General features: G+C 38.9%; 1 protein-coding gene and 1 long non-coding RNA gene across 2 annotated transcripts; one reads left to right on the top strand and one right to left on the bottom strand.

Moving 5' to 3' along the window:
* The first annotated feature begins 45,094 nt into the window (after positions 1 to 45,094).
* LOC110131006 (uncharacterized) lies at positions 45,095 to 54,112 on the top strand. Its single transcript, XR_002312039.2, has 3 exons — positions 45,095 to 45,313; positions 53,312 to 53,368; positions 53,708 to 54,112. It is a non-coding gene; the product is annotated as an uncharacterized lncRNA (long non-coding RNA).
* Positions 54,113 to 59,062: 4,950 nt separating this feature from the next.
* NTS (neurotensin) lies at positions 59,063 to 70,357 on the bottom strand. Its single transcript, XM_020883319.2, has 4 exons — positions 70,110 to 70,357; positions 68,287 to 68,348; positions 61,885 to 62,109; positions 59,063 to 59,407 (listed from the first exon to the last, which is right to left on the bottom strand). Exons 1-4 carry the CDS (start codon positions 70,180 to 70,182, stop codon positions 59,255 to 59,257), a joined length of 513 nt encoding a protein of 170 aa, XP_020738978.1. The 5' UTR covers positions 70,183 to 70,357; the 3' UTR covers positions 59,063 to 59,254.
* Between the last annotated feature and the right edge of the window lie 1,732 nt (positions 70,358 to 72,089).

Here is a 72,089-nt window from a genome sequence, read left to right as displayed (position 1 = left end):
ATTGGAAGGACTCATGCTGAAGCTGAAACTCCAATACTTTGGCCACCTGATGTGAAGAGCTGACTCATTGGAAAAGACTCTGATGGTGGGAAAGATGAAGATGGTAGGAGAAGGGGACGACAGAGGATGAGATGGTTGGATGGCATCACTGACTCAATTGACATGAGTTTGAGTCAATTCCAGGAGTTGGTGATGAACAGGGAGACCTGGCGTGCTGCAGTCCATGGGGTCATAAAGAGCTGGATATGACTTAGTGACTGGATAACAACAACAATAAATATAGCTGATTTTAGACAATGAAATGTGATAAAGCATAAGTAATAATAGAGACTCACATTTGGAAGAATAAATTAAATATTCTTCTTTATTGTGGATCCTGTATCTCCTTATAATTCTGCTGTGTTTTTTGACTTTAGATTGACAGCTTATCCACTGTGGAAAGAATGTTTTGTCTGTAGTATCCACAATGTGCACATAACATTTTCCAACATTTACACAAGCTAAATTTTATTTTTGTTTGCAACAGTACCAAAGTATTATAAAGTTCATCAAATTACATAATATCTTGATGATTTGGTAGAATTGTTGGTCTCTTTGGGTAACTTTGTTTTACTCAAATTAAAACATTCTCCACGTAAGATTTGGTCTCTTTGTGACCTCATGGACTGTAGACTACCACATTCCTCTGTCCATGGGATTTTCCAGGCAAGAATACTGGAATGGGTTGCCATTCCTTTCTCCAGGAGATCTTCCTGAGCCAGGGATTGAACTCACATCTCCTGCATTGCAGGCAGATTCTTTACCATCTGAATCACCAAGGAAACCTGGATATAAGACTTTGGGCAAGTTTCTCATTCTTAAGATTAAAGGATTCTATTTTGCCTATCTGTAAAAATTGAAATGATAATATTTAAATTATGCAATTGTGAGGAGTCAGTGAATTAGTACACAGGTTAGTTCTTAAAAACTTGGGTTCTCATTGCCCTGCGCCTTTCTTCCATACTCCTCACTATTCTTTTACTTATTCTCATTATAGGTTTTAAAACAAACAGTGTTTCATTGTCTATTTCCTCAGAATATAGTCTTTTAGGGCAGAGGCTCTAGCTTATCTATATTTCTATCTACTGTACATGGCACAGAGCAGATATTAAATATGTTGATGAAAAAGAGGTATATGATCAACGAACATGGCTCCTAATTTGTGCTCAAAATAAAATGTTAATATATGCTCCAATTCACACAAGCAAGACCCCACAGTCCTCCCCCACCCACACCCCACCCCCTCCACGTCCTCTGCCTGCCTTTGGTCTGTGGAAAACTTTAGTCAAAGAATAAGTTTAATCAGAGAAGTAAGAAATGCTGAAACAAAGGAAAACAGTCAAAGGAGACTAAATAATAATGTAATCTCTAAGCATAGTCAAGGACCTTCAGTTCTTTCTCATGGGCTATAGATAATATTCTAAGCCATATCCTGTGAGCTGTCTTATAGCTGCTAACATACTAGGGGGAAGAAGTTAACTATATGACGACCGGACTGTCCCCAGCATATGAGCTGCCATAATTCCGAGCATTGGCCAAAAAGAAATGGGAACACACCAACCCTGGAACTGAAGATTAACTGTACCTGAAACAATCAAGATGATGCTGGTCAGACCACTGATGACCAATCTGAAGATGACTGTCAGAGATGACTGTACTATTTCTGCATGTAGCCATCTACCCCTACTCTGTCTATAAAAGCTCTCACCCCTGCTTGTTGTGGGGGTGGGAGTCCACCTTTGAACAGATGTCCACCACCTTGCCCCCCTTCCCCCGTTTCCAGCATCAGAAATAAAGCAAACTTTCCTTTCCACCAATCTGGCCTGTTTATTGGCTTTTGAGCAGTGGGCAGCTGGACCCCAGACACTTTTGGTAACAACATCACAATATAACATTCTCTGCTTTACAATGTTACTCAGGTAATTCATTTAATACACAGAATATAATCTATTTTATTCTTTGCTTACATTTCTGTTATCTTTTTAGCCTTTATTGACACTTATCTTGAAGGAACAACAATAAATGCTCAAAATATTTTTTTTCATTTATTTTTATTAGTTGGAGGCTAATTACTTTACAATATTGTAGTGGTTTTTCCATACATTGACATGAATCAGCCATGGATTTACATGTGTTCCCCATGCTGAACCCCCCTCCCACCTCCTTCCCCATCCCATCCCTCTGGATCATCCCAGTGCACCAGTCCCAAGCATTTGTCTCATGCATCCAACCTGGACGGGCGATCTGTTTCACACTTGATAATAAAATCTGTTCATATTAAGTTGCTTGGAAAATAGCTTTATTTATGTTGGAACTTGGGGCTTCCCTGGTGGCTCAGGGGTAAAGGATCCTCCTGCAATGCAGAAACCACAGGAGACCCTTCCCTGGGTCAGGAAGATCCCCTAGAAGAGAGAATAGCAACCCCTTCCAGAATTCTTGCCTGGAGAATTCCATGGACAGAGGAGCCTGGGGGGTTACAGTGTCACAACTGAAGCAACTTAGCACACACACATGCATGCTGGAACTTATCTCTATATACCTTGGGAAAGGGAGGCATAATTGGAACCTTTCCAATCACTTCTCCTTCTCCGGTTCACTCAGATGAAACTTTTTATATACAAATACTTATTTTTATAAGCAGTATAAAATGTTTCCACTTAGAGTGTAGAAAACACAGCACCATGTGGCACCCACCTTTTCCTTTTTTTTTTAACATTTCAGTGTTGTATTGTACTGCACTAAAGGAACAGCAGGATGGTTATACAATATTCTCTCATTCAATCTGGAAAATCTAAAGTACTTGCAATTTCTTAAGAACACCTTTACCATCCAATTAGAACCGTAAGGATAACAACCAATTTCTTAGCAAGCAATGCCTTACAGATAAAAGCACATTTAAAATAGCTTCAAATGCACTATTCTCAAATAGTTCAGCATATATATTTATATCATGTTACCTATGCTTAAGACTTAAAGCAACTATATTACTCTGACGGAAATAAGGGAAACGTTTTATTCCTGCAACATACAGGGATAATATTCAAGTCAAAGAGAATCAAAACCTCACTCTTTTTATTTTTGTTACTATATCTGAGACAGGCTGGGACCTGAAACCCTTTAATGCAATGCTTACTCCTAGACAAACATGTTCTTGAGTTACAAAATTCAAAGAAACTGAGGGACTAAAGATAACTGCATGTGTGTGCAGTTGGAGCAAGTAAGGAACAACCTACAAAAAGGCCAAACCCAACTGCCATTTGGGAGGTGTCTGGAGCAAAAGCAGGGTACTGTGCATGCCCCCTGCACAAACACCACAAAAGGCAAGGGCTGGCCACCTACGCTACCCCTCCAGCCCAAAGCACAGATCTACCTCCGCTATTACCCCTTTAAGGGACCATATCACCAGCCCCTCTGAGAGCAAGCAAGGGACCTGTTACTTGTTCTTGCTACCTCATGCTGCAGTATGGGCCCCAGTAAAGCCTTGCCTAGTTCCTCCTCTAGATTTCCATTGCTTAAAGAGTCCACCCCATACATAATTATCTACATGATAGATGAGGAAACTCATAAAGTTTCCCACACATCAGACACATATATTCAGTTCATCAGAAGCACCTGATATCTACAGCTAGTTTATAGTTAGATGGCATTTCAATAAAACCAAAATGAGTCCTATGAATTCCAATCAACAGAAGCTTCCAATGAACTAAGGACCGTCCATAATGGATCTAATAATTCAGAGAATTATGGCTGTTTTTAAGATGTGCAAGTTGAAACCTGCCAACACTAGAAGTGATCATTTTATATTAATTTGCATGTAATTCCATTTAAATACTTTATCCCACTATAATATATGAAACTAGTCTTTCTAGAACCAAAAAATGCAGACACATTAAAAAAATATAGGGTCATTTCATAAAGTACCTGATTGAATTCCATAGGCTACTAATGGGAACAGGATCTTGATGAATAGAATTCATTGGTAGCTTTTTGCATGCACTTAACTGTTTACTGGACCAAAATAATTTTTTTTTTTATTCTGCCAGGCAGGCTGTGGGATCTTAGTTCCGGAACCTAGACTTGAGAGCTTTGAGTCCTAACCACTGGACAACCAGGGAATTCCCTGGACCAATTCTGTATGTTTCTCTAAGAGCTCACAAAAACATAGACTATGCCATATAGGTAAATGAGATGGTTGGATGGCATCACCAACTCAATGAACATAAGTTAGAGCAAACTGTGGAAGACAGTGAAGGACAGGGAAGCCTGGCCTGCTGCAGTCCATGGGGTCGCAAAGAGTAGGACATGACTTAGTGACTTAACAGAAACAACAATATAGGCATTAAAAACATGCTAGAAGATAAAAATCTACCTTGTGCCATCCTTCTAACTTTATGTTAGAATATCTGCATTCTTGATGAAACCCACGTTCATGCGATATGTGCAATCTCCTTAAAACTGAGTTACTCTGCCAAATTTATGATTAACTTCTCTATCCAAAATGTTGTTCCTTTTGTGTCTGAAACCTGTTCTTCTTAAGATTGAGGAGAATCAAAGAAAATGGGGTATTGATAGAGAGCAGGACCCTGTGGGACCCTCCTGGGCATGAAAGCCTTCCTATGCCCCCATTTCTTGTTTGTAAGAAAAGGCTTTCAGCCTCCCGGACCTTCCAAAAGGCAGTTCTAACAGTCACAGTTAGGCAAGTGAGGGAATTAAAAAAGAAATAATAGTGCAGGGATGAGTCCTGTGTGTTCAACCACACACTAGTATTGAAAGAAACCCACTGAAGAAGAGGCATGTGGTCAAATGAGTTTGGTTAATGCTGTGTTCAGTTGCGTCCGACTCTTTGCAAAATCACGGACTATAGTCCACCAGGCTCCTCTGCCCATGGGATTATCCAGGCAAGAATATTTCTCTTTCCCATGGCAAAGTTAAGCAATCTTTTTAAAAATCAAAATTATTGCAAAAATTCACAATGAACTATATATCAACATTTTAAATAAAAGCAGGATGCAGTGCTGCAAAAAATATATATATTTATCATGTGAACTCTAATGCATGCATGCATGTTAAGTCACTTTCACTTGTGTCTGACTCCTTGTGACCCCATGGATTGTAGCCCACCAGCCTCCTCTGTTCATAGGATTCTCCATACAAGAATACTGGAGTGGGTTGCCATTTCCTTCTCCAGGGGATCTTCCCAACCCAAGGATCGAACACACGTCTCATATGTCTCCTGCATTGGCAGGCAGCTTAGGCTATATAGCCAATGTATATGTGGGACTCTGTTTCTGATTTAACTTATCATTTTAATAAAGTTTTTGTCAAAATTCAAAAGTAAAATTGTATTTGATAGAATGCTTTACTTGTCACAGAACTATTTTGCAACTATGGTCAATGTCAGCAAATTATCAGGTCACAGCAATCTAGAGGTAAAACTTGAGTTACTTTTATTTATTTATTTTTTTTTTACAAAATATTCAAATAGTCCCAAATGTAGTATATTCCATTTTCCTTTTGATAAAAAATTTTGACACATAAAGTTTCTCTCATTGAAACACAGAAGTGGAAGTAAATGCAGCCTTCCTTCATGTTTCTGAATTGACATAAGTTCTTTCATTTCCTTTGAAAAAACATAAAGACTCCTATTTCTCTCTTTAGTCCTTTCTAACATTAAGGATATAGACAGTACCCAGTTGAGTGTATCATTCTGCTTAATCTAACATAGATGCAGAGCTAGAATGCATCTAGGAATTATTCATAAGCTTTTAGAATTAGCCTGGAGGACAGAGCAGGCAATACAAGTAGGCTGGGCTGGTGTCAGCCCACTGGAAGGTGGGTAACCCCCATCACTTATTGGCTAGAGGGAGAATTCCAAACTGGCCCTTGCCAGCACCACTGACAACATGATAAACTGAGTTCCCCAAAATGATGTTGCCAGCTCCTCTGTCCCAGCATCTCCATCCCCAGAGGGAGTCCCAGGTGCCTTATGCCTCCCTGGGAGGCTTTCCCAGATCAGCAAGTGAATGGGACCCAGGCTGCTTGTAAACTACCAACTCTACATTAGGATCTGAAGCATGTGAGATTTTCTGCACACCCTTTAAGAGAGGCGCCTCTGTTTTCTATAAGCCTCTGGCTTTCCGGAATGGAAACCCATCTGGTTTTCAAAGCCAGACCTTCCAGAGCTCATCTTCTTGATACAGAACACTTGGGCTGGGGAATCCACTATAGGTTTCTAGGGTAGAATCTTTCACTGGCAGGTCACCCATCCCGGGATGTGGATGCTGACCATATCATGTCTCTGCTCCTTCTACCCATGTATTGTGAAAGTGAAAGTCACTCTGTCATGTCCGACTCTCTGCGACCCCATGGACTATAGAGTCCATGTAATTCTCCAGGCCAGAATACTAGAGTGGGTAGCCCTTCCCTCCTCCAGGGGATCAACCCTTCTTTATGTCTTTAGTTGTGGAATATCCTCTCTGCTAGTCTTCATGTAGTTCTCTTAGGTAGTTGCTCTGTGAATACCTATAATTCAGATGTGCTCATGAAAGGAGGTGAGTACAGGGTCTTCCTGCTCTGCCATCTTAGCTCCTCAACATGTATCTTCTTTTTTGATGTGGCTATATGTCTTCAGTCCATTTTTATATGGTGTTTTTTTTCTTACAAATTAAGTGTTCAGTATGTTTTCAGCATACCAGCATTTTGTCTTTTTTATTAAATAAATATTTATTTACTGTCTCTGAGCTTGCCTTTTGACTCTTATTGGTGAGTTCATGAGAGATAATTCTTGATTGGAAAGCCATGTATGACTATAAAACTTAGATACAAAACAACAAAACTTAGATACACAAAACAACAGCAACAAAAAATGGCAACAACAAAAATCACACTATTACTTCTGCTCTCTTACCAAATAATTCCTCAGGTGGGAGTTTGAAGGCAATATAACATTAGAAGAGACATTCTTTAGATTATCATTTATGAACTCTCGCATTAAGGACTAGGAAAACCTGTGAAAGAGGATGCTTCTTTCCTATTTTCATTGATTGCTGATAAGAACAAGACTTCTTCAGAGCTCTAGTTTCCCCAAAGATGTTGGAGAAGCCAGTTTGTTCCAAAACAGGAGGTGATGAAGCAATGGTAAGCAGGTCATACTATGATTTTTCTTAATGTTTTATTTGGGCTTCCCTGGTGCCTCAGATAGTAAAGACTCTATATTTATTAATTAAACATACTTACTAGGCATCTATTATGTGCCATTCACAATTTTATGTGTCTTTGTAAAGATTAGGTTTAACCACAGGTCAACCATATAAATCTCAATGGGTCCTTTTGTTCTGTCTGCTGTGAAACTCCCACTAATGGAATTGTTGGCTGAAAGGTTGCTTGAAGCTATCTATGCACTTAGCTAGTGTAAGTTTTAAGATTCCTGAATTTTGCAATCTAGGCCTTTCTATTGAGTAATGCTTGTATTAGTTGGTGGTATTCAGTCGCTCAGTCATATCTGACTGTTTGCAACTGCATGGACTGCAGCATGCCAGTCTTCCCTGTCCTTCACCATCTCCCCAAGCTTCCTCAAACTCATGCCAATTGAGTTGGTGATGCTTGTATAGTATCTCTAATTCCCATGCCTTGGTACTGATCTTCAGACTCCTACATGGGATTATCAAAAGCTGGTTAATTCATGGCCACTGAAACTAGCACATGTTGAAAGAATTTTACTAGCCATGATTTATAGACGCTGATAGCACATGAGAGCAACTAATCAAAGGTGATTTTTATTTCTAATTTTCCCATTTTTTTCCCAACCCAGGTATGTACTATGAAAAACCCACCAGGTCAAAAAGATCAATGTGGTCAATCAATGTTCCTCTGTCTTTTCCTAATAGATAAAAAGCATTATATATGACTTAGAGATAATCTGGACTTTTTAAATATTTTTTTAATTATTGCAGGTTAAGTATGGAAATAAAAATGACATCACATCTGATAAATAAATTGAACAAAAGCTCATGAGACAGTTACGATCCTTATAAACTCTGCTTTATAGGACATTTTCAATTCACAAAGAAACTTTATTTACAGGAAAATCTCCACATTGATTTCTTTCTGAAATATTTATGCCTCCAAAGTCACCATGAGCGTACTACATAAAAATAGTGTAGAAACTAGCCATAAGAAAAGTAAATGCTATTATCCTTTATAAGCATCACACTTCATCTTAATATAAAGTGACTTTTAATGGTACAGCTCTTCTGATGGAATTTCTTCTGAATGATAAATCCCTGACTGTAGTGGGCATATATCCCTAAATTACTGAACAAAGAAACCTATTCAAAAATAAAGAAAATTTACTTCTGTTCTTTAAAAACTGAACTCAATTTTGGGTATTTCTACTAAGTTAAAAAATAATACAAAAGAATAAGATTTTTATAAGGGGGACAACTTATTCTGAATTAATTAAAAATTATTCTTTATTTTAGTCTGTATTCACAGTAACAGTATTTTCTGAGTACTTTGTGCATTGTGCTCAGTAGTGTCCGGCTCTTTTGCGACCCCATGGACTGTAGCCGGCCAGGGTCCTCTGTCCTTGGGATTTCCCAGGCAAGGATACTGGAATGGGTTGCCATTTCCTTCTCCAGGGGATCTTCCCAATGCACGGATTGAACCCATGTCTCTTGCATGTCCTGCATTGTCAGACAGATTCTTTACCATTGGGCCACCAAGGAAACCCAGTTTAAAAATAATTATTGCTAGAAATACTGGAACTTCCTTGCTGGCCCACTGGCTAAGACTCTGTTCTTCTAATGCAGGGGGGCCCGGGTTCCATTACTGGTCAGGGAAATAGACCCCATATGCTGCGACTATTAGTTCGAATGCCATAACTAAAGATACCATCATCTGACAATACAGGGTTACCACAAACCTTCAATTTGCTTCAATAGAGCAGAACATAATAAAATGGATGTGTAAAAATGGATACTGTGTGTAGTTTTAAAAACATTTAAATGATCCCCACTTGGTCAATTTAGCTTTTGTGAAAAACGTAAATAAGAAGTTAAATTGGCTACCTGCAACAGATACAGGAAAATTTTAAAAGTTGATACGTACCTAATTATTTCAGAAAATGTTTACACTTTTTATTAAGACCATCACTGACTTTTAGTCTTGTATTCATATTAATATGATTATATGACTCAAATTATCTTGAGATACTTTATATTTTATTGGAGGTAAAATGGGTAATTAATTCAAAGCCTGTGCTCCACATCCCCTAGAAAAAGTAAAAAAAAAAAGAACAGGAAGTGTGCGTTTGTGTAGAGGCAAAGAAATTTCTTTTAGGGCTGAGCCTGAAGGATATTCCTCATTCCCAGGCCCATGGTTGTTTCTTAGCATTTTTGTGGCCCCATAGACTTGTGTGATTTCTGTTCTTTGGTCGCTGCATTAGTCTCCAGCAATAAGTTAAAGTTTCAGGGGGCAGTAATATAAATCTTCAATGAATTATGGAATTGAGTATTATATTAATCCTGAATATTCTAAATGATGCACTGTAACACATATAAGTCAGATATGAAGCAAGCCTACTAAGTTAATTTTGAGGACTATGGCTTTATGATGTCTTAATTACATCACAGCCATCCTTATCGTTGATTGAGGAGGCAAAGTTGAAGGTGATGGATAGAAATTCTACTCACAAACTTAAACATATGCTTTGTTGTGTAAATAAATATACATGCAATATTTATTAGCAGAGACTAGACCATAATGTAATGTTAACAGAAGTCTGGTCTGCTTCTCCTTTGTACTCTCAATAATTTCTTCTATCCAAAGGTTTTTCATAATCCAAAACAGATATTAAAATAGTAATATTCAAAATACCACACAGCAAACAATGAACTGTTTATTTGGCATCTCTAATAAGAAAACACTCAGATGCCTTAGGGTTTATTTTCACCTTGGAACCAGCTGTTTTGTTATTAGGGAGATGCAGTGGGGGATTGTTTTGAGAAACTAAATACTAATATTTGGCACGTGTTGCTATCAAAGTTACAATTGACTAGTAACATTCATTTTTATTTGGAGAATATTTCCTATTATACTTGAACTTCCAGATCTTTACGCCTCTAAAAACATTGCATCTATTTAAATTCCTACCTTGATTATTTTTGCTATATGAAGTTCTACACACGTGGAAGAAATTGCACAAGGCAATTTTACTGTACTATCAATAAATTTTCACATACAACTGACCATCTAAATATGTGAATTCTTGTCATAATCCAGATTTTATATGACCCATTATTTTATGTTTGTTTTTGTGTATACTTCCAGATAACCACCAATGTATCTAGTAAATCCTAGATAATTGCCTCAAAATGACTGCCACAAGAAAATTTGTATTCTGAATGCATCAACAGAAAGCTGGATATTTACAATACAACACTTTAATTTCCATGTAGAGTATGTTTCTTCACAAATTTGATTCCTTCAAATCAAACTTAAATATATTTTTGACAGTTGAATTAAAAACAAATATACTAATGGCGTGGCATTTCTGTGTGTGCTTTTCTTTTAAGTTGATTCTCTTAACTCAAAAAAATAGAAATCCCTGATAATTAAGGCTTTTCCTATGAGACAAGCAAAATCAAATTAAATGTTATGAATTGACATAAGTTGTATTTTCTTTGTCTGAGATGCATAAATTTCAAACCCAAGCATCTGATTTCCACACTATGGAGCAAAAGAAGCTTATTTAGCTTAGTGATCTTTAGCATGTTAATAAAGAATACTGAAATCTCTATTGTTTTTTTCTTTTTTTTGGCATAGTATTTTAAATTTTAATACTAATTAAAAACGCTTTACAATGACACTGTACACATGAAGAGTTGTCATTTATTTTAATGTTATATATGATAGAGATTTTCATTATAAAACAATTTCTGCTTTTATAATTTGACAAAACTCATGTTTAAAATTACTCCTTTAAAAATGTCCTCAGCAAGCATGTGTACATGAAGAAAAATTAAAAATGTATAGTATGCATTTTTAGTCACAGTGACTGGGTAGATATGACAAATTTGAAAATCATAATGCTAATATTTTAAAATTTTTAATCTGTGGCTTCTGAGCTATACACTTTTAGAAGGTAAAAATGTATCTACATGTATAACACTTCATCACTCTTCTTATTAAGCCCGTGTGGTTTGTGAAATCCTCAAAGATCTGCACAATTGTATCACTCACTCACAAATGTAAAGGACAATAAAGGAACCAGAGACCACAAAGAATCAGACACGACTAAACACTGAGCACACACACACATAAGTGAAACAGACACTTAAACGCCATGACACACGTGTAGAAGAGGAACTACATGGTTTTATAAAGGCTCATGTGCTATTGTTTACTACATATTTTCTAACTTAATACTTATCTTGAAATCTAGAAAATGACATATAATGTTGCTCCTGATATCACTTTACAGGACTATAACACTTTTCATCAATGGCTAAAAATTCCATCTCATTCCTTTTGATCCATGATCAGATGAATAAAACTGTCCAAATGTTCTACAAACATAAAACAAACACTCTTCTCAAATACCTACTTCACAGTGACTGCAGCCACAAAATTAAAAGACGTTTGCTTCTTGGAAGAAAAGCTATGACAAACCTAGACAGCATATAAAAAGCAGAGACATTATTTTGCTGACAAAGGTCCATCTAGTCAAAGCTACGGTTTTTCCAGTAGTCACGTACAGATGTGTGAATTAGACCATAACAAGGATGAGCACCAAAGAATTGATGCTTTCAAATTGTGGTGCTGGAGAAGACTCTTGAGAGTCCCTTGGACAACAAGGAGACCAAACCAGTCAATCCTAAAACAAATCAACCCTGAATATTTATTGGAAAGACTGATGCTAAAGCTGAAGCTCCAATCCTTTGGCCACCTGATGTGAAGAGAAGACCTTGATGCTGGGGAAAATTGAGGGCAAGAGAAGATGGGGGTGACAGAGAATGAGATGGTTGAATGGCATCACTGACTCAGTGGACATGAGTTTGAGCAGACTCCAGGAGATAGTGAAGGACAGGGAAGCCTGGCGTACTGCGGTTTATGGGGTTGCAAAGAGTCATAGGGACTGAACAACAACAATGTCACATCCAGCCCTGCAGTTCCAGCTGAGGCTATCACAAACTGGTTGAGTTTGTGATAGTTCATTGTTATATGCCATGAATCATCCAGTTTTTACATGGATATAACTGGTGAATTAAATGAAAGTTATGGAGAGAACTGGGCTTCCCGGGTGGTGCTGGTGGTAAAGAACCCACCTGCCAATTCAGTAAACTTAAGAGATGGGGGTTTGATCCCTGGGTCAGAAAGATCCCCTGGAGGAGGGCATGGCAACCCACTCCAGTGTTCTTGCCTGGAGAATTCCATGGACAGAAGAGCCTGGCAGGCTTTTGTAGTCCATAGGTAGCAAAGAGTTGGACACAACTGAAGCGACTTAGCATGCACGCACATAGTGAGAACCACCACTCTTGCATCCTTTATGATATTAAGGGTGGCATTTGTCATTCCTGTTGGGATCCAGTATTGTTTTTGATTTGCCAACTTGACTTGGGGTTGCAGACTCAGGAGTTTGCATTGGGCTTTACTGCTATTATAGCTCTCACTCTAATGAGCAAGAAACCAATGTGAGAATCACACCAACAATAAAGTATGTCCATTACAAAAAGCAATTGAAGAAATGACCACTGGGGAGCTCTACAGAATTACTGGATCCATTATGACAGTGTTGGGCCAGGACTCCAATTACACCTGATCTCTGCACATCCCTTATCTAACAACAGAGAGTGTAATAGTTCCTTGGATTCTCACAGGACATAATCACATCAGAACTTTTGCCACATCATCCTCAGAAGACAAGTATTCTATTTCCCTAGAATACAATTGTCTGAGCAAATGGCTGGAAGCCCTTTGGAGAAAGAGAGGATGGACTATATACATTTTCCATTTGAAGCAGAGTTTTTATTCAGTTGCCCGATTCTGATGACTAGGTCCAATCACTATTGCAGGTCTAGAAACTAGGTATGGGAAGATGACTTTTTCTATTGTGAAACCCTACCTCAGGCCTCTGCTCTCATCTATTTTTGAATCTTTTTTATTATATGTATATATTGTTAAATTACTTGTTTATTTCATTTATTTTTTGGCTGTGCTGGGTCTTCACTGCTGCACTCAGGCTTCCTCTAGTTGCAGCGAGTGGGCCGCTCTCTGGCTGCGGAGCTCAGGCTCCTCACTGCGGTGGCTCCCCCTGTGGACCATGGGCTCTAGGCACATGGGCTTCAGTAGTTGCAGCTCCCGGGCTTAGCTGCTATGGGGCACAAGGGATCTTCTGGACCAGGGACCAAATCTGTCTCCCCTGCATTGGCAGGCAGATTCTTTTTTTTTTTTTTCCATTTATTTTTATTAGTTGGAGGCTAATTACTTTACATCATTACAGTGGTTTTTGTCATACATTGAAATGAATTAGCCATGGATTTACATGTATTCCCCATCCCGGTCCCCCCTCCCACCTCCCTCTCCACCCAATCCCTCTGGGTCTTCCCAGTCCACCAGGCCCAAGCACTTGTCTCATGCACCCAACCTGGGCTGGTGATCTGTTTCACCCTAGATAATATACATGTTTTGATGCTGTTCTCTTGAAACATCCCACCCTCGCCTTCTCCCAGAGTCCACAAGTCTGTTCTATACATCTGAGTCTCTTTTTCTATTTTGCATATAGGGTTATCGTTACCATCTTTCTATATTCCATATATATGTGTTAGTATACTGTAATGGTCTTTATCTTTCTGGCTTACTTCGCTCTGTATAATGGGCTCCAGTTTCATCCATCTCATTAGAACTGATTCAAATGAATTCTTTTTAATGGCTGAGTAGTATTCCATGGTGTATATGTACCACAGCTTCCTCATCCATTCATCTGCTGATGGGCATCTGGGTTGCTTCCATGTCCTGGCTATTATAAACAGCGCTGCGATGAACATTGGGGTGCACGTGTCTCTTTCAGATCTGGTTTCCTTGGTGTGTATGCCCAGAAGTGGGATTGCTGGGTCATATGGCAGTTCTATTTCCAGCTTTTTAAGAAATCTCCACACTGTTTTCCATAGTGGCTGTACTAATTTGTATTCCCACCAACAGTGTAAGAGGGTTCCCTTTTCTCCACACCCTCTCCAGCATTTATTGCTTGTAGACTTTTGGATAGCAGCCATCCTGACTGGCGTGTAATGGTACCTCATTGTGGTTTTGATTTGCATTTCTCTGATAATGAGTGATATTGAGCATCTTTTCATGTGTTTGTTAGCCATCTGTATGTCTTCCTTGGAGAAATGTCTGTTGAGTTCTTTGGCCCATTTTTTGATTGGGTCATTTATTTTTCTGGAGTTGAGCTGGAGGAGTTGCTTGTATATTTTTGAGATTAATCCTTTGTCTATTGCTTCATTTGCTATTATTTTCTCCCAATCTGAGGGCTGTCTTTTCACCTTGCTTATAGTTTCCTTTTGTTGTGCAAAAGCTTTTAAGTTTCATTAGGTCCCATTTGTTTATTTTTGCTTTTATTTCTAAAATACTGGGATGTGGGTCATAGAGGATCCTGCTATGATTTATGTCGGAGAGTGTTTTGCCTATGTTCTCCTCTAGGAGTTTTATAGTTTCTGGTCTTACATTTAGATCTTTAATCCATTTTGAGTTTATTTTTGTGTATGGTGTTAGAAAGTGTTCTAGTTTCATTCTTTTACAGGTGGTTGACCAGTTTTCCCAGCACCACTTGTTAAAGAGGTTATCTTTTTTACATTGTATATCCTTGCCTCCTTTGTCGAAGATAAGGTGACCATAGGTTCATGGATTTATCTCTGGGCTTTCTATTCTGTTCCATTGATCTATATTTCTGTCTTTGTGCCAGTACCATACTGTCTTGATGACTGTGGCTTTGTAGTAGAGTCTGAAGTCAGGCAGATTGATTCCTCCAGTTCCATTCTTCTTTCTCAGGATTACTTCGGCTATTCGAGGTGTTTTGCATTTCCATACAAATTGTGAAATTATTTGTTCTAGTTCTGTGAAAAATACCGTTGGTAGTTTGATAGGGATTGCATTGAATCTATAGATTGCTTTGGGTAGTATAGCCATTTTGACAATATTGATTCTTCCAATCCGTGAACACGGTATATTTCTCCATCTGTTTGTGTCCTCTTCGATTTCTTTCATCAGTGTTTTATAGTTTTCTATGTATAGGTCTTTTGTTTCTTTAGGTAGATATACTCCTAAGTATTTTATTCTTTTTGTTGCAATGGTGAATGGTATTGTTTCCTTAATTTCTATTTCTGTTTTCTCATTGTTAGTGTATAGGAATGCAAGAGATTTCCGTGTGTTAATTTTATATCCTGCAACTTTACTGTATTCATTGATTAGCTCTAGTAATTTTCTGGTAGAGTCTTTAGGGTTTTCTATGTAGAGGATCATGTCATCTGCAAACAGAGAGAGTTTCACTTCTTCTTTTCCTATCTGGATTCCTTTTACTTCTTTTTCTGCCCTGATTGCTGTGGCCAAAACTTCCAAAACTTTGTTGAATAGTAGTGGTGAGAGTGGGCACCCTTGTCTTGTTCCTGATTTCAGGGGAAATGCTTTCAATTTTTCACCATTGAGGGTGATGCTTGCTGTGGGTTTGTCATATATAGCTTTTATTATGTTGAGGTATGTTCCTTCTATTCCTGCTTTCTGGAGAGTTTTAATCATAAATGGATGTTGAATTTTGTCAAAGGCTTTTTCTGCATCTATTGATATAATCATATGGTTTTTATCTTTCAATTTGTTAATGTGGTGTATTACATTGATTGACTTGCGGATATTAAAGAATCCTTGCATTCCTGGGATAAAGCCCACTTGGTCATGATGTATGATTTTTTTAATATGTTGTTGGATTCTGTTTGCTAGAATTTTGTTAAGGATTTTTGCATCTATGTTCATCAGTGATATTGGCCTGTAGTTTTCTTTTTTTGTAGCATCTTTGTCTGGTTTTGGAATTAGGGTGATGGTGGCCTCATAGAATGAGTTTGGAAGTTTACCTTCTTGGCAGGCAGATTCTTAACCGTTGGATGATCAGAAGTCCCATGATTACATATTTTAAGTAACATCTTTGGGCTGCTCATTTATCTTGTCCCTAGGAACAAGTACCCATTCCGTGTGTATTTCATATATGGGCACGATATGTGGCCCTCTGAGCACCACTCCAATCTACTGATTATTATGAGAATTTCACTCAGTCATTTTGCTAATATTTAAGTGGTACCACCTGGCCTCTTATTCCCGGATCCTCTCATTCTCGTTGCTATTTATGAGCCTAGATAAGGTAAGAGCACATTCTATTATCAACCCTAGATTATGGAAGACAACTGACACGGAACTTCTAAGATTCTTCTAAGAATGTTCTACCACCATAATCACATATCTCTTATCTTCTTGATAAATATAGGCCTCCTCTGCACCATCTCAAGGGATATAGCATCTGGTGAGCTTTCTAATCAGAGGGAGTAGATTTCTTCCTGCATGCTCCCCTCTCTGAGCTTTTTCATCCCTTTCTGCTTAATCTGTCACAGCAGTTCTGGCATCTGTGCTTCATTTATGTGAGCCATCACTTTTTCTGTGCTCCTAAGAACCATCCCAGCACCAAATTAGAAGCAACTTATGGGGCCCTCGTCAAGATGTTAATTCTGTCACAGGAGAGTCCTACATAATTAAACTCTCTCATCAGCTTTACATTATGTACCCCCTGATGCCACACCCCCAGGGACCACTGCTAGGCATATTCTCCAGCTCCCGCCTGTGCACTGTGCGTCAGACCGTGCAGCCGCTTTGGTGTAACATCCCTGTCCTCCTTTAGCAGGCTCGGGATTTTCCCAGTTAGACTTTGCTGAGTTTTCAGCGGAGTTATGGACTTGATGGGGCTTCTCAGGTGGCTCAGTGGTAACGAATCTGCCTACCAGTGTAGGAGACTTGGGTTTGATCCCTGGGTCAGGAAGATCCCCTGGATGAGGAAATGGCAACACAGTCCATTATTCTTGCCTGGAAAATCCCATGGACAAAGGAGCCTGGTGGGCTACAGTCCATAGGGTTTCAATGGGTCAGCTACAACTAGGTCAGAAAAGAGGTTAGGACAGATTCTGAAGGCAGGGATGCCTTCTAAGGCACATGTCACTTTTGAGGTCTCTGCATAGACTAACAGCAGTGTATTTCTAGAGGAAGACTGGACTCTTTCACAGACAGGAAGATTCAGAAGAATTTGAGAGATCTCAAGTGCATCTACCAAACCTGATTTCAAGGTTCAAACCAGGTTTCAGGGTTCCAATCCTTCCCTTTTAGAGCTCTAATTGTCTGGTAGGAGAATTCTTGCCAACAGTTTATTTGGCTTCATGGGGTCTTAGTTGTGCTTTGCAGGATCTTTCGCATTTCAGGGACTCTAGCTGAGGGGTATAGGCTTCAGTGGCTGCAGGCTGAGGGCTTAGTCTCCCTGTAGCAAGTGGGATCTCAGTTCCCTGGCCAGAGATCAAACCCACGTCCCCTGTATTGCAAGGCAGATTCTTAACCACTGGATCACCAAGGAAATCCCAAGAATGCATTCTTCACCAAAGTTCTACCACTGTCTCAAGCAGGCCTTCACTCTTTTTATATTGGTAAGACTTTCATTTGGGGTGAAATTTTGACAAAGTAGAAAGGAATGCACTAACCACTGTGACAACTGCTATTTAATAGACATGAAGGAAAGAGTAACTATACAGACTACATGATTGGGTACATGCTGCAAAACAGAGATAAAATGACAGATTCCCATTTGTTAACAATTTAAGAAAAAAAAGTGAAAGTCGCTCAGTCGTGTCTGACTCTTTGTGACCCCATGGACTATACAGTCCATGGAATTCTCCAGGCCAGAATACTGGAGTGGGTAGCCTTTCCCTTCTCCAGGGGATCTTCCCAACCCAGGGATTGAATCCAGGTCTCCCGCATGGCAGGCAGACTCTTTACCAGCTGAGCCACAAGGGAAGCAGAGACCCTCTTTAAACATCAGAAGAAATATCTTGAAATCAAAGGACAAAAAGTGTGAAGTCCTAGTTAAAACAGCGGTAGAAATTCAGGGAAGAATGCCTTTTCCAGACTTCCCCTATTGTTCAGTGGCTAAGAATCTGCCTTGTCATGCAGGGGAGGCGGGTTCCATCCCCAGTGAGGGAACTCAGATCCCACATCCTGTGGGACAACTGAGCCCTCGAGCTGGGACCAGAAGCTGCTCCTGACCCCAGATATGCTGAGTGTCTCACAGTGAAAGACCGTGCAATGAGTTTCACAGTTTGCAGTGACCTTGGGGGTCTGCCCCATCCCCTGCATGGTGCTGGAGTCCCTTTGAGACACAGGACTGAGTTTGGAGCCCTCGTTCAGGACGTGGGATGTCTCCGGTGCTGCCCTCAGCCCAACCCAGGGGCTGTACAGGAGATCCAAGATCCTCAGTGCCGCTCGGCCTGCATCTCTGGGGAAGCTGCTTTGGGGGCTTCCCTCATAGCTCAGTCGGGAAAGAGTCTGCCTGCAATGCAGGAGACCCAGGTTCAATCCCTGGGTGGGGAAGATCCCCTGCAGAAGGAAATGGCAACCCACTCCAGTATTCTTGCCTGGAGAATCCCATGGCCAGAGGAGCCTGGCGGGAGTCTATGGGGTTGCAAGAGTCAGGCGTGACTGAGTACACTCATTTTGCAGCTATCACAGTAGGCCTGTACCAGCTGGGATTCTGCGGAGGACATGGTCCAGGAGGACACGGTGGAATCCTGAGGAAGAGATGTTCACTGAGGAGGAAAGAGCGCTATCAAGGAAGGCCCTGAGAAACATCTTGGACCAAGTGTATCAACCACTGGCCATCCAGGAATGACTTACCCTCCAGGGAGGAACATCCAAGTCCTGAACTTATGGGAAGACTCAAGTTAGGTGCCAGGCCCCAGGTTGGCCCCCACGTCCATGTGGGTGGCTCCTGTCTGGAAGGTTGAGAAGACCCAGTGGTGTTCCGGCAGTAGTCTGGGGCATTTTGGAAGGAGAAAGGTGTGGGGGAGCCTGGTGAGAGTGATGCTGAGGCCATAGCTGCCAAACGGAAGACATGGGACCTGACTGCAAAGATTCTGGCCTCTGATCCCCAGCAGTCTTGTTCAGCAGAGAACTATTATAGAGATATCTGCCTCCAGATTTTGGGCATATTTCATGTTCAAGACAGCTTGACAGCACGGGCATTTCACAGAGTGGCCACCACTAGCTTTATAACCATGAGGAGGGAGTGGCCATAACCCGCAGGAAAGTACTTCCGGCAGTGTTAGCTCCTCTTCACCGATGTTTAAATACAGCAGAAGTTCCAGAGAGTGGCATGGTGCCCAGGGACCATTCCGGTGACAGGAGAAGAACTTAGTAGATGTACTGAGGGTGAATGTAAAGGTGTGCAGAGTGGTCGAGAATTAAACTGCAACAGTTTTGGTGGATTCCCTGCTTCCGTCCTGTGAGGGTACTGTTCTACCAGAGTGTGTCTCACATAAGACAAATAATCTAGAGAGCTTGGTTGTTTATAAATGGGCTTCCCTTGTGGCTTCGTGGTAAAGACCCACCTGCCAACACAGGGGACAACGCAGGTTCGATCTCTGGGTGCAGAAGATCCCCAGGGGGAGATGGCAACCCTCTCCAGTATTCTTGCCTGGGAAACCCCACAGACAGAAGGAGCTAGGAGGGCCACAGTCCACGGGTCACAGAAGAGTCAGACAAGACTTAGGGATGAAAAAACAGCAACAATCAATTCCATTGCTGCAGCATGCTTTGGATTATCTATACTCTACCTACCACCCTTAAGGGAGTTCTTTTTACCATTTGCCCAGCCCCTGACTCCTCTCCAGAATACCAACTTTAGACTCTGCTGCTTAGAACAATCCCTGGTACTCACTATCTTAGGTCAGGTTTCCTAGAAACAGAGATGGGGGTGCTTGAGCAAGCAGTTTATTTGAGAAGTGATTTCATGAAAAAATGAGAAGAATGGGAAAAATGGGCTTTATGATTTCAAATGAAAATGAGCCTCAGCTTGATCCCAGGGGGAGAGCTCTAGCAAAAATCACACCTGGGAGTGGGTCTCACCATGTCAATCAGTCATTGCCAGCAGGCTTTGAATTGTGATGGTGCTCCCAGGCAAGGATGCTGTCATTTAACCAAGAGCAGGTCTCTCTGGAAGTAGGCAGACAGAAGCCTGCCAGTGCCCCAAGTTATCTGGGAGATGAGATATCTGCTCAAGCCCCCAGTGATGACCACTATACCCATATCCACCAGCATCATCCATAGTCTTGAACCTTTAGTCCTTTAATTCTCCAACAATCCTGATAAATGGAAGTAACAAAAGAAACATGCCTGAATATTCATTTGAGGTCATATATTTTAAAATGAGAATTTTCTCATTTACTATTATTTCTTCCTAAAATAAGACTGATTTTAAAAAGAGAGGTGGATGATACTAAGATGCTATATATGGTCCATACTGTTCTTGGCTTCATAAATGATTGTAAAATAATGGAGTTACATACCACACATCACATTTTTTTTTTTAATCTAGCTTTAACAAGACTAAAATGCTAATGAAAATCAACAAGAAGACCAGTATCTGCTCACAGTTTTTCATTCTAAGTTTTGTGATGTTTAGGAAGCTGCAAAAATATTCCTTTCCAGTTTGCCATAAGAAACTCCTCGGAGTTATATTGGAGTAACTGAATTTACTTCTGTATAAATAGAAACAGAATATATATTTTATGTATTTCACAAATGCATCAGTTCAGTTCAGTTGCTCAGTCATATCTGATTCTTTGCAACCCCATGGACTGTAGAACACCAGGCTTCCCCATCCATCACCAACTCCCAAAGCCTACTCAAACTCATGTCCATCGAGTCAGTGATACCATCCAATCATTTCATCCTCTGTCGTCCGCTTCTACTCCTGTCCTCAATCTTTCCCAGCATCAGGGTCTTTTCCAATGAGTCAGCCCTTTGCATCAGGTGGCCAAAGTACTGGAGCTTCAGTTTCAACATCAGTCCTTCCAATGAATATCCAGGACTGATTTCTTCTAGGATTGCATATATCTCTGGAAATAGTAAACTATTTTGCTGTTAAATAAAATATAGCATTACAGCAAGGATCACCACAGCTTCCTATGATGCAAAATTACCTGGTTCACTAACCAGTCAACCAATAAAAGAATTGCTTTACCACATGATTTTGCTTCAGATTCTTTTTGTTACTATTATTTTGCTATCTTAGCTTGAAAGAACTTAGGATTTATTCATATTTACATCACAATGAAAGGAAACCCACCCAAGTCAGAAATATTTGTCCAAATTCTCCCATGACAGCTTTCAGAATGAATTCCTAATCACTTTGTCGTGTTTCAGCAGAGAAAATTAACAAAGTCTGCCTTGAAAGTGGTAGGCTAAACAGGATACTAAGAGTATGCAATATAAATTAAGTAGCAAAAAAGAAGAAGGTGGGGTGAGGGAGAGAGGAAAGAAGGGGGAAGGGAAGGAGAAGAGGAAAGATTTAATTTATTTAAAGACATTATATGATGATAATGTCTTTGTTTCCTGTATGTTTATTTTTCTGTTTTTGAACTATTGTTTAATTCTTGACATTAGTATAAAATATTGTTGTTCTAATTTTATAAATGAAAAATGGTTTAGAGTGTCATAACTATTAAATAGTAATCTGGATTCTTACTGAAAATTCTAAACAATCCCCCCTTACTTCCCCTCCCCATTCCAGGATTTAATGATCTGAGTCTAATTCTGTCTTTGCCACTTATGAGGAAGCCATATTATCTCCTTGGGCCTTACTTTCCATCTGGAAAATAACATCTGTTCCAGTTGTATCACGCTGTGATCTTATTTGCTACTAGCAAAGGAGAATGTACAGTTGAAAAACTATTTTTATTATCTCTAGTCTCAAATCAGTGTACCTAGGAATAGTACTTCTGTAATTACTATAATTTTTTATATAATTTCATAGAATTGTGGCCAACAAAGCCCTTATAATACTTTGCAATTGCCCTGTAAATAAAGACATTGTTATCTCCATATTATAGTAGATTGAGAAGTTTCCCTGGCCACATTTAGAAATTAACTTTAATTATTAAGCAGGCATAAATCTACAAATCAGATCATCCGATGAGGATTAGTGACCACATTTTCTGTAAAAAGAGTTATCATAAAACTACAAAATTTATTTTGCTTATATATAAGCAGAATAAATCTAAAAGAAAACAGTAAACCTTTATTCCAAAATTTCATTTGTTAAAAATAGAAAAATCCAGAAAACCATGAAAAATTAAAAGTACACTAAAAATCTAGAGATGGCTCTAGGAAACTAGACTATGACGGAAAAGTTCCAACTAAAGGGATCAGTTACACATGGACAGTGAGAGCTCTTGGGGAATGAATGCAGTGGGTAGAACGTGGACTCTGATGGGGAGAAGTGGGTCCAGAAATGCCTCTGGTGAAGGAAACCATCAGGGAAGGAGAAACCGTGGATCTTCCTTACTGTCCTTTCCAATTTGAGTGACTACAGTGGAACTCAAAGTTAAAGAGTGTTGGCATATAAAAAGTGCCTTTTGCAGCAGGTCCACAGAAAAAAGATGGCTATGAGTCAGAGTTCTGTTGTTGAAAGGCAGTCCAGTTTGGGCCACTGGCTTCTTTTTAGTAATCTTTGATGCCTGTAACTACAAAACTCATAATGCTGAGCAAAACCCACACCTAAAATCTTACGATTTGTTCAAGATGGTGAGTAAGAGATTTGAAATCCAGCAGCAGATATTACTAGGCTTCCTAGGTGGTGCTAGTGGTAAAGAACCTGCCTCCCAATGCAGGAGACATAAGAGATACAGGACAGAGTTGCAAAGAGACAGACATGACTGAGCGACTGTGCACGCATGGAGCAGTTACCACTGAAGAATGATTTTGTTGTTTTCTCAGCCTCCTGATCCTCAGGACCTCACACTCTTCCATGGTGGTTCAGACCATAAAGAATCCACCTGCAATGTGGGAGACCTGGGTTTGATCCCTGGATTGGGAAGATTCCCTGGAGGAGGGCATGGCAACCCACTCCTGTATTCTTGCCTGAAGAATCCCCTTGGACAGAGGAGCCTGGTGGGCTATAGTCCACGGGGTTGCAAAGAGTCGGACATGACTGATCAATTAAGCACACAAACACAGACACACACACACGCTTATACCAAATGATAAATCTGTGTGATGAATTTGTCTGAAGATGCCTACCTTGCTGCTAAAATAACAATTGAAATATCTCTTTAGACTCTATTACAAGTTATTGTTATTAGGGTGGTATATCTGCAGTTAATGCAAGTTGGTACATTTGCAGCTATTAATCTGGGAAACATTTACATTTTATTCCATTTCAAATATACAGGATATTCAAATGGTCTTCCTGACATTGTATCACATTTCCTCCTGTTGAAGGAATTTTAGGTCTGCTGGAAATGCTTCCTGCGTGAATCGTTCCAAGAGGAATGAAAACAATATCTTTGGAAAAGATCGAGGCTCTGCTATCATGAATGACATAATCTAACAAAGTAGTTTTCAGAATATCATCTATTGTCTCAATAGAGCGAATTGATAGCAGACACATGAAGTAGGAACACAAGTTCCCCGAAACGATACTGAGCATCACCACTTGTATTGAACTCTGGTATTTTTCCCTTTCCTCTACTCTCTGCCTAAGACTCCTAGTGAATAGATATTTAAACACATCCACTATAGCCTCTGTGTCTCTTTTGCCCTTTTCTATAATTTTCAAATTTTGTTTCTCTGTACTTCATTTGGGATATTTTTTTCTGACCCATCTTTAATTTTGTGATTACGCTCTAAAGCTTTTGCTAATCTACTTTACAAACCATCTATTGTATTTTTGTTTCACCTATTGTAACTTGAGTTCTATTTTTTAATGTTTGTTAACTGCTTTTTTTTTTTTTTTTTTACAAAAACTTCTTTTTACAGACTTTTTGTGGTGCTGGAGAAGACTTGAGAGTCCCTTGGACAGCAAGATCCAACCAGGCAGTCCTAAAGGAAATCAACCCTGAATAGTCATGGGAAAAACTATTGCTGAAGCTGAAGCTCCAATACTCTGACATTGCGAAGAGCCAGCTCATTAGAAAAGACCCTGATACTGGGAAAGAGTGATGGCAGGAGAAGAAGGGGGCAACAGAGGATGAGCTGATTAGATAGCATTAGAACTAATAGACATAAATTTTTTTGCAAATTCCAGGAGATAGTGGAGGACAGAGGAGCCTGGCATTCTGCATTCCATGGGGTCACAAAGATTTGGATATGACTTAGCAACTGAACAACAAAACAAGCTGAAATTCTCAATCTCATTTATTATTTTTGAACTTACACAACACATTTATTTCAAACTTTCCATGATGGTTCTATTATCAGGATCTGCTGTGGCTCTGTTCCTTGTCTCTGCTTCTAGTAGTTATTATTCAGGTCTCTTCTTTCTGTGCTTTCTTAATATATGCTACATGCTAGGCATCAAATATGAAAAATTCCAGAGCTATTTTGAGGTCTGGACTTCCCTGGTCTGGCTCAGATGGTAAGGAATCTGCCTGCAATGCTGGAGACTGATTCCATCCCTGAGTTGGGAAGATCCTCTGGAGAAGGGAATGGCTACCCACTCCAGAATTCTTGCCTGAAGAATCCCTATGGACACAGGAGCCTAACAGGCTACAGTCTATGGGGTCGCAAAGAGTCAGACACAACTGACCGACTTTCACCTCACTTCACATTTTGAGGTCTAGAATGGTACTATCTTTCCCTAAAGAGGATTTGTATTTGTTTTTATAATGCAAAGAAAGGTCTCTGAATCCTAGCTCTCAGACCTACAAGACACCAAGATGTTTCTAAACTGAGCTTCAATCCCTGTGAGAGCCTGTCTATTCCAAGTTCACTTGTAAGTTCCCCTACAGAGTGTGGTTCTTCAGTAACAAATGTCTGGGGTATTTGCCAGGGACTGGGTATCAATTAAAGGGGAAAAAAATCCCCAGAATGACATAATTCCAAAATCAAGCTCACTTCTCTGGGTTTCTTTCTTCTGAATCTGTGTAAGCCGTCACTGAACTATTAGCTCTTCCACACTTTTTGTTTTCATGTTCCAGTGTTTCTAATCATTTTCAGGACAGGATCAGTCACAGTTGCCTTGTTGGTCTCCTACTTGAGCTGGAAGCATCTCAATGTATTTAAAAGACAAAACTGAGTCAGAAAAAAATAGCACGTAATTTTTTTTAAGATTTTTAAATTTTATGTCCTTACATCATCGAAAAAAACGGGGACTTCCCTGGTGGTCCAGTGGTTTAGACTCCAGGCTTCCGCTTCGGGGGACACAAGTTCAATCCCTGGTCTGGAACTAAGATTCTGCATCCCACTCTGCACAGCCAAAAAAAAAAAAAAAAAAGTAGGAAGACAACATCTGTAATTGTATTTTCACAAGTATTTACTTCTGGCAAAGATGATAACACTCACCATGGCCTAAAGAATGTAGTGGTGCTGACATTGCTGTAGCAATTTACACTTTGGAGATGTATGTATATAAACTTGATATTTAGTGCTATGACAATAACACAAAGGTCAGTTGCATACGATGGCCCTGCATTGTTAGAGCTGTGAAAATACTGGAGGAATATATTATATATTTTATTATCTGGCTTAAAATATTATTTATCTGGAACACCAAAGTAGGTGGTGGTTCAATTATTTAACTGTATTGAAATCTGAGCATATATAATACATATTATTATTTTGAAAATGTTAATTTTTCAGTATTGATGCTTGGTTGAATCCTCAAAGGAAAGAGGGGCTAACTATCTTTTGGTTTGCACTAACTTTATGGTACTTCAATTCAGAAATTGTATTAATTTTTTAAATGGACAAACTATTACCTATAAGGGCTTCCTTGGTGGCTCAGAGGGTAGAGTTCTCCTGCAATGCGGGAGACCTGGGTTCGATCCCTGAGTTGGGAAGATGCCCTGAAGGAGAGCATGGCAACCTTCTCCAGTATTCTTTCCAGGAGAATCACCATGGACAGAGGAGCCTGGTGAGCTTCAGACCATAGGGGTGCAAAGAGTCGGACACGACCAAGCGACTAAGCACATCACCCATAAACTGTTCTATTCCTTCACTTTAAAGCATGATTGTATAAAGTAAAATATATGCATGTGATATTGAAATTCAGTGGCAAGGTACTATGTCAGAAACCACTGATTGATCTAAATCTTTCATTAGAAATTAGGCCACAGATAATAAAATGGCTAAAGTTCTGGCGGGCTACAGTCTACCGGGTCGCAAGAGGCAGAAATGACTTAGAGATTATCACCACCACAGTTTTGAAAGGAATGAGCTCATTAGAGCTGTTTCATTATAGTTCTGTGGATTAAGAGCACCACCTCGTGGTCAAAAATATTTATGCTTGTCTGTATGTGTTGTGGGCTTAGTTCAGTGATGTCCGACTCTTTATACAGTTAACCTTGAACAACGTTGGGGGTTAGGGACACGGACACTCCACACAGTTGAAAATCCTAGTATAATTTATAGTTGGCCTCCATATGCTCAGTTCCTCTGTATCAAGACTTCTGCATTCATGTATTCATCTAACAGATCATGTAGTAATAGTAGTCATATTTACTGCTGAAAAAAATCTGTATATAAGTGGATTCATGTAGCTCAAATCCATGTATTTCAATAGTCAACTGACTATTTTTAATTTGCACTATGGTTTAATTAATTTTGATAGAATAAAAAAATTAAAAGTAAAAGAGAGTAAGAATTAAACAAAAAATGCATAAAAATGTAAGTATCATCTACTGTTTGACTCTTGAGCATTTGAATAGGAGATTAATATTGATAACTGTCAATTTTCATGAATATCTCTATGATCATTAAGTTGTCAATGGACCTCCAAATCATTGCTGTTAAAATAAATAATCATAGCTATCTACTTTAGCTACCTGGGAACAATGATAGGCTGAAAAATTCCTCTCAGATATGTCCATGTCATAACCCCAGAACTTGCAGATGTTATTTTATATGGCAGGTGGGACTTTGCAGAGGGGAATAAGTCAACAACTGTACCATCAAGAGACACTCTTGGGGTAACTGGGTGAGTCCAGCGTCATTCCAACAGTTGTCATAAGAGGGTGACAGGTAAAGCAAGAGGCAGCAGAGAAGGGGACATGATGTGGGATAGAGAAGGTGGGGTGACGAGCTTTGAAGACGAGAGGAAGGGCTGCAGAACTGTACACAAGGAATATTAGCCACCACTGGGAGCTGAAAAGACAAAGACACAATTTGTGTTTTTTTTTTAAGTTTGCAAATTTGGTTATTTTTTTCTTTCTCTTTTTCTTTGGCCACACCTCACGGCAGGTGGAACTTCCCCCACCAAGGATTGAACCTGCGTCCCCTGCAGTCCCCCTAAGTGTTTCTTAACCACTGAACCACTAAGGGAGCCATTGTATTGTTTGAAGATACTGAATTCATGGACATTTGCTACAGCAGCAATAGAAAACTTATGGAAATAATTTGCTACAAATTGCGATTTATACAGCAACGACAGTTTTCATTTGAGCCAGAATAGCCCTGTGATTTCAGTGAGGATTTTAGTTCTGAATTGATCTTGATGATTTGTCATTAATATTCTTAAGAAAATAAGCATTTATTAAGCATTTCCCTAAAAAGTTTTCTTTTTTAATGTTGAAGTTCTAGATCTCTATTAGTGTGGCCTATTAGAAGAAATGTTGACAGAAGTTTCCACTTAACTCTTAGAGTTATATTCACACATGCTACTTAAAAGCACTTCATTAACATGGGGGCTTCCCTGGTGGCTCAGAAGGTAAGGAATTTGCCTGCAATGCAGGAGACCTGAGTTTAATCTCTGAGTTGGGAAGACCCCCTGCAGAAGGGAATGGTTACTCACTCCAGCATTCTTGCCTGGAGAATTCCATGGTGCTATGACCAGGTACATTTGGCAGGTGGCTTAGATAGCAAAGAATCTGCCTACAGTGCAGGAGACCCTGGTTCGATCCCTGGGATGGGAGGGCCTCCAAATGCTTTCCTAGCATCATGTATCCACTGGAAATAGCTCACCTGCCCTGGGTCCACCTTCCATGGTGGGGTTGCCAGTTTTAATCCTTCCTTTATTGTATACTGTGATCTTCCCATGTGGCTCAGCTGGTAAAGAATCCACCTGCAATGTGGGAGACCTGGGTTCAATCCCTGGGCTGGGAAGATCCCCTGGAGAAGGGAAAGGCTACCCACTCCAGTGTTCTGACCCGGAGAATTCCATGGACTGTATAGTCCATGGGGTCACAAACAGTCAGACACAACTGAGTGACTATCACTTTCATTTTCTATTGTATACTGTAGTCCACCTGTAAAAAAAATGTACAGGTTAACAAGAAATTCATCAGTAGAGACTTTCAGAAGGATAAAGAGAGCACCAGGACACTGCGAATGCTTGCCAAGATTAGAGAATAGAGTAAATTAAGAAGGTACTGTGAAATAGTTTTAAGAAAGATGCAAGAAGAGGCTCAGCAGTAAAGAATCTGTCTGCTAATGCAGGAAATGTGGGTTTGATTCTTGGGTCTGGAAGATCCCTTGCAGAAGGAAATGGCAACCCACTCCAGTATTCTTGCCTGGGAAATCCCATGGACAGAAGTGCCTGGTGGACTACAGTTCATGGGGTCCCAGCGAGTCAGACACAACTTAGTGACTAAAGATCGTCAAGAAGCTTATAAGCTCACCCACACCATCACCAAGACCATCAATACCACCACTATCACCTGTGAAACCTAAACCTCTTGCAACAATTTTCTCTTTGTATGCTTCTCAGCAAAGCAGGCCATTGGATATTTATATACCTCATTTTTTGTAGAGCACCGATAATGACCTCCCTGGTCAAAGATGATTTAATAAAGCCAACGACCCAGAGAGATCTTTTGTTCTTTTTCTTCTTTTCTTTTGTTCTTTTGTTACTTTTTAAAATTGTCTCACAAAAATTTAGATGTTTACCAGTAAGTCTTACTTCAGTTTTTAAGGCTTTTAATCAATATGTTTATCCTAAGTCACAATAATGGGTACTGAACATCAGTCTCTTCCCATGCCAAAGGTCAGTCCTGCATGCTCTCCTCCAGGACTCAAGGCGGATGGCATGGGGCTCCCACATCCCAGGGCAGAATCGGTCACGGGAGGAGTTCACTGCACTGAGGTTCATATGGACAGCATCCATAGTTATAAATATATGTTTACAGTAAACTATATATTGCTGCTTTTGCTAGCAGGTTATTGTGGAAATACCTAGTTTTATTACACTTTGCTTTATTCCTCTTGACAGATACTGAGTTTTTATTTGTTGGGCCTGTGGCAGCAGTGTGTCCAGCATCACAGGCACAATTGTTCAAAAAACACTTTGCTCACGTTGTGTCTCTGTGTAATGCTTTAGTAATTCTTCCAATATTTCAAGCTTTTTCATTATTATTACATGTGTGATGGTGATCTGTGACTGCTGATGTTTGGTGTTACCACTATAACTCACTGAAGGATCAGATGGTGGTTTGCATTTTTTAGCAAGAGCATTTTTAGATTAAGGTATGTACAGTTTTTCTTAGATATAATGTTACTGTATTGCACACTTAATAGACTATAGCATAGTGTAAATGTAACTTTTATATGCACTGAGAAACCAAAAAACTTGTATGATTTGCTTTATTGCGATATTTGACTTATCAAAGTGGTCTGTAAGAGAAATCTGCCATATCTCCAAGGTGGCCTGATATACAGAGAATTATCAGGGTGGGCTATTAGGGACAGCTACCACTTTAAATGGAGACCCTTCCTGAAGAATTTTTAGGAGGGGCACGAATGGACTTTCACAGAAGTATGGGCAATTTTTAAAAAATTATTCCACTCCTAGGAAAGTTATGAGAATTTTTAAATGCCTATTATTTAAATTCCTGGAAAGAAAGACTGTCTTTAAAGATATCTGATACTCCACCCATCCAGCCAGCCTTGTATTATTCATTTAGTCATTCTTTCACTTATTTAATAAATATGTAATAAAGAGTCATTGTGTGTTACCAAGATCTACTTCTCTGGACACATACCAGGTGTTTTAGGTATATTATAATTTCCAGGGTTTCTTTCTCCACTAAGAATCAGAGAATCATATATAAATACATGAAATGTATATACTATTAGGTAATGAGTTAACAACTCCAAGATGGTGGTTTTATAATGCATTTTGTACAAAAGCTTATATTAAATGAAAATATTTACTTTAATTTTAAATGTGAGATAACCATGCAAAGAAAGAAACAGCTAATCAGTGAATTTAGCAAAGTTGCAGGATACAAAATCAATATAGAAATCACTTGCATTTCTCTACACTAACAATGAAAAATCAGAAAGAGAAATTAAGGGATCAATCCCATTCACCATTGCAACAAAATAAATAAAATATCTAGGAATAAACTTACCTAAGGAGACAAAAGAACTGTACACAGAAAATTATAAAGCACTGATGTAAGAAATCAAAGAGGACATAAACAAATGGAGAGATTCCTTTTTCCTGGGTAGGAAGAATCAATATTGTGAAAATGACTAAAATACCAAATGCAATCTACAGATTCAATGTGATCCCTATCAAACTATCAATGGCATTTTTCACAGAATGAGAAGAACAAAAAAATTCACAATTCATATGGGAACACAAAATACCCTGAATAGACAAAGCAGTATTGAGAAAGAAGAATGGAGCTGGAGAAATCAGGTTCCTGACTTCAGACTATACTACAAAGCTACAGTGATCAAAACGGCATGGCACTGGCACAAAAACAGAAATATAGACCAATGGAACAAGATAGAAAGCCCAGAAAAAAACCCATGCACCTATGGATACCTTATTTTTCACAAAGGAGGCAAGAATATACAATGGGGCAGAAAGAGCCTCTTCAATAAATAGTGCTGGGAAAACTGGACAGCTACATGTAAAAGAATGAAGTTAGAACACCTCCTAACACCATACACAAAGATAAACTCAAAATGGATTAAAGATCTAAGTGTAAGATTAGAAACTGTCAAACTCCTAGAGGAAAATATAGGCAGAACACTTGATCACTTAAATCAAAGCAAGATCCTCTATGACCCACCTCCTAGAGCAATGGAAATGAAAACAAAAGTTAAAAAGTGGGACCCGATTAAACTCAAAAGCTTTTGCACAGCAAAGGAAACTATAAGCAAGATCAAAAGACAACCCTCAGGATGGGAGAAAATAATAGCAAATGAAGCAATTGACAAAGAATTAATTTCCAAACTATACAAGCAGCTCATACAACTCAATACCAGAAAAACAAACAACCCAATCAAAAAATGAGGAAAAGACCTAAACAGACATTTCTCTAAAGAAGACATATAGATGGTTAACAAGCACATGAAAAGATGCTCAACATTGCTCATTATTAGAAAAATGCAAATCAAATCTACAATGAGATATTACCTCACACTGGTCAGAATGGCCATCATCAAAAAGTCTACAAACAACAAATGCTGGAGAGGGTTTTGAGAAAATGAATGCTCTTGCACTGCTGGTGGGAATGTATATTAATACATCCATTATGGAAGATGGTATGGAGATTCCTTAAAAAACTAAGAATAAAACCACCATAAGACCCAACAATCCCACTCCTAGGCATATACCCTGAGGAAACCAGGGTTGAAAAAGACACATGTATCCCATTGTTCATTGCAGCACTATTTATAATAGCTAGAACATGGAAGCAACCTAGATGTCCATTGACAGATGAATGGATAAAGAAGTGGTACATATACATGATGGAATATTACTCAGCCACAAAAAGGAACATATTTGAGTCAGTTCTGATGGGGTGGATGAACCTAGAGCCTATTATACAGTGTGAAATAAGTCAGAAGGAGAAAGATAAATATTGCTTTCTAACACATACATACGGAATCTAGAAAAATATACTGAAGAATTTATTTGCAGGGCAGCAAAGGAGAAACAGACATACAGAATAGACTTATGAACATGGGGAGAGGGGAGGAGAGGGTGAGATGTATGGAAACAGTAATGTGGAAACCTACATTCCCATATGTAAAATAGATAGCCAACGGGAATTTGCTGTGTGGCTCCGGAAACTCAAACAGGGGCTCTGTATCAACCTAGAGGGGTGGGGTGGGGAGGGAGATGGGAGGGAGGTTCAAAAGGGAGGGGACATATGTATACCTAAAGCGTCTGCCTGCAATGCAGGAGACCAGGGTTTGATCCCTGGGTCCGGAAGATCCCCTAGAGAAGGAAATGGCAACCCACTCCAGTATTCTTGCTTGGAGAATCCCATGGATGGAGGAGCCTGGTAGGCTACCAGTCCATGGGGCCGCAAAGAGTTTGACATGACTAGCGACTTCATTTTCATGGCTGATTCATGTTGAGTCTTGTCAGAAAACAACAAAATTCTGTAAAGCAATTATCCTTCAATTTAAAAATAAATTAATTTTAAAAAAACCAATAAAATGTGCAAGAGACAAAAAGGGCCATGAGGCAATTTCCACTATCATGTGAAGTGTGATGATGTCTTCAGGTGGATGATGATGGAATTAAAGAAAGAACTGTGAGAAATGCTATTGAATGAATTTTGGATGAGAGGTAAAATTAAAGGAACAAGGGAATATCCATAAACATGAGCCCCTTTCGTTCATCAGTAGCATGCCTCACTTCTTCCTCCTGCCCTCTCCTATACACACTGATGTAGCACAAACATATACATTCTCTCAGTAAGATGGCAACTTCTACTCTGGGTGATTTTTGAGTACTCAAGTTAACCCTTCATTGAAGGACGTTTTCTGTCTCAGAGTTCAGTGTGTGGGTGAGCTTGAGGCAGGCAGACTCGGTGCTCACTTCCATCATCTGGGAGAGTGCTGGGCAGAACCTCTGCTCCTGGAGCCTGGGGGAGCTCAGAAACCCCAATAGAGGATGAAAGAATCTCTTGCCTGGGAAACTGTTAAGTCCCATTCTCTGATGTCCTCTTTTGTCACCTCTTGAGGATAACTGGGAAAACCTTTGGGTGGAAAAAAAAAAAAAGTGTCTTAAAACTTTGGATAAAAGTCAATTTTAGCTAAAAATACCAAATTCAGTAATGCATAAATGACAAAATTTTTTAAAAACCTGGTGGTACCAAAGGAGGTTTAAAGTAAAGAAAATAATACAATTATTAATATTAACAGAATTTTGATTAGTCAAATTTTAATTTTCATAAGCTCTTCAACCAAATTCTCGAGTTCTTCTGAAAATGCATTTTGTTCTTCACCAAAATATAGAAGACTTTCTTTCAGTGATTAGTGATCTTTCAGTACAGTTATTTTTTTCTTGAAGGATCAAGAGAGTCTAAAAGTCTTTAAGTTGGCCCTGTTTTCAGCTCCTCTAATATACCTCTATCCCTTTCCTGGTCAAGATTCTAAATGCCCAGTTTTACAATGTGTCAGTAAAGACTGAGGAGCACAATAACATACTCATAAATATGTGTGTGGCCTAAAATCAAATAGTGCTTCACCAATATTGTTGCTGTTTTGTCACTAAGCTGTGTTCGACTCTTTTGTGACCCCATGGATTGTAGCCTGCCAGTCTCCTCTGTCATGGAGTTCTCCAGGTAAGAATACTGGAGTGGATTGCCATTTCCTTCTCCAGGGTATCTCCCCAACCCAGGGATCAAATCCAGATCTCCTGCATTGCACGCATATTCCTTACCACTGAGCAACCTGGGAAGTCCTGCAACCAATATGCATATATATATAAACACTCTTTAATTAATTTAAGAATAATCTACCAAATGGTACTGATATTATATTTACCTTTTGTCCATTTTCAATATTCATTGACTATGATAAGGCTTCCAGACATCTAGGTGTAATAAATGCACTTTACTCATCATACCACTTGTCACCATTAGGTGACACTATAGGGCAAAAAATAAAAAATAGTTTTAAAAGGAATTTCTAGATTCACTTTTATCACAAAAAATCATAAATATGTCCCTCAGCTTCCCTGCAGTTTATCTTTAATTCAATAGTAATAAGCTCCTATAATCTATGTACCCATCTTTGTACCTTTTTTCCTCTTGTCACTTTCTTAAAATTATGAAATGTGGAAGAAAAGCCATCTAGCCCATATGTCACAACTACTCTGCCCATGTGCCCTAGAACTCATGCTCCGCATCAAGAGAAGCCACCACAATAAAACCCAAGCACTGCAACTAGACAGTAGTCCCTGCTCACCACAACTAGGGAAAGCTGGCTCACAGAAGTGAAGACCCAGCACAGCCAAAAATAAATAGATTAATTAATTAATTAATTTTTAAATTAAAAAAAATAAAAGAGGATCCTGGAGACCTTCCAGGACACATGAGAATTAGTTCTTGAGATTAACAATGGCTGAGAACATCAATCAACTGAGAAGCACAGATGAATTTCATTGGCCAGGACTCAAAGCTTTTAAACTCATTGTCTCTAAACCCACTAGGTAGATGTGTTTAAATAACCTGTCACACATCCACCAACATTCCTCAAATTACCTTTGATTATTTATTTATTGTTAAATTATTTACTTAATTATTAAGTACTTATTATTAAAGGGTTAAAATTGTTCATGAATATTCACTTTAGCCCAGTTTCACTACTAGAAAAGTATTGAAGAAAATGGTAAATTTTATCCAATTTTTTGGAGAAAATTGTTTAGGGTAAATTGTTTTGATTCCACAATCCTATTGCACGGAACATGATATTATATGTAGGAAACTCTAAAACCTCTTTAGGAAGAAAAATAAGGACTTGCTTAATGAGCTATAACAAAGTTATAGTAATTATGACAGTGTGATATTGCTTCAAGAGCCACAGATTGACCAAAGGAACACAGTAGAGATTTCAGACCATAAGAGAATACTAAGTTCTTTTTTTTTTTTGAATACTAAGTTCTTAATAAATTTGACACTTTAGAGTAGTAGGGGAAGTAAAGATTCAATAAATGTTAGGAAAAATGAATATACATATAAAAGAGAAAACTACCAAAAAATTTGCAAGAAAGTCAATTATTTCTTAAACATAAGCAGGATTAATGGTAAAGAAAATATTTACAATTGTAACTACAATAAAATTAAAGTTAATAAAAAATAATTTAAAATTAATGAAAAATGGTTATTTCTTCTAAAATATCATTATAAGAATGAAATTATTTCAAGAATGAAATTATTATAAGAAATTCTACTAAAAAGATACTTACAATACCATGCCATATATATATAAAATGCATATATATACACACAAACATATATATAGCTGATTAATGCCAAAATGAGGATTTTTTAATAGTAAGATATAAAAAGTCTTCAATTTCATTATTCATCAGGGAACTGCACACTAAAAGCAAAATTTTGTATCACTATGTATACACGACAATGGCAAAAATCAAAAAGACCAAGGCTAATAAATATTGGTGAGAATGCAGAATTTTCATACATTACTGTTGGGATTATAAATTGGTATGACATCTTTAGAAAGCAGTCAGGTTTCTATAGAAAACTGAAGAAATGCATTAACCTAAAATCAGTAACTCCTCCAGCCTAGATGAATATATAACTGTGTGTGCACCAAAAACATTTAAAAATATTTGTAGCAGCATTTTTTTGTAGTAACAAAGGTTTTATTTTTATTTTCTAATGTTTTAATTAATTAATTTGGCTGTGCCAGGTATTAGCTGCCCCACTGAGAATCTTCACTCTGACATGTGGGACCTTTATTTGTGGCATGTGGGATCTCCAGGTCCCTGACCAGGGATGGAACTTGTGCCCCCTGCATTGGAAGCCAGGAGTCTTAGCCACTTAACCACTGGCAAAATCCCAATAAAAGATTTTTTAAAGTCCAAAAATGGAGGAGAGTGGTAGGAGGTCAAGGCCATGGGAAGATGCTATACTTGAGGTAAATTGCAATTCATGAGGGATCCTTTTTCAAACTCAAGATAGAAATGACAGTTCAGATAAGTGAGCCTGCCATTGCTGCTTTGAACACCACAGGATGGGAGAAGAGATTTATCAGGAGAGAAAAAGAAGAGCTTGCTATGAGGCCAAGAAAATAATAAAAAGTCCAGCACTGGGGCTCCTTCTCCTATTAAATGAAAACACTACTCTGATGAGATGTCCAAGGATCACTCCAAAGATAAAGGGGCCACCAATGAGTCAAGCTGGAATGCAAAGTTAAGTGGGCCTTAGGAAGCATCACTATGAACAAAGCTAGTGGAGGTGGTGGAATTCCAGTTGACCTATTTCAAATCCTAAAATATGATGCTGTGAAAGTGCTGCACCTAATATGCCAGCGAATCTGGAAAACTCAGCAGTGGCCACAGGATTGGAAAAGGTCAGTTTTCATCCCAGTCCCAAAGAAAGGCAATGCCAAAGAATGCTCAAACTACCACATAATTGCACTCACCTCACATGCTAGTAAAGTAATGCTCAAAATTCTCCAAGCCAGGATTCAACAGTACACGAACTGTGAACTTCCAGATGTTCAAGCTGGATTTAGAAAAGGCAGAAGAATCAGATATCAAATTGCCAAAATCCGTTGGATCATCAAAAAAGCAAGAAAGTTCCAGAAAAACATCTATTTCTGCTTTATTGACTATGCCAAAGTCTTTGATTGTGTGTAGCACAACAAACTGGAAAATTCTTAAAGAGATGGGAATACCAGATCACCTGACCTGCCTCTTGACAAACCTGTATGCAGGTCAGGAAACAACAGTTAGAACTGGACATGGAACAGCAGACTGGTTCCAAAAGGGAAAGGAGTACATCAAGGCTGTATATTGTCACCCTGTTTATTTTACTTAAATGCAGAGTACATCATGAGAAATGCTGGGCTGGGTGAAGCACAAGCTGGAATCAAGATTGCTGGGAGAAATAGCAATAACCTCAGATATGCAGATGACACCACCCTTATGGCTGAAAGTGAAGAAGAACTAAAGAGGCTCTTGATGAAAGTGAAAGAGGAGACTGAAAAAGTTTTCTTAAAACTCAGTCCTCAGAAAACTAAGATTATGGCATCTGGTCCCATCACTTCATGGCAAATAGATGGGAAAACATTGGAAACAGTGAGAGACTTTATTTTGGGGGGCTCCAAAATCACTGCAGATGGTGACTGCAGACATGAAATTAAAACAGGCTTGCTCCTTGGAAGAAAAGCTATGGCCAACCTAGACAGCATATTAAACAGCAGAGACATTGCTTTGCCAACAAAGTCCATCTAGTCAAAGCTATGGTTTTCCAGTAGTCATGTATGGATGTGACAGTTGGACTATAAAGAAAGCTGGGTGCCAAATAATTGATGCTTTTGAAGTGTGGCATCGGAGAAGACTCTTGAGAGTCTCTTGGACACCAAGGAGATCCAACCAGTCCATCCTAAAGGAAATCAGTCCTAAATATTCATTGGAAGGACTGATGCTGAAACTGAAACTCCAATATTTTGGCCACCTGATTCGAAGAGCTGACTTATTTGAAAAGACACTGATGCTGGGAAAGATTGAAGGAGGGAGGAGAAGGGGATGACAGAGGATGAGATGGTTGGATGGCATTACTGATTCAATGGACAGGAATTTGAGTAAACTCCAGGTGTTGGTGACAGATAGGGAGGCCTGGCATGCTGCAGACATGGGATTGCAAAGAGTCGGACATGACTGAGCTACTGAACAGAATGAGTCATGCCAAAAGACTAGTGGCAGGGATAAAACTTGAAAGAGGCTACCACTTCCAGTGGTAGCAGCAGCCCCAGGCCTAGGTCCCAAAAGAGATAAGGAAAGGTAGAGGCCAAGCCCTTCCTCACATTGGCAGGCTCACCAGGAGTGTGACCAAGGTTCACATCATAGAGATATTCTTCACCTATTGGTGGTTTAGTCGCTAAGTCATGTGTGACTCTTGCGATCCCATGGACTGGATGTAGCCTGCCAGGCTCCTCTGTCCATGGGATTTTCCAAGCAAGCCTACTGAAGTGGGTTGTCACCTCCTTTTCCAGGGGATCTTCCTGACCTAAATATCAAACCCGGGTCTCCTTCATTACAGGCAGATTCTTACCGACATCCACCAAGGAAGCCCTGGTAGCTCCACCTATGGGAAGACTCTGATGAATGACATATCTGTAGAAAGGATGAACCTGCATCTGTCTATAAAGCCTCCGCATATGTGGAATTTGAGCATCCAGATGAGGCCGAGAAGGTGCTGAAGCACAGGGATGGAGGACAAGTCGATGGCCAAGAGATCAGTGCCACCAAGGTGCTGACCCCTTGGCCTCAGCCACCCGCCCTACCTGCCTCCCCATCCCTCCAGGCGATTCAGCCCTGCTGGGAGAGAGCTGCCACGGCTTCCCATGTGGCACAGGTCCCCTGGGGGCTGGAGATCCCACTCCCGTCCCCCCAGTCACCGGCACGGGAGCCTCTCCAGCTCCAACTCCTCCCCTCCACGAGCAGGGCCCCCCAAGGTCTGCCCCTGTGACTTGTCTCCCATCCAACTCACTTCTGTCACTTTTCAAGCCGGCAGAGTTCCAGCTGCAGGAGGTGTTGGTTTGGGAGTCCTGCTTACAAAGGTGCCCTCCAGTTTTCTGCTAGAAAGCTTCTATATTTCTAGTTCCTGAGAGCCAGGTGAGTGGCAAAGCCACTGGGGATAAGCCAAGGATTCCAGGTGGTGTGATACAGTCCCAGCCTGCCCAAATGGTTCCTTTCACATGTACTCGTGTACACGTGCAAACACACACCCATGTCTCCCTTCCTCCCTGAAAGCGGTAAGTTGACAGCACTGTAGGGTCATCACAGAACCGCTTGTTGTGTTGATATTAACAGTGGTCCTGCAGGTTGCCTTGGCAATGTGTGCATTGCTTTTTTTGGCTTTTAATGTATAGTCAGTACTATACATTTTCTGTTTTGAGTTTTGTAACTTTGTAGCATTTTAGATAATGTTGTGTTTGTACTTTGTTGTGTAGAGTAAAAGAATTGTACTGAATAAACCTAGAGTGCAAAAACAACAACAAAAAACGAATCCAAATGTCCATCAAGCGGAAAGTGGATGGTATTTGTGTCCGTCAGAATCCCAGATGCCTCTACCAGAGAGTCCCTGTGACTTTATGGGTGCTGAGCCCTGTTGCTTGGCTGGGCCACTAAGTTGTCATCCGTGGAGACATGGTCTCAGGATCAATGAGCAACACCAAGAACTTCAACTCTGATATAGGTTGGTTGGGCTCGGATACGCGTCGAAGGGACACTGCTCCAACCTTCCATCATCTCAGTGCAGCTGTTCTGGGAGCTGTCCGCCTTGCCGCCAGCATCAGGAGACTTGGACTTGACACCCTTCCCTTGGCTGTTGGCGAGGAAGACTTCCTGGAAGTGTGTGGTCTCCAGGGTGTTTGGACTTCCGCTCAGATACCGGATCCTCCATGTCCCCCATCACTGAGGCGGAAGAGTCGTTGGTTAAGCCATTGCTGTCAGCGGAACCCATTTCTCTGCTGCTCCGCACCGTCAGGACAAGAGTAGTGAGACCCACCTTCACTGGGGCATCTAGGGATGCCACCGTGGCCAACCTTAGAGAAGGTGATGACACGTGGGTGCCGGGAAGTCGCTCGGAGACCTTGGAGGAGCTCCTGGGGGCCTCCTGGGCGCAGACTTCATCTACATCGATGACTTCGACAACATCCCTATGACAGAGGGCGCCATTTCCCCTGATCATCCTTGGCTCAGGACCCATAGAGTTACAGGGATATTCCGGCAGAGGCATCTGAGAATCTGACCGCCCATGTGCATGCAAATGTTGGTAAACTTCTTCCGGCAGATCCGGCATGAATGCTGCGTCTTTACCCACGTGTTGGTTGGGTAGACCCCGAGGTACGTCTTCAGGCTGCCTTTGGTGGAGAAGGCTGGATCACAGACCTTACACTGGAATGGCCTCTCCCCGGTATGAGTACAGTGACGCCTCTCGAGGGAGCTATCGCAGCTTAGGACAGGGTAGCAAATGAGACATTCGTTGGGGTTGATGGTGGTCTTGTGGATGTTCTCTACCAGCTGCTGCAGTTTCAGGGTCTCTGACCCCAGCTCCAGTGTCCCACTCCCTTGGAAGCCACCAACCCTTGGGGAATTATGGTTTGCTTCCATCCCAGATAGGACAAATCCATCCTCACTTTCTGGAGAAGGCCTGGAGTGCAGGCAGTTAGGCAGTGAGCCATCCATGAGATCCTTGGGGTTAGTCCCAGAAGAGAGATTGAGGAATGGGCTGAGTTGGGGGTACTGTATACTTACTTCTGCGGTGATGGGTATGCAGGTAAATGGACAAGGTGTGTGGTCTATTTAGGGGCCTGTTTTGTATTCTCCCAACCCTGAACCCAGTTTTCTTTTGTTTTTTGAAAGTACTTTTTTTTTAAAGCCACGGTTGTAGAATTCCAAATTTTTTTCAGCCTTGGAACCTTAAATAGGATGCTTTCAAGAAGACTGATTTTAGTCATTAAAGAGTCAGTGCGTGAGTGTTGCTGCTTATTTAACCACAGTTCAGGTGGTGCCCCAAAAGCGCCAAGATCTTCCAGATGCTTTCCAGATGCCTTCTTCTCCCTAAAACCAGGAGAGGTGAACACCTGAGCAGAGAATCTCAGATGACATAGCTTAGCTCACCAGTGCCTACCCTGTTGAAGAGCTGGGTGTCCATTCTTGAAGAAAGAAACTCAAGGAAGAGTGTCTTTTCTTACTACATATACTAGTAAGTATGTGTACTAATTTGTACCGAAATGCCCTTGATTGTGACTAAATGCCAAATGATTGTGAAGATTTTTTTTTTTCTGGTATTGCATGAATGCTACCACGTTGGAACAGGCAAGTACTAGATGTGAAAGCTCTAATTTACCTACCTCATTCATGTGTCATTTTTTAAGCGATTAGTCTCTGTTTTCCTATTTGATGATTGCTGAACTGCTCCTAGGCCCTGTGGGAAACCTAAGAGTTGATATATTGGTGGGAGCAGCTGGAAGTTCAAGATATTGTTGTGAATTCCTTTTTTTCTTAATTCCTTTTCTATACAGATGATATTAAGCAGACAACAAAGCATTACTTTTGAGGATTTAACAAAGAAGGAGAAAGACTCACATTTCTGGGTGGAGAAGTCTTTACCCCTCTGTGTTTAAGAGTGGATCATGACTGTTCTCAAGTCTGTCTTTCAATAATGGCACTTGACTTTAGAATCCAAAGAAATTTTTTGTTTTGCCAAGTTGTGCCTTTCCTCCTGGAATTGTAAGTGAACACAATGGTAGTCCCCATTCACACTGTGAAGTGGCTATTGTTACAGAAAATACATAGAAGCTTTCTCACTTGTTAAGTTAATAATGTCTTGTGAATGTATGATTTACAGAGAAATCCCTATAGTTTTTACCTGCTGGTGCTGTCTGTCAGAGAATAAATTTGGGATGGTTCTTTTTGTTGTTGTTGTTAATACATTTATTCTCATTTTGCTCTTGTATTATTCCACTTATCAAAGAAAAATAGAAATTGGTCAAAAACTCTACCAAAGATTTTTCAAAGATTTAAATAATTAATTCAAGTCTATGGGGAATCTAAAGTTGAAATTTTAACCCAGGAAGCAGCCATTTCATGTCTTTCTGTGTATCTGACCACCCATCCTAAAGTTATGCATGTAATTTTCCATGTAATTTTGTTTTATTTTTTTCGTAGTCCTGCTTACTGAGTTAAATTCTTTTGTTCATTCATTTTTTTTCCTTATTTATTATTGTCTCTGAACCTGGGTTTAGAAATGAGACTTCTCAGAGCAGTGGCCTTGGATAGCTATTCTTCTGGGATTTCTAGCACTTACAACCTTGTCTGGCATGTAATAGGAGTACAGGAAATAAGTTAATGTTGGTGCAGTTGATATTTTTTGAAATGTGCACATGGACAATGTCACGAAATATTATATGAAAGGAGGTTCTCTGGTTCAATAACTTTAGGAAATCATATATCTTACATTTCTTCATGGTGACATTCAATGTACTTTAGCCTATTAAGGGCTGAGTGTGTTGACTGCTCAGTCATGTCCAACTCTTTGTGACCCCATGGACTGTAGCCCACCAGGTTCCTCTATCCATGGATTTCTCCAGGCAAGAATACTAAAGAGGGTAGCCATTCCCTTCTCCATGGGATCTTCCTGACCCAGAATTGAACCTGGGTCCCTTGCATTGCAGACAGAATTTTACCATCTGAACTACCAGAGCTGCCCTCAGAATCCAGAAGTAAAATGAGTTGTTTAACTTTGCTTAGCAGAGCGTTTTCCAAATTGTGTGTCATACATTGCTTGTGAGTAGCAGGCCAGCGTCTTGCCAAAAATGAGCAATATGACAAATAAATCCTAAAGAAGTCATGGCAGACTCAGCAAAACATACAGGCCTTAGCAGATTGTGGAAATGTTTCATGGACCTGAATTCCCAAGTCTCCAGTTCCTCCTGGGAGACACAATGGAATAGCTCATGGTGCTATTCTGCTTACCCTGGAAGGGGCCTTTCTGGTGTTCTTCATGCCTCTTACATGTCACTATGAAACCTCAGCCTAATCACCTTACACTGGTGCAAAAGTTACTTTTTGCAAGCTGAAGCTCCTGGATTTCACATCTAAGCTTAGGATAAAATTGCTCCCTATAGCCCCATCCATAGAAAACTACTTATAAATATGACCAGGCATCAAAACTGTGGCATTCCATTAAACCTAGAGTGTAATGAGCAGTTGCAGGACATGCACAATTGTTCATGTGCAGTGTCTGAAAACCTTTTTTAAAAAACAAACATTATGAATGTTTGGGAATCCCAGGGAACTAGTGTCACGTGTAAATATTTTAAAAACACTTTGCTAGGCAATGCCATGAATGTATATACATTGACTGAATATTTGGGGTGAAAATACATTGACAATGTCTCAATTTTCACTGCTATATCATGTAAATGTAATCAGTGCCAATTAACTTGATACTTTTCAGGTCATCCTGACCTGGAGGTAAAAATTGGATCACTTTTTATTATTTGAGAAAAAAATCTTCAAGATAATACAAAATTTTGGATTTCATTAACTTTTCCTTTTATGTTGCAAAATTGAGCCATTTTATCACTTCCTGTCACTGAGCTGTAGGAAGGAGAAAGGCTTTATTCCATCACTCCCAAATTGGCATTGATTTCTCTCCTCCCTTATGAAATCCCAGAGGCTATTTTCCTTTATGTATTTATGGCAATCTTTCTGACCCATAGGCCAGAGCATTTGGCTAAACTTATTATTCTATGGTTTAGTTAATGAGTATAACCTTGCTGCAGAGGCAGAATGCATCTAGGGGCTAGTTTCTCTAGCTTTTAGTCACAAATAATGGCGGCAATGGAAGGTTTTGCATCATTACGGATAATTCCTCTGAATTGATGCAGCATGCTGATTGCTTCAATAAGAGCTACAGTGAGAATGATTCTCAGAAATCATCTATTGCCAAAAGCCCAGGAATGACCCAGGTCGAAGTATAGCCCACCACAAAGAGATGAGAGATGCCTTTCAAAGAGCAAGGCAGCAATGTACTGGGTACTTTTCATCTTTGCATTTTGTTGAAGGATCCAAATAGACCTGTGTACTTATTTCAAAGACTGTTTAGGTTCCTGAGAAGCGGGCAAAATAAGATTCACAGTGGTCCCTTTGCATCAAATCACAGATTTTTTGAAGTCATCATGATCCTTTGTAGTTCACAGAAATGTTCAAAATATATGTTGGTTCTTTGTCCATAAATATAGAGAGAATCTGACTCTGGTCTCAGCACGTTAACTTATTACATGATTTCCCAAACTAGGATTGAAAAACTGAACTAAAAATGAAAAGGTCCTCGGTGGCTGGTGGAAAACAAGATTAGTTTGGAATAACTCTAGCAGTTCTCCAAACTAAAGGTCTTTTTAAAGTTTCCATCCAAAATACCCTTATTCCAAATCTTGCCCTCTATAACTCCAGTCAGTCTGACATAGAAATATGCACACTGTGTTATGTAGGAAATGGATTTTTAAATTGATTGTCGTTGGAATGAGAAAGAATGAGAGAGAGAGAGAGTGACATGGGTGAAGGTCAGCCTATGTCACTTTCATATTTTATTCTGAAAGGTGAGGATGTTATAGCATTTCCTTTAATGAGTTTCATGCCTGTCTTCCATATAGTACTTCCCTATACCCTTACAGATAGTTAAATAATATTATGAATGAATGTGATTCTTCTCATTTTTCTTCAACAAAGTTCAACATACAGTCCTAAGTTCTCTTCTCTATTATTGTTCACTATTTAATATCAGCAATGCATAGGCCATCAAATACTATCTATATAATTATGATTTTTAATTTCGTAATCCGTACCTCTAGCTTGGCCTCCCTTTAAAATGCTGTCTCCTTTATTCAACCACTTACCAGACAATTTACATTTGGGAATATCAAAGGGTGTCTCAGACATATATGAAACCCAATACAAGCCAAGGTCAATTCCTGAACTGTGACTTCCCTATTGTTGTGGGTTGAATTGTGTCCCTTCAAAACTCCTGTGTGGAAGTTCTAACAACAGTACCTCAGAATGTGAACTTATTTGGAGATAGGACAGTTGCCAATAAACTCTCCCAGGTAGTTCAGTGGTAAACAGTCTGCCTGCAATACAAGAGACCGCGGTTCAATCCCTGGGTTGGGAAGGTACGCTCGAGAAGAGAATGACAACCCATTCCAGTCTTCTTGCCTGGAGAATTCCATGAAGAGAGGAACCTGGCAGGCTACAGCCCATGAGGTCACAAAGAGTTGGACATGACTAAGCAACTAACACCTCATTTAATTGTTTTAAGTTGCGATGAGGTCATACTGAGGTAAGGTGAGCCACTCATCCAGTGTGATGTTGTCCTTATAAAATGGGGACATTTGGCCACACACACACAGAGGGAAAACACCAGTGAAGATGAAGGCAGAGCTTCAGCTGATGTTTCCGTGAGCCAAGGAGGGCCAACAATTGCTAGCAAAGAACTAGAAGTTACAGAATAGGCAGATTCTTCCTCACAGGCCCCAGAAGGTGCGTATCCTGCAGATATCTTGAGCTAAGACTTCAAACCTCCAGACTGTGAGATGATAAATGTCTGCTCTTTAAGCCATTTAATTCATGATACTTTGTTCTAGCAGCCCTGGGAAACTAGTACATCTACCTACCCACCCCCCAAAATCAACAGTAACTGCTGAACAGAAAACAAATGAAACAACATCACTGTCTTTTAGTGCATCTTAATTCCTCAGGCTGGAATCCTAGGAGTCATTCTCTCCACTTACCAGTGAATCAAGATAATCCAGACTTCTTATCCATAAAATTCTCTCACATATTTGAGAATTTATGCCCCACTTAAAATTTCTTTTTTCAAAGATGTGCAGCCCCAATTCCTTATGACTCATTTTGAAAGCACTCTGATTATTCTTATCTTCACTACTATATATTCTCCAGTTTGTAAATTTTTTTTTTTAGTTTGTTAAAGTTCTTAATTAGAATCATTGATAAAAGGCAATCTACTTAATGGGAGACAATATTTGCATCACTTTACCAATAAGGGATTAATATACAAACTATATAAACAGCACATACAGTTCAGTATCAAAAAACCCCACCTAACCAAGAAATGGACAGAAGACCTGAACTGACATTCTTGCAAAGAAAATATACAGATGGCCAACAGGTACATGAAAAGATATTCAATGTCACTAACCGTAAGAGAAATGGGAATCAAAACCACAATGAGGTATCACCTCACACCTGTCAGAATGGCAATTATCAAAAAGTTTACACAGAACAAATGTTGACGAGGATGTGGAGAAAAAGGAGCACTTCTACATTGTTGATGGGGATATAAATTGGTTCAACCACTAGAAAACAGTATGGAGGTTCCTCAAGAAACTAGAAATAGATCTACCATATGACGCAGCAATACTATCCCTGGACATAAATCTGAAAAAGATGAAAACATACATGTACCCCCAGTGTTCATAGCATTTCTCACCTGCTTGAAAGTACACAATTCAATGCTGGTGAGTACATCAAGGCTGTATATTATCACCCTGCTTATTTAACATATGCGGAGTACATCATGAGCTGGGCTGGAAGAAGCACAAGCTGGAATCAAGATTGCCGAGAGAAATATCAATAACCTCAGATATGCAGAAAGCACCACCCTTATGGCAGAAAGTGAAGAGGAACTAAAAAGCCTCTTGATGAAAGTGAAGGAGGAGAGTAAAAAAGTTGGCTTAAAGTTCAACATTCAGAAAACTAAGATCATGGCATCTGATCCCATCACTTCATGGGAAATAGATGGGGAAACAGTGGAAACAGTGTCAGACTTTATTTTGGGGGGCTCCCAAATCACTGCAGATGGTGATTGCAGCCATGAAATTAAAAGACACTTACTCCTTGGAAAGAAAGTTATGACCAACCTAGACAGCATATTAAAAAGCAGAGACATTACTTTGCCAACAAATGTCCATCTAGTCTAGGCTATGGTTTTCCCAGTGGTCATGTATGGATGTGAGAGTTGGACTGTGAAGAAAGCTGAGTGCCGAAAAATTCATGCTTTTGAACTATGGTGTTGGAGAAGACTCTTAAGAGTCCCTTGGACTGCAAGGAGATCCAACCAGTCCATCCTAAAGGAGATCGGCCCTGGGTGTTCATTGGAAGGACTGATGCTGAAGCTGAAACTCCAATACTTTGGCCACCTCATGCGAAGAGTTGACTCATTAAAAAAGACCCTGATGCTGGGAGGAATTAGAGGCAGGAGGAGAAGGGGACAACAGAGGATGAGACGTTTAGATGGCATCACCAACTCGATGGACATGGGTTTGGGTAGACTCCGGGAGTTGGTGATGGACAGGGAGGCCTGGCGTGCTGTGGTTTATGGGGTCACAAAGAGTCGGACATGACTGAGCGACTGAACTGAACTGAAGCTGGCTCTGTTTCTCACGGACTTAGGCTCCTTCTAGGTCACCATGCCACATTTTGTGTATTCCCCTAGATATTATAGTCCAAGATGGTATTTACATTCCAGGAGGCAGGATGGAGAAAAGTCAAACACAAGGTACAAAAACTGTGTGTCAGCTGTATGTTCAAGGAGATTCTAGGAAATTGTCATGTTAAGCCTTCCTCTTGTATCCCAATGGCCAACTCAGTCACATGGACATAGTATGTGATTTGGGAAGATATTATTTGTACCTCGGTGGTGAGGTGGTAAAGACTCTGCCTGCCAATACAGGAAATGCGGATCTGGTCCCTGGATCTGGAGGGGAGATTCCCTGGATGAGGAAATGACAGCCCACTCCAGTATTCTTGCCTGGAATATTCTGTGGACAGAGGAGCCTGGTGAGTTACAGTCCATGGGGTGGCAAAGAGTCAGACACTGCTGAACACACACACATACATGTATTTGTACACAATAGGAAGCATGATTTTAACTTGGTGTCCCAATGCTTTGCACAGTGCCTCAGGGAGTACGTGCTGAGGAAATACTTGTTAATGAAAAGAGTAACCAAATTAACAACTGAACTCTGATAAAATAAGGATCAGAAATCTTGAGGAAAATTTTGAAAAAATCTAAAACCTTTAAATCTGAAAGAGTGATGGTCTCAGACAGCTGATATGGACTTGGAACTCACTCTAGCATCTTTGTGACTGTTTCCCAGGTATTTCATGAAAATATTTTGGCAGTCCTATGTCTGTTTCATTTTGGCACATTTTAGATACCAGGAAGACATGTCAGGAAGAAATAAATATGGAACATCTCTGAACTGCTCTGTCTGTAGGCAGCTTTCTCTTGATTAAAAATTGGTTAGAAACAGTGAGTCAGATTGCTTCCTTCAAGACAGTTAAACAGCAGGCTTCTAACTACTAAAGAAGTGGGAAATTCTTAAATGAACAGAAATTAAGCTTTACAAGCATGACCCAGAGGGTATCTTAACACTTATTGAATTTAAATCAAGAAACATAAAGTCTTCTCTTGTAAACGCCAGATGTGTTGTCTTCATGAGGCTGTGTCATGGTAAATGCAGTCACATACTGTGTTACTTCACACCTCCTTTAGAAAGTTACCAGTATTCACAAGAAATGGCTTAAATTCCCTCACTTTCTTCTTCCCCAGGGCCTTGCTGAGAACACTCAAAAACTCTTACTTAGATTCATTTATGCATATTTCCAGCTGCTAGTATTTCAGTATTCATCTGAATTCTCCTAAAGTGAAAGTCCATATACTGAATGTCCTATAAATGTCTGAAGTAATTTAACTGGAACAAGGTAAAATCAGAGGCAATCTAATGAAGCTTTGCACAAATCTTCAAAGCACTGAAAGATTTCCCATCACAGAAAGCCTAACTATATTTAGGCTACTGTTCTTAATTAGAGGAAAAACTAGTTTGTGTTGGTCTTGATCAGGGTAGCAATGCCTGGTAGAAGGAGCCAATTTGTTGTCCAGGGTAGCTGGACTCTATAAGAGGATATCCAGTGATTCCTGGACAGGTCAGAGGTGCTTCCTGGATGAATATCAGACAGGTAGGATTGCTCTCTCTCAAGGACTTCATTTTGTATGCCACTTATCATACACTGAGCTGAGTAAGTCAATCCCTGAAGCCACTAGCTCATTAAGAGGCTAATGACACTCCAAATCTGGGGAGAGCTCCATGGTCCTTGTGAAATAAGAACATTATAACTGATACAAATAGAATCTCTATATCCATAGAGAATGTTATATTTGAATCTATAAGGGGATAGATTTGGTTCTTTCTAGGGGGCATCTTTCTAGAGGGTTATCCTCAAAGGAGTGAGATGAGAGTAAGAGATTACAATCACTGCCTATCTCAGCTAAACAGTGGTTTATTCATCAACAAAGATCTTGAATGTACCAGGATCTGCATCAGGATATAGAAATGAAAAAAGCATAATAGCTAAATTAAGGAAGTTTGACCTATTTTCAGAGAAGCATGCAATTTATTATTATACCATGAAGGAAATGTGCTAACAGGATCATACACAAGGGATTATAGCAGTAATCCCTTATTATTGGGACAGATACAGAGGAGACCTAACTGAGCTTTGAGTGGTGAGTTAGTAGGTTAAAAAGGTTTCCAAGAAGTGGGGTTTCATCTCAAGAAGAATGGGACATGATCAGTTGGACAAGCCAAGAGGTAAATGTTAAGTAAAATAAATAGCAAGAGAAAGTGTGGAGCAAAGAGCACAAAAGAAAAATCACAAATCACAAAGTGGTTTGAAGTAAACACACAAGGCGTGACTGTGCGGGGAGATGAAGCCGGAGGGATTGGTCATATACTAAGTGTTAGTGTACACCGTGTTGAATGTGGTATGGCTTATTTAGATGTATGTTTACACTTAAGTGAATTCAGAGAAGAAGGGAATTTCAGACTCATTTTCAATATAGTTTTAAATTTTTTCAGTGGCATAACTTTAAAATGTTGCAATATTCTGATCCTGTGAGGTGAAGGATTCATTACATCAAGTTCTTTTGACTTCAAGAGTACTTCTATGCCATCAATAATCATTCAGATGAAAACTGAATCAGTTACCAGAAAGAAAACTGCCCCAGGTGTGGCACTTCATCAGATTTCCCATCTTAGTGTAAGGTGGAGTTTGGCAGAGTAAAAAGGCAGGGCAGATAAGTTAAAATGGGTTCCTCCATTCCCTCCGCAACTTACTTACATGTATGAATAATAATGGAGGGTAGCATAATAAAACTTTATTCAGTGATTTTAGAGTTTCTAGTATATATATTTTTATAACCCTATAAGACAGACTAGGGAATTTTAAGACAATTTTAGTTTATCATGTCTCCTTACCTGAGGTAATAGTAAGTTTTTAATTTAACCTGTAACTTTTTCTGGCTGCATTCAGTCTTAGTTGCAGCATGTGGTCTTTCCTTGTGATGCACAGACTCTCGAGTTGTGGCATGCAAGCTCCAGAGCACGTGAGCTCACTAGTTCCCAGTATGTGAGACCTTAGTTCCCCAACCAGGGATCAAACCTGTGTTCCCTGCATTGCAAGGTGGATTCTTAATCACTGGACCACCACGGAAGTCCTTTTAACCTGGAACTTGATACAGAAAAAAATGTCTAATTAATCAAACAGATTGTCAGGTGGAAAATAAGTCTCCATCAATAAAATGCATGCATGCTCAGTGGCTTCAGTCATGTCCGACTCTTTGTGACCCCGTGGTCTGTAACCCACCAGGCTCCTCTGTACATGGGATTATCCAGGCAAGAATACTAGTGCGGATTGTCATTTCCTACTCCAAGTGATCCTCCTGACCCAGGGACTGAATCGGCATCTCTTGCATCTCCTGCACTGACAGGCGGATTCTTTACCACTGTGCCACCTGGGAAGCCCCCGACCTACTAAGTATTAGGTCATTAACTCAGTCTCCATACTGATTCATATTCTTTTATCAGTTCCTTAGAATTTTTAGCCTTTGGGTGTGCTAAGCTTCGGTTGGAATTATTTAGTGAGTGGTTAGATATATGCAAAGAGTTTTATGCTTTAGAAACATTCTTGTTTTATCAAAGTGAAAAGATAAATATCATACATGTTGAAAATGTGAAAATGTTTCTGAGAGCTGCCAACTCTTTGGGTGCCACCAAGTTGGGTGGCATAAGGTAAATAGGAAAAAGAACGCTTATCAATTTTGTCAAAGATTATCTCTGACTTTCAAAATAGAGATAGGCATGGATGTGGTTTGGGGAATCCATCCTTCAGGCAGCAGCTACAAAGTCTGGGGCACCAGATGTGTTAGTAAGCTCCTTCCAGGGAGATATTGGAAGCTTCGTTTTATCATAATAGAAAGCCAGAAGGAGAAGGTGAGGAAAATGTCCACATTTTCTTGTTCTCCAGGGCGGATCACAGCCCCTAGATGTGTGCTAAAATTAGAAGTCAGATCCTCAGGCAGAGCTTGTAGGATATGAAGGTAGATCCCTTGTAGGAAGCGGCTGAGAGATGAGAGGTTTTGCCTGTTCTCTCTCTGCTGAGTTCTAGGGGGATGGTAGTATTAATACATGTTTCATCTGGCAGCAAATTATGTTCAGACATAGAGACTGCTTTGTCAATAATTTTTCTAGCACAGGTTCACTGCAGGAATTGTAATAATTTCACAAGCCAGTAGTATATGGGATAATGTCTCTTAATAAGCCAATAAAGAAAGAATCTACTCCAAACCATCAACAGACTAATCACAATACTGTTTCAGGCAAGGGGAGATAAAAGGAATAAAGCCCAAATTTAGTGAAGGAGTACCTTTCTAGGCATTGTTCTTGGGAGAGCTGGCTTAGCTAACTGTGAGCTGATGTCCAACTGCTGGTGCAAAAGCAAAAGTCCATTGTTGCTAGGGTTGTTGCTAGGGTACAAAGATGCCAGCTTTGATGGGAAAGATGATTTTCTTCTTGGGGCCTCTGCATGGTTTTCACCACTGCTGGCAAATAATCACCTTGCCCAGCCAGGAGCTAGTGCCCCAAGGTCTTTGGAAAGTTATTTCAATTAGCAAGGAAAAGTTGCCTTCCCCGGGCTAAACACTTTTCAGTTGCTGGTCAAACCTCTTAATATTTAAAGCTTAAAATCCTCTATCCAGAGTCACTCTTTCACAAAAGTTCTTTTATTTAAAAAAAAGATTTATTTACTTAATTTTTTGGCTGTGGTGGGTCTTTGATGCTGCTCGCAGGCTTTCTCTAGTTGCAGTGAGTGCGGGCTACTCTTGATTATGGCGCACAGGCTTCTCATTGTGGAGCATGGATTCTAGGTGGTAGGCTTCAGGAGTTGCAGTACATGGGCTCAGTAGTTGAGGCTCACTGGCTCTAGAATACTGGCGCAGTAGCTGTGGTGTATGGACTTTGTTGCTCCGTGGCCTGTGATATTTTCCTGGACCAGGGATCAAACCTGTGTCTCCTGCATTGCAACATGGATTCTTAACCACTGGGCCACTAGGGAAGTCCCCAAAGTGCTTATTTATCAATAAGCTCCCAGCTGTGCCTGTCAATAGCTGATGCTATTGACATCATGCTAATGATGATATCCTGACCAAGTTTTCTCAACATAAACAACTTCATTAGAACAAAAAGCAAGTGGATTTTGAATCATATCAAACCAATACCCAACAGTGCACAAGTGTGAGCATGCCTGTTAAGAAGTGCTCCTTTGTTTACCATAGTCTTATAGGTCTCATGGACATAAACCATGTTGGCTTTCAGGACTGAGTGTTGGGGGGGCCTCTCCCTCAAGTGGAAGTGTTAAAAGTAGGGGCACCAGATGTGCAGTCTGAATCCTTTGCTTCTAAAGGTGACACCAGGAGTTGGGTACTCCCTCCCAATTGTATGCCATGGTGCCAAGATTGGGTTGTATTGCCAAGGCATGTCTCAGCTTTTCTTACCTGTTTCAATGTGGTATATTCTCATTTGCCCAATGTGTAGGAGTTGCTCAACTAGTTTCGTGGTTTCTTTCAGAGGGAATGGTTCCATGGATGCTTGTAAATTTGGCATGCCTTCCCGTGAAGGAGTTCAGGAGCCTTCAATACTGTCATCGCGGTGGACCTCAGGCAGGGGATGGATTTAAACTGAAGTCTCACATAGCTCAAATTAACCCAACAGTGATTGGGAAATCTCAAAAAGTGCAAATACAGAGCGAGGCTCCTGACTTTACATCTCAAAATAATCGAGAATATTCCTGTATTATATCCTCCACATTCAAGTAGTTCTTTCTCTTTGTATTTCACAAATCCATTCTTTCCCATTTTAACTACAGTTGACCCCGAATGACATGAGATTGAACCACACAGACCCACTTACATACGGATTTTTTTAAATTAATATATATTACAGTACTACACAATCCCTGTTGGTTGAACCTGAAGATGCAGAGCCATAAGTAAGGAGCTGACTGTAAAGTTATATATGAGTCTCTGACTGCACAGGGAGTCAGTGCCCCTAACCCCCATGTTGTTCAAAAACCAACAATATTGTCAATTTCACTTGGCATTTTTGTTTGTTTTCTTCTCAGAACAGAATCTAAGAGACAAAAAATGAGGCATAATCTCCCACGCTGCAGCTGACGAAGGTAAGCTTTTACCTAGATTCTCTGTGGTTTCGCATGAAATCAGAGACATTGTGTAGATACCTGAGCTCATAACCAGTCCTTCTGAAGTGGAATCACTAAGTTGGGGCTTAAAAATATGTAGAAGCTATGTGGAAAACCTCTTACTGAAATGGAGCAGGACCCGGTGGCCCTTGCCCCCTATGTCTTCAGCCTGCCTTTTGTCTGTGTAAAACTTTACCCAAAGAATGAGTTTAATCAAAGAAATGAGAACATGCAGAAACAAGGGAAAACGGTCAAAAAAGATCAAATAATATTAGTGTAGTCGTTAAGAATCATCAAGGACCTTTTATTCCTTCCTAGGTGCTATAGATAAGCTTCTGAGCCGTAAGTGGGGAGCTATCTTCTATCTTATAGATACTGAAACCCCCCTAGGTGGAGGAGTTAACTACACGATGAGCAGACTGTGGCCACGACAAAAGCTGCCACAGTTCTGAGAACTGGCTTCAAAGAAATGGAAACACACTGACCCTGAAACTGAAGACAAAGTGCACCTAAAATAAAATGATGCTGATCAGACCACCTATGACCAATTTCAAGATAACTGTCAGAGCTGACTATGCTGTCTCTGCATGCATCCCCCTCCCTCAGACTACAAAACTCTTGCCCACTGATTGTCAGTTGGGGGGAGTGGGCCTTTGGACCGAGGTCTGCCTCCCTCTCTCTCTTAGTTGCTGGCATCCAAAATAAAGCAAACTTCCCTTTCCACCAGCTTGGCCTCTTTATTAGCTTTTGCGCAGTGAGCAGCTGACCTGAGTTAGGTCACATTATTATCAGAGAAAAGCCCTCCTGCTGCTAGTTTATTCATTTGTTAACAAATCTTTAATAATGCTTAGCAGGCCTGGTGCTCACCCTTGGGAATTCAACTGTGAATAAGAAAGGCAAAATCTCTGTCCTCACAAGGATTATACATTTGGGTGGGGTTGAGAAATTATATACCAGTAAACAAATAAATGGCTATAGAACTTCAAGTTACAGCATGTGCTTTGCTGATGCCTACCAGCCAAAGACCACAGAAAGCACACTCCCACAAAATTGAGTTTGCCAGTGCTGGAAACCTCGTTCAATAGAAAATCATAGATCCCAATAAGAGAGTATATGTATCGGCCCTAGTGGCTAAGACAGTAAAGAATCTGCCTGCAGTGCAGGATACCCAGGTTCAGTCCCTGGGTTGGGAAGATCCTCTGGAGAAGAGAATGGCAACCCATTCCAGTATTATTGCCTGGAGAATTCCATGGACAGAGGAGCCTGGCGGACTACAGTCCATGGGGTCGCAAAAAGTCGCGCACAACTGAGGTTCTAACACTTTCTTTTTAGACAGGATTTAGACTTGTGATTTGAGGAGTATTCTGAAAGTGTGGTTTTACTCTGCTTTGGGTGTTTTCAGAAATTGAGGGTAATTTTTTGACTAGATATGATGGTGGTTTTACGCTAGAGGTAGAAAAATAGAGCTTAGTTAAAGGGGCCTCAATCAAATTATGTGGAAAGGAAGATGTTTGATCATTTCTGTGGTTTGTGGTGTTCTTGTTTTTGATTTTGCTCAGACACAATTACAGAGTGGTCTTGTTTATTGTCTTTTGCCATCAGGGTTAGAATGACCCTGTCTGAAGTCTTATACTATGAAATCATTTAACAGGAGGGCACCGTAGCCTCACTGCCGGTGCCAGGACAACTCCCAGTTGATTGCTGTCAGTCGCTGCTTTTCTTTTATTTTTCACATATGAAGGAAAATAAAGTAAGTTAGATGAAATGAGATGGAACGCATTCAGGGAAGTATGGCCGAGGACCAATAAAGAAAGTTAGATGGATGTTGACTCAGGGATAAAGGTTATTTAAGAAAAGTCCTCACTGTATGCATATCATGTGTGCAGAGATCTAAATGATGTGAAAAATAAACTATGAGAAGGTCTGCAGAAGACCGTAGCAATTAAAATAATGGTTGAGGCATAGCAAGGAGGCTGAAAAATGCAGTGCCTGAAATAAGTTAGCAATACATTTCTCTTTCAAGTAACAGTCTGGTTGACCCAGGGTGGTGAGGCAGATTTGGTCCATAGCATTGTTAAAAGATTTAAGCTCTATTGATCAATGTCATCTTCAAGAGAATTGTATTCATTTGTGTGGTTAAAATAAATTCACATTTAAGACCAAAAAAAAAAAAACAAAACCAAAATAAGGAAAAAGTCAAAGTTCAGGGAATGAAGTTTCTCTTTAAGTTATAATAGACCCACAAGTTATATTTTTACATTTTTTCTACCCATTACCTGTTGACTCCACCTTAGGCATTCCTATGAAAAGGGAGGCTTGTCTTTTAGTGGGTGTCCTGTGTCCAGGAAAAAAGATTTTTAACCAGAAGGGCTTTCCAGGAAAGAAGTTTCAGCATCTGTAAAGGCTCTGGAGCAGAACAAACTGGATATGTTAAAGGAATGACAAGAAGGCCAGTGTGACCAGAGGAAGTGAAGCCACTCAGTCATGTCTGACTCTTTGCGACCCATTGGACTGTAGCCTATCAGGCTCCTCCGCCATGGGATTTTCCAGGCAAGAGTGCTGGAGTGGGTTGCCATTTCCTTCTCCAGGGGATCTTCCCAACCCAGGGATCGAACCCAGGTCTCCCATATTGCAGGCAGATGCTTTACTGTCTGAGCCACCCAGGAATCCCTGAGACCAGAGGAGGATGAGCAGAATTCAGTAGAGTAGACAAATACCAGAGCAGTTCAGGCCTTTCACGACAAACTATGATTTTATTCAAAGTGAAATGGAGGGAGCTCCCTGGCAGTCCAGAGGTTGACTTCACCTTCCAGTGCAGCGGGTGCAGGTTCGGTCCCTGGTCAGGGAGCTAAGATCCCACATGCCTCTTGGCCAAAAAAAAACCACAGCATAAAACAGAAGCATTATTGTAACAAATTCAATAAAGGCTGAAAAAAATGGTCCACATTAGAAAAAAAAAAGTGAAATGGAAAGACATTGTGGGGGATTGAGAAGAGACATATGGCATATAATCTAATTAATATTTTTTAAAACCTTGTTCAGCTATATGGATGTAGATAAATAGAAAGACAATGAGAAAGTGGCTAGGAAGAAATTGTCACAGTCCTGCAAGAGGGGGAATTCTGCAAATTAAAGCAATAACGATGAATGATGTGGCAAGAAGCAGACAGATTTGAGATGTCTTTTGAATGCAAAGCCAGCAAAAGTTCTTAATAGATGAAATCCCAGGTTTGTATTAGAGTGTGAGTGCATGCTCAATCACAAAGTCACGTCTGACTCTGAGACCCCATGGACTATAGCCCACTAGGCTCCTCTGAACACGGGTTTGTCCAGGAAAGAATCCTGGAGTGGGTTGCCATTTCCTTCTCCAGGGGATCTTCCCAACCCAGGGATTAAACCTATGTCTCCTGCTTGACAAGCAGATTCTTCACCTCTGAGCCACTTGGGTGGTGGCGTGTTACCGAGAAGAGTTAAGAATTATGACTAGATTTTTTTTTTTAACCTCAGCAGGTGGTAGGACCATTTACTGACAAGCAGAAATAAAGCAGTGAACCTCAGAAGAGACAGTTCCTCCATTGAAACGGAACAAAGGGTAAATGGGGATTGTTACATTCAGTTGTAGGGAAATGATATAATTTTCTCCTTATTGCTTTGAATTTTAGGTGAGATCATTGGAAAGGCATCTGACACATGTGAGGAGAAGGAAGAGAGTTGCAATTCAAGGAAAAAGATAAGATATAAAACAACCAGTAGAGAAAATTAGAGGCAAAATTTATTGAGCAAATGAAATAGGGATATTGGGCAGTACTAAGGACCCACTTGAGATTTGGGATCACAGATTTTAAGTATGTCTCTTCAACAAGTTGGGGGTTTTTTCTCCAGCTATGTTCAGCTTCTCAGGGAAGGTCAGAATCAATGGGAGATTTCAGTTTAACTAATGGTGTTTCCATAGGCTCATATAAGGTAGAAGGACAGGATGTTGAGTGTAGTAAGATAGTGATTTTTGTTTTGGATGATAGAATCTAAGCTAAGTAAAGTGTAAAGTGAGAGTGTGATTCCTAGTTAAAAAGTGAACAGAGGTGGGCAATAGATTAAGTGAGATCATAAATGGTAGAGTGAGAATCATAGATTATATGAACTGAAAAGAGAAGATGACATGGATAGAGGGAGCAGAGTGTTTGAAATTGAGATTTTTGGAGAAGTTGAATTTATTGAGAGTATAAGTTCTATAGCATGACTGTGGAAATGATGGGATGAGATGAAATGGCTAAAATGTTTATTATTGGAAGTGAAGATGTCAGGGACTGAGGGGGCGATTGTGGAGGGATTTTGCCCATGTAGGTGAAACTCCTCTTGGATAATGAATGAAGCAAGTAATAGGAGAGCAGCTGTTGTTGAAAATGCCAAGGGTTAAACCACGAAATTGTGTTATGCTCTGTGGTTTTTTGAAGGAGAAAGGAAAACCCGTATGAAAGTGGCTAGAAGAACTGTTAAATGTAGTGTGGTTAATATATTCCAGGCACTGTCCTAAGCATTTTATGCCATATCAGACCACTTTGCCCTCGCCCAGATCTGACATTTTGTAGCTGAGGGGACAGAGAGGTGTCCAAGATTACTAGTGAACAGTGGGGCTGAATCTGGGCATTCCAACTTCAGAGTGGACACTCTTAATCACTATGGAATAGTTTCCTTTTTAGGATCAGCTCCTTGGGCACTTTTTAATGTTGAAGCTGATAGCATTGTAAAAGATGGTAGGGAGGTGGTTATGAGAAATCATGATTTTCCTAGAAAAAAACTCAGAGATCGGTGGACTACACTTAAACCCTACTAAGTGGAGTTTAGCCTACAGCAGGGAGTGCTCTCAACTAAAGGACATAGAGTTCTCAAAACTCCTTAATTCCAGAATAACTCAAAACCTGGTTATCTTCCTTCATAGATGACTATGGGACTTGGTTGCAGTGCTGTAAATAGAGGTCCTCATAGGCCACCTGTCAAAGCAGGAGTCTAGGAGACCACTGTTAATGGTGGGTTGAGAGGACTATGAGGGTTTACAAGACCATAACTACAGTCTTAAAGGAAATTTATGAGGAGTTATTTAAAGTATTCCTTTTGCCTCAAAAATATTCTCCTAAGTGGGAAACATATTAGTCACACAAATTCCACAGTGAGGTTAAAAATAAAGCTATCATTTACTGAATGTGAGGGGGAAAAGTGGATAAGGGTAACTATTCTAATGGAAGTAAATTTGCAAAGAAGCATAGTTCTGATGGCTGTTGTCTTTTTATTAGCTGTTAAGTTCATTTAACAGAAAAACAAATTCAGTCTAAGATCATTCATTAAGATAAGCATAATTAACAATAATTCATTAATCATTCTTTGAAGATGGTCCTATTTTACTTCTATTACCTTCCCCATAGCTGAAATTAATGAGTGAGTCTTGGAAAAGAGCATGTGTTTCAGTTCAATAAAACATTCAAATAATAAAACAGGTATTACTTTGTTCTGGGTTAATGACAGGTAGGCTAAACTTTGCAGTACAACTGTTCTAATCGCTTTTAATTTGGTTTATAATGGCAAAAATTTTAACTGTTTTGACAACCCATTAAGTGCTTTGCAAAATGACAAAACATTCTATGTGACTTAATTAATATCTACTCCAATTATACACAACACTTCATGCTCAAGATCTAGATTTATTTTAAAACATTTAGTCCAATTTATAGTAATGCAGAAAAAAATCACATCTAATAAACCACAACTGTAGAAGAGACAAAACAATTGTGCTCTCTCACATTTCCACACAAATATAATTTGATATTTCATTAAAAGAAATCACAATCACATGTAAATAAAGTATTTATCCTCTCAGTAGTAGTAAGAACCTCTTTTGAGTATGTAAGGTCTTCTGGGTTTATTCTCATAGAGCTGCCGTTTCAGAATGTAAGGAATTTTTCTCTTTATCACTTCTTCCTTTTCATTTTTGTCATTTCCAGCATCAAGAATGTCTTCCTGAATCAACTGCAAGATAGACAGAATATGAATCAAACTTACATGCATAAAGTCTTCCATTTCAAAGTGTTTCATCTACCTTTTATCTCATTTGCATTCAGACAGTAAGACATATGTTGATGATGTGGTTCATAGCAATTAAGTGTTTTGCTTAAGGACAGGTAGATATCAGGTGGCTGAGAGGATGAAAACATGATTTTTTTATTCTCTGTTTAGTGTTCTCCCTAGTTCATCAAGCTAGCTTTAAACTTTTTTTTTATTTGTCAAGGCCATATTAATACCTCCAAATTAAAAAAAAATGCACTTAATGTTACTTTCAGTTTTTCTTCAATGTATGATAGATCAAAAGATGGAAATATATCATAAATCACAACAAATATAGAGATTTGAATTTAGTAAACCAAGTTTGGCCTCAAAGGTCAATAGAAATTTATATTCCATTGTTAATTATTTGAATTGAAAGCCATTCTAGAGATCCATTTCTCAGTCATAGAGAGAGGAATGCTTGTTCTGCTTACTTGCTCAGCTGTTTTAGAATTAACATGTGAAAGCTCTGTTTAAGTGTTAAACATCTTTTGTTTGTGCTGCTTTAATTAATCATTAAAATCAAGTTCACATTCAAAACCTCAAGGGAGTTAATCTTCATGTAGAATCTTGCTTAATATCTCATTGAACATGCTATATTCTAAAATTAGTTCCAAACACTTTTTCAGATAGTACTGCTCTGATTCAAAATGTTCAACCAGCATAAAATATTTAGAAACTCTTCCCAGAGTTTTGCACATGATTTACAAAAAATTTTTAAACAAATCAATGCTAATGCTCAAGATAAGAATTATATTCATATTTGTGATTGTGTAAACTTTGGGGGTGACTATAACTAGTACTAAATAGGAGACCAAGTTTTTAATCATAGTCTGTATGCAGTGAATCATATCACAAATACTTTATTTCAACCCACAGCTATTCAATTTCAGAGAAGGAAAAACAGCTACTGTAAGACAATCTAGTTTCTTAATCTTTTGTTTCTCTGTGCACATAGTCTGTAATTATTTGTACCACACTCTGAATAATATTATCATTTCATTTTAATCACTCTATAACATTTCAAATAGCAAAAGTTTTAATCTTATGTGCACCTGATTTTTGTGTATTATAGTTTATTAAGGATTTTTTTTCTGAATAAACAGCACATAATTGACATTTCCCAATTTTCCATGTTTTATTGACATAATAGTTTAAAGAGAAAATCATTTAACTGGAATTGGAGTTAGAGGATAAACAGTCCAGCAAGAAAAATTAAAACCAGTTTTTTCATTTTATTTTAATCTGGAAAATATTTTTTTTTGGTTTACAAGTTAGAATAAATTCTAGAAGTTCTGCACTGCATTTCTTCTTTTCTACAGGGTATCTCTGTGATAGTGTGATAGAGATGGTTATATTAGCAGGAAAGGCACCCTCAGATCCCCCATGTTGGTGTAAATCCTGAATATGAAACATGAAGTAAATTTCTCTTAGGGGTTAATCTGAAAAAAATGTTTCCATTGTTGGGAAAATTATAAATTTTGTTAAAGCATTTTCATCTGCCTTTTCTCCTTCAAATATTTTCACACCGAAGGTGGTGAGTCACCAGTGTAGTATTTTTAAAATTTTTAATTTCATTTTTTAATTTTTAATTGTAGGGAAATTGCTTTATGCTTTTGTATTGGTTTCTGCCATACAACAATGCAAATCAGCCATAAGTATATACATACATCCCCTTCCTTTAGAACCTCCGTTCCACCCACCCCCATCCCACCCCTCCAGGCCATCACAGAGCACTGGCTGGGCTCCCCGTGTTATATAGCAGTTTCCACTAGATGTCTGTTTTACACATGTGGTGTATAATATACATCCATTCCTTCGTTGTAGTTCTGTATAGTGAAATTTGGCTTTATTAGCCATAGTGAATCTAATTCAGCTTCTAAGGAGGATTGAAATCCATAATCCACACATTCAATTAAAATAGAAATAGAAGTATAAATGGAAATATATAAATATATATTCTTATCATTCCAGTTTTATTTACCTAATATTTTCAAATACTAATGAAATCTTTTGTGTTCTGTGTTTATTTATAAACAAACATACAGGACTTAGTGTTTCTAAGAAAACATTTTGAGTTTCCTAAATTTCTTCGGTATGCCTCTACCACCACCAGCACCAAAAGTTGCCTAAGCACGCCTTCCACAATAAAAGCATGTGGATCAAATCTGCCTTAAGATAGACCCCCCTTTAGAGACCAAAGAAAAGATATTTTGCTAAACTTCAAATATTTGCAAAACACGTTGCAGATCTGAAGGAATGTTAACCTCAACACATGGTTTATTCTTCCTTAATATTCGTAAGTCTTCCTGTTATGATAATTATCAGGATTAAAACAATCAGTATAAATGAGAGTTAACTAGTATAACCATAATCATATTCATATTTTGCTTTTGTTTTACCTCCCAATGTTGAAAGGCCCTGCTGTGACAGATTTTTCGGAGCTGGTATATCGTCAACATTGCTTCCAAGCTAAAGCCATCTAAGGCAGCAGGAAATTTCCTTCTTGTAATAAGCTCCTCCTCATGAAACTCTCCTGTTTCCTCAGCTTGGCTGTTCAGGTTATTTATAAGACTGCAGACATTCAGCAGGCTCATTTTCCAAGAGGGAACACTTGCCTTACTGATCTGAAATGTAGAAAGAAATAGCTGTTGTAATTAACCTTGTGTTGTATGAGTTAGAAATAAATTTCTACTGTGCTAAGCCATTACCTTTTAGGATCTAACTGTTACTCTAACCTAACACTGTTATTAACTTAGTAACTTCATATCACAAAATTGAATAGCTCCAAATACTTCATATCCTCTATTTAACAAAGGCAATAAAGCTAACACACATAAATACACACATACACAAGCACAAGAAAGAAAGAAAATAGAAATTACAGTAAGTAGAAATGCATAAATATATATGTATACATTACAGGTGAAAATATTAAAATACCACTCTCTTTTTATACTTCAGGTTAGTGTCTAATGGAACAGTAACTATGATGATACTAATAAATATGGCAAATATAGTATTGTGAGACCACAAATCTCTTCCACACATTAATAGTTGTCATAGGTAGCATCAAAGCTGACTAATTTATTTATCTGAAAATTATAATATTTTCTAAAATAACTATCCTTTTCTAATAAGACCCTGTATGAAATCATTATTACCATAGTAAACAACCTTCTCATTTGCCAATTTTAGGAGAAATTAAATATGAAATAACATAAAAATTAATAAACCTCAAAGGACACAGATGAAGGAAAGCATAAATTTTTTTCTAAGGAATATAAAATTTTTTTTGTGATGAACACAAAGCTGTAATAAGAAGACTCAAAAACATTAGTATCGATTCTATTGGTGCCAATTCTCTCTGAATTATTCTCCAAATGCAGTGCCATTGCAAATCAATGTACCAATCTGGACAATATGGGGAAACTGGAAGAAGAGGGAGTGATGGAAATAATTGTGAACTTAATTTTGAAGTATGAATGTGTGAGAACCAAGAAAATTTAGGAAAAGAAAACGGCCATGAGGGAGGACGTACTCTGCCAGATATCGAAAGATATTTTAACGCGGTAGTAATCAAAGAGTAATCGAGAAAGCTGAGCACCGAAGAGTTGGTGCTCTTGAACTGTGGTGTTGGAGAAGACTCTTGAGGGTCCCTTGGACTGCAAGGAGATCCATCCAGTCCATCCTAAAGGAGATCAATCCTGGTGTTCATTGTAAGGACTGATGTTGAAACTGAAGCTCTAATACTTTGGCTACTTGATGCGAAGAGCTGACTCACTTGAAAAGACCCTGATGCTGGGAAAGATTGAAGGTGGGATGAGACGGGGAGGACAGAGGATGAGATGGTTGGATGCATCATTGACTCAATGGACGTGACTTTGAGTAAACTGGGAGTTGGTGATGGACAGGGAAGCCTGGTGTGCTGCAGTCCATGGGGTCGCAGAGAGTCGGACACGACTGAGCGACTGAAATGAACTGGACTGAATCAAAGAGTAAATCAATAGAGCAAGAATAAATATTAAACTCAAAAGAGAATATAATGTCTAAAATTTGATCCAAGTCCATATGACTGAAAAGCATATAGCAAAGTCTGCATTTGAAGTCCTTGAGACAGCTGGCTCAGGGGAAATCTGGATTTAGATCTAGTTATAACTTTTATTGATATATAATTGTCTAACAATATCCAGATGAGTTAAATATAAGTAAAAATAAAAATATGTAAATATATAGAATTTATTTTATAAATTTGGAAAAATACTGTTAAGCAAATAGCCAAACCAGAACCCATAAAGAAAAAGATAATTTTAACATACATAAATTTGTAAATTATCTCTAGAAAACTAACAGCCTGAACTAAAATCAAAAGCAAGTTATAATGTAAAAGCTGTCACAAAACGCTGATATACTTAACACAGGAGGAGCTCTTCAAAAAGAAACTGGGGAATACTCCATAAAAAATATTAAACCTCAGGCAAATAATATGAGCAGACAGGCACAGAATCACTCATCAAAGAAGAAATATGTCACAGAAATATGTGGAATGACGTTCAGCTTGGCTACTAGCAAATCAAGGATCCTAAAAGTATAAGGACACTCGATGTACTTATGAGGATATGGAGAAACAATACTTTCTCTTGTAAATATTTGTTGGTTTGAGTAAACCTTGCAATAACTTCTTGAAAAGTGTTTTTAGCTATATGTATTAAAATTGTAAATGTGCATACCCTTTGATTAAGATTTTATCCTAGGGACATGAAAACCTCCAAGTACAAAGATATTCACTATAATGTTTTCAACCAGTTTGGAAATCCTTTCAACTAGGCCCCTGGAACATGATTATTAGCCCCGTTGCTTCAATTTTTCTGCCATGGGAAACTTAAGAGGCAACATACTTTATTCCATGGTAGCAACACCTTATGTCTTGCCAATTAAGGCAATGCTAAAATTTTATATTCAGAAAGCTCTTTAGAGATCATCTGAATATTTTCTTTAGAGCACTAGCTTTGTACTCACTGTTTTTAAAAAGGAGTTTTGTTGTCAAGTAAATTGGAAAACTTGAGTTTAAAGGAAACTTAAGTTTCATCCATCTCATTAGAACTGATTCAAATGACTCAGATGTATGGAACAGACTTGTGGACTCTGGGAGAAGGAGAGGGTGGGATGTTTCAGGAGAACAGCATTGAAACATGTATATTATCTAGGGTGAAACGGATAACCAGCTCAGGTTGGGTACATGAGACAAGTGCTCGGGCCTGGTGCACTGGGAAGACCCAGAGGGATCGGGTGGAGAGGGAGGTGGGAGGGGGGACTGGGATGGGGAATACATGTAAATCCATGGCTAATTCATATCAATGTATAACAAAAACTACTGTAATGATGTAAAGTAATTAGCCTCCAACTAATAAAAATTAAAAAAAAAAATAAATAAAGGAAACTTAAAAGCTTCTTGAATTTAGTATCCCCAGAATTTTTTGCTTGCAAATATTCATTAAAACTTTTCAGTGTGTGTATATGTTAGTCATTCAGTCATGTCTGACTGTTTGCAGCCCATGGACTGCAGCCAGCCAGGCTCCTCTGTCCATGGACTTCTCCAGGCAAGAATACTGGAGTGGGTAGCCATTCCCTTCTCCAGGGGATCTTCCCCACGCAGGGATCAGACCCAGGTCTCCTACATTGAAAGCACATTCTTTACCATCTGAACCCCCAGGGAAGCCAACTTTTCAATGGTGCCAACATAATATCCAGTGCTCCTCAAACTAATTAGCCACAGAATGCTTTATTCATAAATTATTTGTCAGGACTTGTGTTGTCTGATTAATTTTTGGTTGAGAAAACAATAAAGCATCTTGCTTTCTTCTGCCAGTTAAAACAGTCACTATATCACTTAGCAGTACTATTTAATATCACCTTAGCCCCTGTCACACTCTGGAAGCACAGCAGAGAGAGCACTTTGGACCATACGGTATCTAAATAGACACGCATTGATATTTGAGAACATTTCTTATGAGGTTTAAATAGTTTATTCAAGAAAATGACAAAGAGTCTCTCTTTGATGAAATCTGAGTCAGGCTCCCCTGAACCCTCTTTCTGATGAGGTCCTGAACTTGGTCTTTGTCCTTCATCCAACTGAGTCCAATTTTAGCAAGAATCCTTCAGAGTCAAGTTCGTAAAAATGCCTCACTGTTGGTATCTGATCATGCTAGAATTCTGCTGAGCAGTCTAGCAAGAATCCTCCTAGATGCAGAGTTTCCTTTTAGTAATTTTCCATACACTGATCCCCCTCCCCCCACCCCAGCTCTGCTCCTTGGCTGTAAGTCCACACTTGTCTTTGTTGTCTTTGGAGTTGAACTTGACCTTTCTACATACTGCAGATAGCTCTCTTTCTTAATAAAACTATACCAAAGCACTAGAATTGGTGATGAAGAGGATTGTATTGTGAGAAAAAATCCTTTATCTTCCACTTCTTTTCAAACTTGGCCATTTCTCTTGACCTTCTGTTGCTACATTTCAGTGTCTAAACAGTTTTACTTTAAATTGAAACTGCTCACATATTTTACCTTTAGAGTGGAAAGAAGAAAGCTGGAGTTTTTCAAAGCTTTTAATAATGCAATTATTAATAATGTTACTAATTAATAAATAGTATTAATAATGCTGTCCTTTTAAAAATTGAAATACAGTAATTAGCTTAAAATGGTCAAAGGTTAGAGTTTTTATTTGCATAGAATACCCACACCAAACATGAATTGAATCAGAGAGAAATAAGTGGTAGTAGTTTTGTACAAAGCAAGAAATGAGCTTTTTGTTCCCATTTTAGCACCAAAACTGGGATAATTATGCTTCTGAGTGCTTCCTCATAGTAGTCTGTATTTTACTTACTTCAAAGAGGCAATGGGATTCAAATTTTCTTCCATGATCTGTTTTAGAGATATATTCAATAACTGAATGAAAGAGAAATATATAATTGTGTCTACACTTTTGCTATGTATTTTTCTTAAGAATAAAACTAAACCACACCATATACTGGAATTGCTTTCCCCTTGCAGTATCTTCATCAGGGAAGGAATCATAAGCACTCCCACATTTTTGCAAAGTAGCTAGCACTCCCCAAACCATAAAGCATTTTGGAGATTACTTAAGACCTTTATTTATCAATTTAAACTTGAAATCATAAAGGTAAAATCTCTACCAAGACACTAAGGCATACTAATCTGCTTCAATATTCAAATAAGACTATTGACTTAACTTCTATTTATGAGTAGAAGTGATTGTAGTCATGGATATTCTGATTGAATATTAAACAAAGGGTCCATTTTCTTAAAGTTAAATATACTAGGTCACTGAGTTTTAATGACTAAATAAAATTTGATCATTTGTGATAGGAAGTCTAACAAGTTATGGTAGAATTTGGTTTCAATGTGTTCAACTTTTATAGATCTGGGCAATTGTGGAAATACCCAAATGTCTTTTAAGGACCATAGTAGAAAATATGTCTGTTAGCTTTCACATAATAATGCCTCACACACTTAAACACACACACAAATGGGTATGTGCCCTTCACATCCACATCCAACTTATATGCTACTTATATGCTAGAGGTATTGCACTGGATATCTGCCCAGTATATCTTTCACCATTTAATTAGGGAAGACCTGAGGTGGCAGGAGGAATTCTGAACACCTACTTTCTTATCACAGCATCTGTGGAATCTGGAGTCCTTAACTTGGGGACCCGTGTTACCACAGTGATTACACAGGGTGACTGCCTCACTTCAAAATATATTTTTGATTTTTTGTTTTGTTTTGTTTTGTTGAGAAACATCCTTTGGTTGGGAACCCTGTTCTCTAACCCTACTTTTAGATATATTCTGATTATTTCATTCTGGGTAAATCAAAATTGTATAGTAGTGTGGTACCTGGGTATATTCTAATTTTTGTTCTTAGGTATAGGCTGGAGTCTAAAAACCTTGCTTTCAAGATCCCAAGAGAGGAATAATAAGATCCAGTACAAAGTTTTATCTGATTCAATACAAACAATAAGCAGGTTCCAATAACATTTCTGTTATGGGGAGAATTTAAATCCAGAGGAGGACTTCATGTAAATGTCCCACTCCAGTATTCTTGCCTGGGAAACCTCATGGACAGAAGAGCCTAGCAGGCTACAGCCTATGGGTTGCAAAAGAATTAAACATGACTTAGCAACTAATCAATAACAACCAGGAGATCATAAACTCCCACCCCAACACTTAAAAATGAGGACACAAAGGCAAGCACTGTTAACTAACCCCCTTGCTTAAGATCAAATTGTTCATAAGTCACACTTGTAGGCTTAGATCTCCAGGTTGCTGTTTGCTTATCTTTGCTCTTTACTTCCTGTCACATCTCTTTTACAGATTTCACAAACTTTCATTCTTAATTTAGGAACTCCATTTCACTCTCCCCAATATCAAAACAAAAGGCAAAAATGTCACTTAATTTTCATTTATGTGTTTAACTTGAAGTCAGTGTATCTTTCATCGTATACAATGTGATTGAAATGGAGAAAGGATTTCCACATAAATAATATGTGACTACTTAATTAAATTTGCAATGTAGTGATTGATATCACTAAACTTCTGTCCCTGTCACATCGATACCTTTAAGCCCTTTGAACTTAAGGAAAAGTTTCCCCCAGAAGAAAATGCCTCCCAATGAGCTTCTCAGTCTCAATGGGAAGCTATTACTATAGGAAAAGGACACCATGTTTATAACAAGAGTTCATATGTTTTTCAGTCTTTGGTTTAGAAAGAAAGAAAAAGTTACCTTTGATGTATGCATATTGGTCAATAAATCTGTTTCTAACGCTTTCATTTCCTCTTCTGAATCTGAGTAAAATCAAAACCACATGTTTACTATATAACCACATATCATATAATTATAACTTGGATATGTAAGATTAATCTCAAAAAACTTTGTTTTAGAAGTTTATTGTCTTTACTATGTATTTATTCTCCTTATATTAATATTTTTTAAAAAAGCAATACAGTTTTATTTTAGGCTAACAGAATAGAACAATAGAAGCACTTTTAAGAAAATAGGCACATGATTTTATGCCAAGAGAGCTCTCAATGATCTGGAGTTGTTTAATCTCTAAATCACAGGATAATAAAATGTGATTATACTACAAAGATGTCATCAAATATGCTGGTTAATTTTTATTGGCAATAGTTTACATAGGTAGAGTATATACATATTGTTATTTTCAAAGCAACATAATGAAAAGGTGAGTACAAGACATTTTTTAAAAGACAAAACCAAAGGAAGTTACTTATTGATAAATTTGGAATAAGAAAGACACTGAGATTTGTTTTATTTGAGATGCTATTTTACAAAACACACTTTGAAAGATTTGTTTCTCTATATTAAACTGCTTAAACTCTACTTTTCTCTATATTAAACTACAAGGATTTAGAATTATGTATATTTGGCAATTTTATCACAGGTTATTAAAAAATTATTTAAGCAAAAGTAGAGATGTCCACCAATACATGTACAAGAGTGTTGAAAATGGACTTCTGATATTTTTTAGAACATCCTTTCAGTTTCCACTAAGGAATATTTCACAGAGAAGAAAAATTTGGAAAATACATAAGATAATAGAAATAAAGTTACAGGACACTATAATGAAAATCAGAGCAGGAATTTGAATTTAACATTTTAGTGTCATATTTATGACATTACAGTATAAAACAGGTTAAATGATTTTTGCTACCCTTATCCCTTTTTTTTTTCACCTTGATGTGATCATTCAATTATTTTTCAAATATTAGTTGGAGCACATTGCAATCATTATATTTCATATTGCTCTCTAAAATTTGAAATTTATTTTCAAGTAAGCTATTGATAGATATTTAGCAATGTATGATTTCTTCTTAATTATCACATGCAAAATACTCTATAGGGAAATAATTTTTATCAATATAAGAATGATATTATTCTAGTTACATTATGTATTAACTTAAATGACATGCAAGAAAATAGTGAAATTTGTAATATGTCTACTTGTCACAGAAAAAAGTTACTTAAAATATATTCTTAAAAGAGCTTGGCATTTTTTTGTGTTTTCCTAGAGATCATTTTCTACAAATAATGCTTTATTCAGTTGATTCATTAAACATCAATATTCATTTTAACTTAATCCACACACTATGAAGAAAATAATTTTTGAGAGGGAGAAGCCACCATGTCTTAAGAGAATGAATGAAGATGAGATAAAACATTTCATATAGAATCAGTTTGAATTATGAGTTTGCATTTTGACAGGCACCACTTCTGTACTTTTCACTAGATCAGCTTGATTTAAGTTTTACATATTTTTTTCCCCCAGTGATTACATTGCACACAGGAGCATGAAGTGTCTCATTGAAATCCCTTTTACTACCTAGCAAATTTTAAAAGGGAAAGGAAAATTTTCAGTTCTTGCGATCATAAAGACAGAGAAAGAAAATACCAGTTTCTACCACTAAAAAGCAAATCAGAATAAGGGAGAAACTCTTCTCCCCAGATACATTAGCATTAGTAACAATGCATTGCAAAAACAGAAAAAGAAATCATTTCAGGGAGTTGTGAAATGCAGCTGAGCTTACCTGAGCACAGACTCCAGGAGCTGAAAGCCAGCAGTATCATGCACAGCAGCTGGATTTTCATTCCTGCCATCATCTTGAGCCTTCTAGCAAGCCAAGTTCATAAACGTCAGGACAGGCTGAAGGGGGCTCTCTAGCACTTCCTCCTGCCTTCAGCTGACTTTGGAAGTACTGAACTATGAGAGATGCTGTGACCATTCCCTATATATATATGCAGGAGATGATGTCATGAGTATAGAGAGATTATCTCTTCAGGATGTACCCTTCATCTCCAACCCACCCCACTTCCTCCTCCCCTTTCCCTTTGTCCCCTCACACCTCACCCCCACTTCTGAACCTCCAGGATCAGTGACATCTTCCCTAATTGCCACTGCTGCTCCAGATTAATGACGCACAGAAGGAGTCATTCAAAACCAATTCCATATAGAGCATACTGGAAAAGAATTATTATTTCTTTCAGTACTATTATTTCCCCCATTTCCTCTTATTCTCTGACTCTAAGAAGTTGTCATTCTGATTTTGTGAAGCATAAGATCTGTTATTTCTAATGTGAGCAAAATCTCCAGGATGAATCCCAAAGTCAGTAATTCCTTAGGTTTGGAAGTTGTTAAAGAGTTAGGATTCTTTTGAACAAATATTTTGTGGTTTCAGGACTAATATAGTTCTGCTGTATACTGTTGCCAATATGCTGGAAGAAGAAAGGAGGTTGAAGATAAGCAGAGAAGCAGTTATAATACTATGTTAAGCAAGAGAATTGAGAGAAAGGAGAGAAAACCAATTTTAAGGGAGACTAGTAGCTCTAAGAGTATTATTTCCTAACAAATTGTAAAATCTATACAAGTAACTGGAAGGATGATTGAATTACATATGCTGACTTATGGTTGAATGTTTCAGAAAAATAGTTTCATGTTTACAAAATCAACTATAAATCATTTATGTGTTAGCAGGCAGAAATGTGTATTGCTGCATCACTGACTCCTGTTTTCTGATACTTTCCTCCTTTTCTGTCTGCATTGCTCTGCGCCTTTTACGTTCATTCTTGCTGCCACATCCCATGTAGTCTGCAACCCCCTTCTCACTGGCTCTCACCATTGTATCAGATCTCTTCCCCCGTGACAGTCACAAAAATGAGACTGCGCTTCTGGAAAGGAGACAATTCGAAATAACCACTGTACACTGATCTTGTTTCTAAGACAGCGTCTTCACAAGAGTTACAATGACACTCATTCCCTCTCGGGGTTCTCAGTAGAAAATTGCTCAAAATGTTTTTTGGAGTGAAGTTTTCTTCTTTCATTAAGTATTTCAGGATATATGACATGATCTGAAAAGATGGCGCTGTTAGAAATGTGAATGTTTGAGGTTAAAGGGTCTGAGACTTGCTCACTTCTGAAACCTATCAGATAGTAACAATCGAGAAAAGACGTCTTGATTAATACAGAGAGTTGATTTATTCCCTATAGTATATGTCTACGGGGTTGGCTACTCTATTTTACCCTACACGTAAGAAGAGGGACTAATTTCCATCTTTAAATAATTTAAAACAGTCATTCATGTAATTTAATGTTTAGGAATTTAACAATGGCTGATATTTTTTACTACTTTTAGTTTGTTTCACAGGCCTACATGCCACACAGCATTGAATATAACTCACTTTAGGAAAGTTTTTTGTATACAGTGTAATTAATTAGCAAAGAAATGTGAAATATGTACTTTAAATTTTGGCTTTCTCGCCACTAGGGGGCGCAATATAGGTCTGAAAATTTTCTTTTCCCTTAACTGATCATATTAGAATTCTGAGCATTATGCTTACTTTCTTCTTACTGTTAGAACATCTTTGTGACAGAATACTTTAAGGGCACTTCAATAAATATATCAAGAAATTGTATATTCTTTGCATCACATTTAAATTAGTCATTTTATGAGCTTCTGACTTACAAATATAAAACCTAATCTTTTCAAATGTGTGATAGCAGCCAGATTGTA

The sequence above is a fragment of the Odocoileus virginianus genome, chromosome 24, assembly GCF_023699985.2.
Source record: "Odocoileus virginianus isolate 20LAN1187 ecotype Illinois chromosome 24, Ovbor_1.2, whole genome shotgun sequence".
Taxonomy (NCBI): domain Eukaryota; kingdom Metazoa; phylum Chordata; class Mammalia; order Artiodactyla; family Cervidae; genus Odocoileus; species Odocoileus virginianus.
The sequence above is the reverse complement of the archived record's forward strand: the minus strand, read 5'-3'. Positions and strand labels throughout refer to the sequence as shown.

Bases quoted from the DNA above. Each gene is read 5' to 3' on its own strand.
- NTS (XM_020883319.2), bottom strand. From the start codon at position 70,182: ATGATGGCAGGAATGAAAATCCAGCTGCTGTGCATGATACTGCTGGCT. The intron at 68,349-70,109 runs GTAAGCTCAGCT...GATTTTACTCAG, and splicing joins CTCCTGGAGTCTGTGCTCAG to ATTCAGAAGAGGAAATGAAA. The intron at 59,408-61,884 runs GTAAAACAAAAG...TCTATCTTGCAG, and splicing joins GGGCCTTTCAACATTGGGAG to TTGATTCAGGAAGACATTCT.